Raw genomic sequence first — 71,240 nt, forward strand, 5'->3', positions numbered from 1 at the left:
ATTCTTTTAATCTATCATTTTTATATAGATGAAAAGGCATTGATATTTCTTGCGATTAACCATTCTATACGTGTATGTTATTATGACTTTGTTTACCGTGATTGATACTTTTCCTCTAGATTTATAACTTCGGAAAAAATTTTAGTTAGACTTTTTGTTGAATGGTATGATACTCTTTAAGAATAAGAGTTATGAGAACGACTATATTTGGTTAGATCCTATTGAAATTCTTAACTTTTACTCTTTATTAAAAAAAAATTAATCTATCTCGGTGTATTATTTTAGGATTCTATGAGTATAAAACTATGATCGAGGACTAAGGAGTAAGCCCCACAAATTATTCTATATGCTCGGATATTTATATGTGGTTTATAGATGATTATGCATCTTCTTATACTTGTAATCTACACAATATTAGAAAAATAAAAGAACATTCATCATACTTTCGTTATATACGTCACAATTGATCTAGATACATTTATATGTATTTGTTAATACGTTCCTGCGCGTTTTACGCGGATCGTAATCTAATGTGTGTATATATATATATATATATATATATATATATATATATATATATATATATATATATATATATATATAACCAAAGCAAATTTAGAGGGTGTTTGGGACTCCATTTGAAAATGATTTTTTGGTCTTTTGGCTTTTTCAAAAAAAGTTAAAAGTCAAAAAAAGATATTTGGCTATTTAAAAAAAATCATTTTAAATCAATTTTTAACAAAAACAAAATTAAATTTTTTCAAAAATCATGAATTGATGACTTTTGTTTTTTAGCTTTTGGCTCTTTCAAAAGATAAATCAATCAAAAGTTTTTACAATTTGTAAAAAGCCAAAAGTAATTTTTTTTTTTTTGTCAAAAAAGATATTTTACCTAAAAGGCAATCACAAACATCTCCACTTTTGAGATTCCTTAAATCAATATTACTTTTTCATATAACAAGACCTATAATTGATCAATTGCAAATAGAGGATTAGGCCAAACAAAATATGTATACTCGTCCAGTGTGTGTGTATATATATATATATATATATATATATATATATATATATATATATATATATATATATATATATATATATATATATATATATATATATATTTCAGGTATCTTGTATATTTATGTTTTTGGTGATTTGAGAGGGGACTCGGCGAGTTGGAGCTCAGACTCGCCGAGTAGGGACGCGGATCTGGTCGCGGGATCGCGCCTAGACTCGGCGAGTCCAGGATATGGACTCGGCGAGTCAGCGCTGTGTAATGAAACCCTAATTTCTCGGGTTTGAGACCTATTTAAAGGGCCTAATGGCCGTCATTTGTGCTCACCAGTCCCTTGAGTGAAACCCTAATCGAGTGTGAGCATTTGGAGCTAAGTAGGAGGCCATTATTGATCTTGGAGGTGTCATTGTTGCAAGGAAGGAGAAGAACTAGCCAAGGGAAAGCAAGTGGAGCCACTTCTGAGGGTTTGGAGTCCAGAGCATCACTATTGTGGTAATAATTTCGATTTATCTTCTTCCTTGTTGTTGTTTATCTAGATTTAGGGTTTGTTGAACCCTTTTGTGGCAAGATCTAGTGTCCTCTTGGTCCCTTATGAGGTTTGAATCATAGATCTGGACCCTTAGAGGTCCAGAGTGTCCCTTTACCCAAGCTTTTTGGGAATCAATGGAGGCTTTGGATTGGAATCCTCATGCCTTAGGTCAAAACTCCATTTATGAGCCATGGGGTGTGTTATGGGCACCAAGATAGAAGCTTTACGTGATGAATCAGTCTAGGGAGGCCAGATCTATAGATTGTGGAAGCAGATCTGACCTTAGAAGCAAGTTGGAGTGGTTGCATGGCATGGACTCGCCGAGTCTGTTCATCAGACTCAGCGAGTAGTTTGAAGATTGCCTTGGGATTGCTCAGTGAGTGGTCCAATCGAGTCATGGGTAGACTCAGTGAGTCAGGGTGAGTTGGAGAGGGATAACGAGTGGACTGAGTCGAACTGGGACTCGCCGAGTTGTTCTTGAGACTCGGCGAGTTGAGTCGGGGTGGCCCCGCGATTCTTCCAGGTGAAACTCATCGAGTAGGGGGGGAATACTCGACGTGTAGGAAGGGAATTTCAGAGGGTTGGTGAAAACGTCTAGACTCGCCGAGTCACCGTAGCACTCGCCGAGTCCGGTCAAAGTTGACCGTTGACCAGAGTTGACATGTGTTGACTTCTTAGGATAGTCAACTTTAGAGATATAAAGTGTTAATTAGAGACATATAATGTTATAGGAGGATTAGAGCTCGGAGGATCGAGCACGAGGGATTTCCAGGATTCGTGAGATACCGAGATACGCGAGGTGAGTCTTCTCACTATACTTTACCTTGAGTAGGTAACCAGAGTTATGTGATAGAGTATTTGTATGCTATGTATGTTATGTGTTGTACTGCATTATTTCTATGTGATTTATGTGGTGCATGTTTATCAGAGTTAGAACCTGAGGTTTCATAGAGTTTGGGTGCACGGACCCACAGAGTTATAGCCTCGAGTGGCTTTTATGTGTTAAACGTGGTATTTTGGGGAACTCACTAAGCTTTGTGCTTACAGTGTTTGATGTTATTGTTTCAGGTACTAGTGACGACCGCGGGAAGGCGCCGGCTTGATCCGTACACACACTCGGAGTTTTTACATTGTGATCTTGGGATTTTGTATTGACCTATATTGGATAATTAATATGGTTGTTTGATGAATATTAATCGGATTATGTTTTATAAGAAAATTGAAAATTTTGTTTTGAAATTTACGGTGTTACAATTTGGTATCAGAGCCTTGGTTTGAGGGATTCGGGTACACCTTCGGGAGTATTTGAACTCAAACTGAGGAATTGGAAAGATATTTTCAAAAGAAAACCTAACTTTTCTAAGAGTAAAAGATTTTCTTGAAAAAGAAACAAATGCCAGGAAGAAACGTGTGTACGATCAGTCAGCGCCCGAACGGTGAATTCCCAAAATACCTTTATATTATGTAATATTGATATTGATATGATGTATCTGCATGCTAGAGTAGGCTAGGTATTGTTAATAGGACTAGAGTGGCCTGATTTGTGATGCCTTAGCCTAGGGAGGGGTGAGCTGCTATGAGATGCTTGAGAGTGAGTAGGTAGCAGCGAGGGGCTTATGAGAGATCTATTAGAGAGTGGTCTACGCATGATAGAGTACTTGGGAATTGGGATCCGAAGAGGAAGATTTGGGGTGTGTACTGAGATAGTGTGGACAGTAGTATTGGGCCCATACTACTGAAAGCACCGGGGCGGTGCACAGTCCAAATAAGAATCTTTGGGCTACCAAGAATCAAGGAGGGGTGGATTGTCGAGTGTGAGAATGCTCGAGTGAATTCTAATTTATCGCATGTTGTATTTCAGAGGTTGATCATGGTGAGGACACGTCATATGTCGGAGGGTGCCGGAGCTAGTGATGAGGAGATTCGACAGATCATTCATGAGGAGGTGGCTGCGGTCATCAGGGCTGAGATACCAGAGATGTTCGGGTCTATTAAGACCGCGCTGATAGAGACATTTGACGAGCGTTACGCCGCTCTTTCTGAGGCTGCTGTTGCAGCGGCTACCGCAGCGATCGCTGCGGCGAGACCCCAGGGAGGTGATGCGTCACTGTTTCGGGAGTTCAGCAACACCAAACCACCAGAGTTTGATGGTACACAGGATCCGGTGGCAGCTATGAGGTGGATATCTGATATGGAGGGGTGCTTCTTCACTTGCTCATCTCCTGAGCATCTGAAGGTTCGGTTCGCGCTGAACCAACTTCGCTTGGGAGCGAAGGACTGGTGGAAGTTTGTGACGATGCATTTTACGCCTGCTGAGCTTTTGGCAGTGACCTGGGAGAGGTTCACTACCATGTTCCAGGATGAGTACGTTCCCCAGGTGGAGAGGGAGCATTTGGCACAGGAGTTTCTGACCCTCAAGTAGGGTACTGAGTCAGTTACAGCGATCACGAGGATGTTCCATGAGAGGGCGATGTTCTGCCCTGAGCACGTGTCCACTGAGCAGGCACGTATGAGCCGCTACCTGAGCATTTTGAGACCGGATATTCAGGAGTTCACCGCGAACTCCTCGTATCGGACATTTGCTGAGCTTCAGGCAAATACCCGGAAGAGGGAGATTGAGCTTGAGACACAGGCCAGGGAGGAGGCGGAGTCTCTGGGGAGGGATCGGCGGCCGGCACAGTCCCAGCCGGCAGCCAAGCGGGCCAAGCCCGCTGATCCCAAACCCGGGAGCCAGAAGGGTCGCACTTGCGGGAAGTGCGGCAAGGGTCATGATGGAGTCTATCGAGCAGGATCTTGCTACAAATGTGGCAAGGAGGGGCATATGGCCAAGGACTGCCCTAAGGGGTTTGTAGTGTGTTTTCACTGCAACCAGACCGGACACCGGAAGGCGGAGTGTCCGCTGCTGCGTGGAGCATCTCAGGGATCTGCCCCTGCCGCCATCAAAGCTATAGAGAGTCGGCCCGTGAAGGCCGAGGCACCGAGAGCTCAAGGGAGATCCTTTCAGCTAACTGCGGAGGAGGTCCGCGCTACACCCGACGTTGTGGCTGGTACGTTTCCTTCTATATATTTATTTTGGTGTTGAGATGTTATGCTTATATTATGTTATGCATAGGTACCTTCTTTGTGAACTCTGTGCCTGCTTTAGTGTTATTTGACTCGGGTGCGAGTCGGTCTTTTGTATCTTTGGCCTTTAGTCAGCATATCAGTGTTAGTCGTGAGGCATTGAGTCGGCCTCTGCGAGTTTCCATAGCTGCCGACAGAGTGATTTGTGCCACGGAGGTCCTCTGGTGATGTGTGTTAGAGATTTTTGGGGTTGAGTTTCCGATTGATCTGGTTCCTATTGCGATGGGTGATGTCTGTGTCATAGTGGGCATGGACTGGTTGAGCCGATTCGGTGCGGTTATCGACTGCGAGCGTCAGCTGGTGACCATACAAGATCCTAGTGGGGGAGTTCTTTCAGTATACGGCGAGGGTACACATTCTGGATCAGCCTTTTGTTCGGCCGCTAGGGTGAGGCAGTGTTTACAGCAGGGCTGTAAGGGTTTTGTGGTGTATGTGATGGATACACGAGTGATCTCCGAGAGACCGAGTTCAGTGGATGAAGTTCCGGTGGTGCGTGAGTTTCCAGATGTTTTTCCCGAAGAATTACCGGGTGTGCCTCCCGTGAGGCAAGTGGAGTTCAGTATTGATTTGGTTCCGGGAGCCGCGCTTATCGCTAAGGTGCCTTATCGTCTTGCACCTCCAGAGATGCAAGAGTTATCCTCGCAGCTTCAGGAGCTGCTAGGTAAGGGGTTTATTCGGCCGAGTAGCTCGCCGTGGGGAGCACCCATTCTGTTTGTGAAGAAGAAGGACGGATCGCATCGAATGTGTATTGATTACCGAGAATTGAATAAGCTGACGGTCAAGAACCGTAACCCGTTGCCGAGGATCGACGATTTATTCGATCAGTTACAGGGAGCAACTTAGTTCTCCAAGATCAATTTGAGGTCGGGCTATCATCAGGTGAGAGTACGGGACGAGGACGTCCAGAAGACAGCATTCAGGACGCGTTATGGGCATTATGAGTTTGTGGTGATGCCTTTTGGGCTCACCAATGCCCCGGCTGTGTTCATGGACCTCATGAACAGGGTATGCAGGCCGATGTTGGATCGGTCGGTGATTGTATTCATCGATGATATTCTGGTATATTCGAGATCTAGAAAGCAGCATGAGGAGCATTTGAGGGAAGTTCTTGGGGTTTTGAGATCGGAGAAACTTTATGCAAAGTTTTCCAAGTGCGATTTCTGGTTGCGGGAGGTCCAGTTTCTAGGGCACCTCGTTAATCAGAAAGGGATATTGGTCGATCCGGCCAAGGTTGATGCGGTGATGAGTTGGGAGGTGCCAAAGTCACCCTCTAAGATCAGGAGCTTCCTTGGGTTGGCAGGGTACTATCGGAGGTTTATCAAGGACTTCTCCAAGATCGCAGTGCCACTCACCAGATTGACCCGGAAGGGTGTTACATTTTTATGGGGTCCCGAGCAGCAGACCTCCTTTGAGACGCTTCGCCAAAGGTTGTGCGAAGCTCCGGTATTAGCTCTTCCGGAAGGGATGGAAGATTTTGTGGTATTTTGTGATGCATCGATTTTAGGGCTGGGAGCGGTGCTGATGAAGAAGGGACATGTGATAGCATATGCATCGAGGCAGTTGAAGCCTCATGAGACGAGATATCCCACACATGATCTAGAGTTGGGGGCAGTGGTGTTCGCCCTCAAGATTTGGCGTCACTACTTGTATGGGGTTCGTTGTACGATATACACGGACCATAAGAGCTTGAAGTACTTGATGGATCAGCCTAACCTAAATATGTGGCAGAGGAGGTGGTTAGATGTGGTCAAGGATTATGATTGTGAGATCCTGTACCACCCGGGCAAGGCTAATGTGGTGGCTGATGCGTTGAGCCGCAGGGCGGAGAGTACTCCACTGCGAAATGTATGTTTGAGATTGACCGTGATAGCTCCAGTTCTGGACGCCATTCGTGGGGCACAGGCCGAGGCTGTGCATCCGGAGATGCAGAAGAGAGAACGGGTCGTTGGTTTGGTTTCAGAGTTCGTTTCGGATAGTCGATGGCTTATGACTTTTCAGGGCCAGATTTGGGTACCGTTTGTGGGCGGTACGCGTACTACATTGATGGAGGAAGCTCATAGATCAAAATTTTCGATCCATCCCGGGGCTACGAAAATGTATTTGGATTTGAGGAAAGAGTATTGGTGGCCTTGTATGAAGAGGGACGTCGCATGGTTTGTCGAGAGGTGTTTGATCTGTCGAAGGGTTAAGGCCGAGCACCAGAGACCGCATGGAAAGTTACAGCCATTGGAGGTTCCCGAGTGGAAGTGGGAACAGATCACTATGGATTTCATCACCAAATTGTCGAGGACTGCCAGAGGAGTTGATGCAATTTGGGTGATTGTGGATAGGTTGACAAAGAGCGCTCACTTTCTTGCCACCAGTGAGAGTTCTTCGGCGGAGAAGTTGGCGGAGGTTTATGTGAGAGAAGTGGTATCTCGGCATGGGGTGCCGATCTCGATTGTTTCGGACCGTGATGTGCGTTTCACTTCCCGATTCTGGAAGAAATTTCATGAGTAGTTGGGTACTAAACTGCATTTTAGTACCGCATATCATCCCCAGATAGACGGCCAGAATGAGCGGACGATTCAGACGCTTGAGGACATGCTTCGAGCATGTGTATTGGATTTTGGGGGTAGCTGGGATACGTATTTACCCTTGGCGGAGTTTTCCTACAATAACAGCCATCATTCGAGCATCGGTATGCCGCCCTTAGAGCTGTTGTATGGTAGGAGGTGTCGGACTCCCATTTGTTGGGGTGAGGTTGGCAGAGAGTGATGGGCAGTACAGAGATCGTGATTCAGACGACAGAGCAGATACAGCGGGTCAGACAGAAGTTATTAACCGCCCAGAGCTGACAAAAGAGTTATGCGGACAGGCGCCGGTCCGAGCTTGAATTTCAGGTCGGCGACTTCGTTCTCTTGAAGGTTTCTCCTTGGAAAGGAGTGATTCGGTTCAGGAAGAGGGGCAAGTTGGGGCCCCGGTTTATAGGTCCATTTCGTGTGATTGCGAGGGTAGGTCGGGTAGTCTATCGGTTGGAGTTGCCAGCAGAGTTGGGACAGATTCACGACACTTTTCATGTGTCGCAGTTGAGGAAGTGTATAGCCGATGAATCAGCAGTGGTTCCGTTAGAGGATATTCAAGTGGATGCAAGCCTGAATTATGCCGAGAGACCAGTGGCCATCAGGGATCGGAAGATCAAGGTTCTGAGAAATAAGGAGGTACCTCTGGTGTTGGTTCAGTGGCAACATCGGAGGGGATCAGAGATGACCTGGGATCTAGAGCGTATGATGCAGGAGCAGCATCCGGAGCTGTTTTTAGAGCGAGACTTCGAGGGCGAAGTCTAGTCCTAGTGGGGGAGAGTTGTAACAGCCGGATTTTTCAGGTATCTTGTATATTTGTGTTTTTGGTGATTTGAGAGGGGACTCGGCGAGTTGGAGCTCAGACTCGCCGAGTAGGGATGCGGATCTGGTCGCGGGATCGCGCCTAGACTCGGCGAGTCCAGGATATGGACTCGGCGAGTCAGCGCTGTGTAATGAAACCCTAATTTCTCGGGTTTGAGACCTATTTAAAGGGCCTAATGGCCGTCATTTGTGCTCACCAGTCCCTTGAGTGAAACCCTAATCGAGTGTGAGCATTTGGAGCTAAGTAGGAGGCCATTATTGATCTTGGAGGTGTCATTGTTGCAAGGAAGGAGAAGAACTAGCCAAGGGAAAGCAAGTGGAGCCACTTCTGAGGGTTTGGAGTCCAGAGCATCACTATTGTGGTAATAATTTCGAGTTATCTTCTTCCTTGTTGTTGTTTATCTAGATTTAGGGTTTGTTGAACCCTTTTGTGGCAAGATCTAGTGTCCTCTTGGTCCCTTATGAGGTTTGAATCATAGATCTGGACCCTTAGAGGTCCAGAGTGTCCCTTTACCCAAGCTTTTTGGGAATCAATGGAGGCTTTGGATTGGAATCCTCATGCCTTAGGTCAAAACTCCATTTATGAGCCATGGGGTGTGTTATGGGCACCAAGATAGAAGCTTTACGTGATGAATCAGTCTAGGGAGGCCAGATCTATAGATTGTGGAAGCAGATCTGACCTTAGAAGCAAGTTGGAGTGGTTGCATGGCATGGACTCGCCGAGTCTGTTCATCAGACTCAGCGAGTAGTTTGAAGATTGCCTTGGGATTGCTCAGTGAGTGGTCCAATCGAGTCATGGGTAGACTCAGTGAGTCAGGGTGAGTTGGAGAGGGATAACGAGTGGACTGAGTCGAACTGGGACTCGCCGAGTTGTTCTTGAGACTCGGCGAGTTGAGTCGGGGTGGCCCCGCGATTCTTCCAGGTGAAACTCGTCGAGTAGGGGGGGAATACTCGACGTGTAGGAAGGGAATTTCAGAGGGTTGGTGAAAACGTCTAGACTCGCCGAGTCGTCGTAGCACTCGCCGAGTCCGGTCAAAGTTGACCGTTGACCGTTGACCAGAGTTGACCTGTGTTGAATTCTTAGGGATAGTCAACTTTAGAGATATAAAGTGTTAATTCGAGACATATAATGTTATAGGAGGATTAGAGCTCGGAGGATCGAGCACGAGGGATTTCCAGGATTCGTGAGATACCGAGATACGCGAGGTGAGTCTTCTCACTATACTTTACCATGAGTAGGTAACCAGAGTTATGTGATAGAGTATTTGTATGCTATGTATGTTATGTGTTGTACTGCATTATTTCTATGTGATTTATGTGGTGCATGTTTATCAGAGTTAGAACCTGAGGGTTCATAGAGTTTGGGTGCACGGACCCACAGAGTTATAGCCTCGAGTGACTTTTATGTGTTAAACGTGGTATTTTGGGGAACTCACTAAGTTTTGTGTTTACAGTGTTTGATGTTATTGTTTCAGGTACTAGTGACGACCGCGGGAAGGCGCCGGCTTGATCCGTACACACACTCGGAGTTTTTACATTGTGATCTTGGGATTTTGTATTGACCTATATTGGATAATTAATATGGTTGTTTGATGAATATTAATCCGATTATGTTTTATAAGAAAATTGAAAATTTTGTTTTGAAATTTACGGTGTTACAAAATATATATATATATATATATATATATATATATATATATATATATATATATATATATATATATATATATATATATATATATATATATTGGTACCTGTCAAACTTTTTACTTATGTTTTTTCATGTTTAATGTATTTCTTTACATTTTCTTCATATAAAAGAACATAACTAAGTTGTAAATTATTTTTAATATTAAATTATAAATTGAAATAATGTAAACAAACAAAATCTTTAAAACCGTATAAGATCGTTCGTTTAAAAGATAATTGTATAACAATTTAAAACCGAATAAACAGACGTATAAACGGATGATGTAAACAAACAAAATATCAAAAAACACCATTAAATAATTGTTTTGAATGATTGATAGTTATCATTGTTTTATTTTAATGTGTGTATTGGATCAAAATATCAAAAACAACATTAAATAATTATATTTGATGATTGATAGTTATCAACTTTTTAATATTAATTTATGCATTTGATCAAAATGTCAAAAAAAACAAACAATATGATATAATGTAATTATATAAAACGTGAAAATAAATAAATAAATAAAACAATATGATATAATGTAATTATATAAAACGTGAAAATAAATAAATAAACAAACAACATTAAGTAGTATATTCAATCAAAACGTCAAAAGTTAGAAGATTTTTAAATCAGAAAAACATAAATAAATTATAATAATATGATTTTATATACTAAAATGTTTTAAGTCTAGCGATATTTATTTTTTACAATCTTGCATAGACATAAGTGGAAGTGCGAGATATAAGTAAAACTATAAAGTAGATTAGATTTGTGGTTCACAAAAATAATATGATTTTATATAATATAAATAATTAATTTAATTTTATATAAATGATCTATATTAATTCTATTAAATGAAAAAAAAAAATTATAATAAAAAAATCAAACAAATAAGTTGATCGTAGTGGATGGGAGTTTTGTTTAAGATTTTGGATTCCCCAAAAGCGACGAACTACGAAAATTCGGGTCTCCGATTCATGAATGGCGAGGCGAGGCGAGGCATCAATTAACTATAAGATCTGATCCAGCCATCCGAAAACTTCTAACTACCGATGTTTCGCGTTTTGAAGAACTTCCCTCTCAAAGGCGTCACCAACTGCCGATGGATGACCACCACCACCACCGTAATGAGTTTCGGAGACGGTAGCCATGGTGCTCTTGGCTTACCAATCTCCGTCACCGGAATCAATTCTGACGCCTACGAACCCACTCCAATCTCAGCCCTACCTCCCGATGTTTCCAGCATCGCCGCCGGTCACTACCACTCTCTCGCCGTTACTTCCCAAGGCCACCTCTGGTCTTGGGGTCGCAATGCCGAATCACAACTCGGTCGGAACCTTGATTCCCCTAGGTACAATTTCACTTTCCACCTATTTTCATTTTCATTTCTCTCTCTATTTACCAGAATCTACTAGGCTAGCTATTTTGGAGAAAAAAAAATCTAGCATTTTCTGTAACAATCCTAACATTGTATGCTGTTTCTTTTCTCTTTTTTTTTATTAAGCATGAATAAATCGCTGAATGCTACTAGCCAATATGGAAATAAAATCTAGAACATTAACACTGTTCATTTTTTGTAACAGAGAAACATGGATTGAACCAAAAAGAATAGAGGGATTAAGTGATGTAAAATCTGCATTTGCCTCTGGTGTTGTTTCTGCAGCTATTGGAATCGACGGGTGTATATGGATTTGGGGAAAATCAAAACGGGGTCAATTAGGTCTTGGAATCGGAATCACAGAAGCCATTCATCCCACCAAAATAAAATCTCTTTCAAAAGAAGAGATAATTAAGGTGTGGAATCACTAATCAAACCTTCAGTAACAGATATTATCATCTTAAAGATAATATCATCTGATAGATTGTAATGAACAAACAGGTCTCATTTGGATGGGGACACGCTCTTGCACTTACTAAAGATGGAAAGTTATTCGGTTGGGGTTATTCAGCTGATGGTAGATTAGGAAAGAGAGAAATTACAGGTGTGTCCCCACTCGATTCTGTAAACAATTTGTCAAAGCGTGAAGATGCTGAAAAAGTAGTATTGGAAGCTATGAGTAAAGAGAATGATATGCCTATCATATGGGAGCCATGTTTGATTGACGAATTAAAAGGTGTTGAAGTTGCTGATGTGTCATGTGGACTTGACCACACCTTGGTTCTTTTACGTAAGTCTAGGACTAACATCAGTTAAATACAGTATAACCTGTTATGTCATGTTTTATTTACCAGATACAATCTCCAATCTATTATACTATTTTTTTACACCAAAATGATAAAAAAAAAGTGTTTTTGAATCTTGATTCAGGTGATGGAACTTTATTAAGTGGAGGAAGCAATGTATATGGGCAATTGGGAAGATCAACACAAGATTTGGAGTTACAGTTACTTCCTGTTGATATAAGTGTCCACCCTGTTTCAATTTCTTCAGGGCTAGGGCATTCTTTAGCTATATGCCAGATTCCATCTGCAGAAGGTGGTGAAGGTATCTCAGGGGTGTTTTCATGGGGTTGGGGGCAAAATTGTCAACTTGGAAGAGAAGGTCCAGGGAATATTCCGTTGCTTGTGGATGGGCTTTTAGGGGAAAAGCCCGTATCAGTGTCGGGTGGGCGGGTCCACTCCATTGTCCTCACGGACAATGGAGAGGTTTTTTCTTGGGGGTGTGGGAGAAGTGGGAGGCTTGGGTTGGGTAGCTCCATGGATGAACATGAACCAATGGTGGTTGAGTTTTCAGAAGATACAAATGTTTTGCAAGTTGTTTCAGGGTTTGATCATAATTTGGTTTTAACTAGTTGACTGATAGACAATTTTGTTGTGTATTATTTGTTGTGTATTGTTTGTGTTTATGAATGCATTTCATATATGAAAATTGAAAAGATGTATTTTAGTTGCTAATCAGATGAATGCTTACAAGTTACAACATTGTGGTTTTGTGATATTCATTCATGAATCTTGATTTGTAAATCCAAAAGCTCAAAAGTTTTCAGGGCTATCATCTAATTGCTTCTCATCTTCAATGTCCACCTCCAATATCTCCTGAAAACAACCGTTTCCGCCATTGTTATAACCATTGATGAAGAATGTTACAAGATTGAAATGGAATAAGCTTACTGGAATCCTCTCTTTCAGATAGTTTCCAAGTCTAGCTAAAACAAGAGAACGTTCATGCCAGAATCGACCTTTGAGTCTAATCTTCACAAATGGTCCATCTACTTCAGCTAATTCTGCAACTCCTGTTTTCATAGATTCGTTTTTGTTTTGATTCAATAAGGTAATGAAATCAATGGAGGAAACTGGAAAGTAAACCGATATGGAAAAGTAGCTCACCTGTCATTCCTACTGATGCATCGAATAAGTGTGAAAACTGCACAAAATCAGAACGAATTTAGGGTTTTAGACGTTATGGATATGAAATTTTGATTGATTAATGAGATTAAAACTTGCCTTTGTTCTAGCGTCATCTAAAACGAGCTTGACATTGTCTTCGGTTAGATCAAGTGATGCAGAAATGGTGGTGAATCTACGGATAACCGGAGGTGCTCTCGGAACCCTAATTTTCCTACGGAGCTTAATGAACTGCTTCAGATTTGAGGATACGGTGTTGACGTTAATGGAGGTCCGATCATGGTGGAAGTTAAAACATTGCTGCGGTGGTATCAGGCGGCGGTGGTGTTGATAAACGCCGTGAACAAGGTTTGTAGCCATCTTCTCTCTGACACCTGATCTGGTGTTGCAATTTGTGTTTGTTTGTTGTCCACTCGTTTCTGTTAAGTGTAATGTGGGACATCTCTATCCAAATTGCAAATTGAGTTTGGGTAAAGAACATCTAAGGCCCAAGTCTTTCTATTGGTGACCTCGCTGCAACTACCACCTGCCACCACGACAGCCACCGTGAGCCACCGCTACAGATTTAGATTGTCGTCAAGGTACAAGCTGAAAGGGGCGATTGAGAAATGCATCGAAGTGATGACAACGATGATGATCTGAACACAAATTGGGCTTCTCTTGCACGACCTAAAGTGGATTGCCACTAACGGCAAATCCTAACCTGAAACCACTGAATCGTTCTTCAGCCATGGAATTTAAGCCATCGGAAGTCGGAACTACTACGGCGACGGTTGTTTGGTCTGAAAGTACGACGTGATCAACAGAGTACGGACTAACGGTTTCTGGAAATTATACACTGATTAAAAATAATTATGGATATATTATGGTAGTTATATTTATTTTAATTCATTAAATAAATATTTAAAAGAAAAACACATAGATAGCCTTTTCTTATAAGGAAAATGATATATAAACACTGACATTTTTTTTTTTTTTTAAAAAAAAAAAAAAAAAAAAAGTCGGTTTTAAGGTAATCTTTAGGTGCGTTATCACCAAAAGTTTTGTATATTTTTATATACAAAATACATAAACAAAAACAAATGATAAATATTTTTTCTTAGATCATAAAAAATTGTATTTTTTTTCTTTAAATTTGTATTTCTTGCATATTTTTGTATATACATAATCAATAAATAATAAATGTGTATTTATACTTCAAAGTACATATTACTTTTTCATAAATAAATGATAAATATGTATTTATTATTAAAAATAGGTAAATTACACGGATAGTCCCTGTGGTTTAGGGTAATCTGCGTTTTTGGTCTCTAACAATTTTTTTTAACTCGGATCATCCCTATTTTAAATTTTTATTGCACGTTTGGTCCCTATTCGTTTTAAAAAGACTGATTTACCTTTATTGATTTCTTTTATATTTTTTTAAATTATCAGTTAATTAAAATAATAATAATTAATTGTGGAAATGATAGTAGGTAAATATTAAAATCTGATGGGTCCTAAATTATAGGATCCTAAATTATCACTCCACCCACCCCTCTCCTTCTTCTCTGTAAACCACCCACAAATTCGTCTTCTCAGGCAAACCACCATAACTCTGTGTTCTCTGGCGAACCAACAACATATACCAAACCAAAATCAAAATAATGTATTCTCCAGCATACCTCCATCAAACCCAAACAGATTCCATAAACTAAAAAAACAGAAATCAACTAGGAAGAGATCTCAAACATGTCGTTGGTGGTTCCGAGCCATGTTATCAGAAGTCAAATAAGTGGTTTCTTATGAAATCGATGGAGATTCTGGTCTTCTCCGACAATAAATCAGATTCCGATAATAACCAAAATCGGAACTTGAGCCTTAAATTGATTTTGAAAGCAATCCTGAAACCAAAAGAACATGAAAACTGAAATCTAAATTGATGGCAATTTGAAGCTTGAAATCGAACTGAAACTGAAATCAAACTCAAAACTCGAAATCAATTATGAATTCAAACCTAAAACCGAAATTAAACATGAAAACTGAAATCAAAATCGATGGCAATGTGAAGCTTGAAATCGAACCAAAACAGAAATCAAACTCAATACTCGAAATCAAATATGAAATCGAACTGAAATTGAAATTGAACCTATATTATAGAAAGAACACGATGTAAATCGAACCTGTCTCATCTGGTTCAAGTGTCTGCTTCATCTCCTCCTTCTTTGGCGAACTTCGTCAGTATGCTCTGAGATTTTTGTGGTTCAGTCGGTGGGCTTTGAAGGAAGAACACGATGGAAAGACAACCATCATCGGAAGCTGGTGGCAAGGGTAATAGCTGCTGGTGGTCAGCAATGGTAGAGAGGGTTGGAGGCGGTGGATGAAGAAGACGGGAGGTGGGAGAAAACGTGAATGAGGGAATTGGGAAGTGGGGTTAGATTAGGTTTAGGATTCTTTTTAACTTTTTTAATATTTAATTTATATATTAGTAAAAATAAAATAAATCATTAATATAAAATTATATAAGATGAGGGCAAAGTAGTCTTTTTACATCTAATAAGGACCAAACATGCAACAAAAATATAAAATAGGGACGATCCGAGTTAAAAAAAAAAAAAAAATTTGTTAGGAACCAAACACACAGATTATCCTAAACCACAGGGACCATCCGTGTAATTTATCCTACATAAAAATATGTATCTATAAGAAAACAACCAAAAAGGAAATTTTCAAACAAAGTACATTACCATTTAAGAATCTTCAAATAAAGTATATTACCACTTCAACCATTTTAGAATCTTCAAAGAAAGTATACTACCACAAGGTAATGTACGAAGTATATTACCATTTCACCCATAATAAAGAAAGTACATCATCATTTCAATCATACATAAACGAAAACAGTTAGCAATTCATTAAGTTTATTACCTCAACCAATAACAAACAACAATTACCATTAAACACGATATAAAAACTGTTCGAGAAACAATTACAATACATATTTTGAGATCAGTCATCAAAACAAATATAACCAAAAACACAACAAACAAGCAAAACCAGTAACAAAATAAACAATATTTTCAGAAAGACTATGCAACATCACTAGCCTTCTTGACTTTACTGTCACTAAGATAAACAATTGAAAATGACTTTTTTTCACGGGGAGGAAGCATCAAGAGTTTGGTCATTGTTTCTTGATTTGCATCAATACAAAGGTGGGGTGTTTGTGAGTGTTTTTTTTAAATGATTTATTAATTTATTGAAGTCAATACCTAAAAAATGTATGATAAAAGGATAACTTTTTAGACAAAAAAATGATTTTACAAAAAGTAAAGAATTACTGACTTTTACAAAAAGTCTTTCCCAAACACACCTAAAGACTTTTCTCCACAAAGATAACAATCAAACTCTTATTTGAATCGATAGACATCATCACCCTCTTTTATTTGTGCAAGATCGAGCTTGTGATGCTATAAAAACATTGAAATCAAACTAAACGTTTAAAGGTTTTTGTTCTTTAACAATCTTAAAACAAATTTGATAATATTACTAAATATTCAAATAGAAATAGGATAGGGTAAATGACACAAAAAACACTCTTTTTATACAGAAATTCGATTTTGACACCGTGTTTTTTTTTTTTTTTTGTCAATTTTGACACTTTGTTTTCCAATTTGTTACAATTCTGATCACTTGACCGGTTAACCAGGTTACATGTTGACGTGTCAGCTTTGATGACGTGGCATGCTCATATAATATGCTGACGTGTCAAAATTGAATTTTTTTCTCACAAAAAACACTAGGTTTTTTTTTTCCGATTTTGACACTAAGTTTAATTTTTTTCTTTCAACTTTGACCCTATGTTTTTTTGTTCCAAAGCGAACATCATTTTTTCCAATTTTGTTCAAAGTTGACAATTTTCTATTTGAAACCGTATCAATATTTTTTAAATACATTTAAACCGTATAAATCTGTTTTTTTTTCTTTTAAAAACCATAGTTTTTTATAAATACTTTCTTACACTCAAACCGTATTTTTATGTATAAATATGTATTAGTTATATAAAAATTGTATTTTATATTAATATGCAACTTTAAAATGTGTTTGGAAGTTTGGAGGCGTGTAGTCGATCAAAATTCGGATATCAAATTTGCAACTCATCAAATTTTTACATCTTATTAGAAGCTTATGGTTAGTTTGATTCTCATGGTATAACTAATGCTTTGAATGTAAGAAAAAAAACACGTTATATTTAAATAAAAATGTGGTTTTTAAACGAAAAAAATATGTTTATACGGTTTAAAATGTAATAAAAAAAGATTTATATGCTTTCAAATGGAAAATAGACAAAATTGAACAAAATTTGATAAATGATGTTCGATTGGAACAAAAAAAAACATGGTGTCAAAATTGAAATAAAAAATTAAATTTAGATTTAAAATCGAAAAAAAAAAGTGAAAACTTAGTGTTTTTTGTGGAAAAAAAATTCAATTTTGACACGTCAGCATATCATGTCAGCATGCCACGTCATCAAAACTGACACGTCATCATGCCACGTCAGCATGTAACCTGGTTAACCGGTCAAGTAGTCAGAATTGTAACAAATTGGAAAACACAGTGTCAAAATTGACACAAAAAAAAAACACGGTGTCAAAATCGAATTTCTGTATAAAAAGAGTGTTTTTTGTGTCATTTACCCAATAGGATAAGATGATAAATGTAATTAAACAATGCATTAAAAAAAATAATAATAATAATAATAAAATAAAAAATAAAATAAAAAAAATACATACTCTAGAACACTCGTTTTATTAATAAAATTAATAATACACATAAAACAAATATTCGCCTTTAAAAATAGCATGTGCCTTATCTTTCCCACTGCGCAATCACATTAATGGCACAAGATAAGTTCCTTTCATGAGCAGATGTCAAAATTTATCCTTCCATTCTGGTGTTTACTTTCAAGAATCCAAATGGCATGGGTACTTTAGATACCTAACAAAAATCGTATCACCACCTACCCTTTTTAACATCCCATATAATTCATATAACTCAATATTGGTTGTCCTTGTAGTGTTAAAACAAACTAGTTAAAGCAATTCAAATAGCGAATAACCTAAGAGTTGGAACTTTGGTTTTTTTTTTTTCCCTTCAAATAACCTTATTTTTTTATGCGATTTGACCAATAAATTTGTTTGCCCTATTCAAAATAAGGTGATGTTATTTGTAACTATCGGTAATATTATCCTATTATGAATAGGTTAAATAATTTTACTAGTCAAAAATATGCAAATGAAAATAGTTACCTAAATATAGAAAAAAATAAAAATTCATTACTCAAAGAACTATTATGGAATGTGTGTCTTTTAGAGATATAGACTTTATTTGTATATTTAGGTTGTTAGTGTTTTTATGGATGATGATGCCATGTCCATTGATATGACCTAAAAAACATAAAAACACTGTTTGACAACTCCGCATGACTGCACAACATAGGCGCACCGTTTGACAACACCGTCCTACAACATTACATGGTAGCACAACCTAGTCCCTGACAACACCATTGATATGAACTAAACGACATGAAGTGGGTTGGCACAAGGTTTGTCCTAAGTGTCCATTGATCTAACTCTATAAATAGAACACATACCTCTCCATGATGAGGATCTTCCATTCTCAGACATGAGCTTACACTATATACATATACTTTTTCCACCAATATGGTTCTCTCCGGATAAGAGAAATCATCTCCTCATACACATCGATCTAACTTGATCTTCAAAGCCTACTATCGGGCACAATTCATGTAACATCGTAAAATTTTATATTGAATTGGGATGATAATGTACAAATATAAAAAAAATTAATAAATTCTATAGTGTGTGTTTAAGATTTATACAAATGCGACATTCGTATATCCGACTTTTAAAATCCATGTAACATCCATAAAATTCACAAAAATTTTAAACATTTTCAATCATAATAAAAACCACATTGCATTGTTTACAAAATGTTTTCAAATCATTTTTCCCATCAGAGCGTCCCAAAAATCATAACATAAGGATGATGAGCGATACGGTCACGCATTCACCTTTTCCCGATCTCCTGAAGTACCTGAAACAACAAATTGAAAACTGTAAGCCCGAGGGCTTAGTGAACTACCCCCAAAATACCAACGCCACACTGACAATACCATAACAGTAACAATCAATCAATCAACATTCATACTGGGCCATCGGCTTGACTAGACCGCCCTACCGGGCCTATAGTCTGTTTGAATCTATCCAGAGCCTTCGACATGACTGGTCCGCCACGTGGGCCTACAGTCCCCTCGGACTGCTCATAGGGTATATTAGCTTTCAGCACAAAGCAGGACCGCCTCAACCCAACCACAAACAAATAACCATGTACGCATACTATCATATACAAGCATATATATAAACATCAACATATATGTCACACTGATCATAAATCATAAAATTCTCCTATAACTAGAGTACCGATCTAGCAGGTCACTAACATACCAATCCCTATGGATCATAAGAGCATAACATACTATCCACCCCGATTCCTATCTAACAGGTCATAACCACATGTATCATACCATAACAATAATAACTAAGGGTCGGCCTTGGTGCCGTAGACCCTATCGATATAGTGAGGATAACTCATCTCGCAAATGTCGACTTGGAAGGTAAACTCTAACTCTCGGATCACTCGACACCGACCCCACCACCTATAACCATAGTTCAATGTACGCATAAGCCTTTATCCGTATAAGGTACTCCGTAACCCAATAGTCAACCCCTGATCAAGGTCCAAGTCCTCAGTCAAGGTCAACAGTCCATGTTGACCTCAACTCGCCGAGTACACCTAGTTACTCACCGAGTCCCTTAAAGCACCATCAAACTCACCGAGTTCCTTCGAATCCCGATCAGACCCTAAGGTCACCCGTCGAGTTCCCCCCTGCGACTCGATGGATGTACTCGTGAACATATTCTTGGCTAAAACTCCTCCAACTCGCCGAGTTGTTCTTCAACTCGTCGAGTCTTATGGAAATCTTCAATTCATCAGACTCGCCGAGTTGTTCAACCAACTCGCTGAGTTCAATGGCCATCTTTATGCGAATCGCCGAGTTCATTGAGTCCTCTTCCCATACAAATCCATTTTGAGCCATTTAACGACTCCAAATCACAGATCCAAGCTTCTAGGGCATGCTTATCACGTAAAGTTGCAAACTTTACGTGCATGCATGGCTTTAAAGGCTCAAAATGGCAAATCTAAGCTATTAAGGGGTCTTTATGCACAAAAGGGACATCAATCACGACTAAAGCTGCAACTTTATGCTTCTAGAATCCAAAGAGAGTCCAGATCTGAAGTTAGAACTTCAGATCTAGCCTATAGCTCATCATACCAACTTGATATTCAATGAAAAACCCTAAACTCACCCAACAAAGAAGATTTATAAGGAGAATTACGGTTTGGGTACCTTTTGAAGTTGATATCTGAGATGAGTGTTGATTCCCACACTCCAATTGCTTCAATCCTCTTCTCCTCCAAGTCTTCTCCCTCCAAGGACTCTCTTTCAAGCTTCAACACACACACAAGGCACACACACACACAAATAAGGCTCTCAAGGGTTCTTTGGAACTGTAAGGAGGTCTAAGGGAGGGTAAGGTCCCTTTAAATAGGGGTGCAAACCCCGGGAATTTGGGTTTCACTTGACAGCTCCTACTCGCCGAGTCCCAATATGGACTCGCCGAGTAGGTCACTTAACCCGCGATCCTTCTTACTGCTACTCGACGAGTAGGTAAACCAACTCGTCGAGTAGGGCCTAATCCAAAAAAAAAAAGTCATATTAACAATACCTGAGAATCGGGGCGTTACAATCCATGTATGAGTTATATAAGTTACCGATTACTGAATTTTGACGGGTTATAAAATAATATATTACATATTTTAATAAATTTTCAAGTTTACTGTTGATTAATATTATAAATTAATGTGTAAATATTTCGTAAAAGCTATTTTTTTCATAAATTATATCTATATTATGAAGGGTTCTACAAATATTTGTTGCATAAAAAAAGGTATATATTATGAAGGGTTCTACAAATATTTGTTGCATAAAAAAAGGTTTACATCTTTTAAAATATCATAAATACGTACCGACGGATGTATATAATTTATATATTATGGATTTTCTATTAGGTTGATAATATATAATACTTCATGAAGAAATATTAAAAGAACAACAAAAAGACTTTATATGTAAGTTGATAGACAAGTAGCTATGTAGTCAAATGTGTTGGACATCCTTATTAAAGGATACGTAGCTAGAAAGACATACATCAATTGGTTGAGGTGAGTAAATGTAAATTTTTCTGGGTGCATAGCAAATAAAGTCTTCTCAAGTGAAATTGTATGATGTAACAAGTCATTTATGTGAAAATGCGTTGATGCTAAAAGGTTTTAAAATATGAATTCCTAGTTTCCTTACCGTTTTACCTTTGTCAGAATTTAAGTTCGTTTATACCGTAAACTTACCAGTTTTTTTTCGGTTTTACCCTTTTTACATGTTAAGTAGGTCACATGGCTTAGGTGGCAAGCCACATGCGTGCTGACTGTGCTGAACCTGCTGATATGTCAGCCACCGCAAACTTACCAGTTTTTTTTTCGGTTTTACCCTTTTTACATGTTAAGTAGGTCACATGGCTTAGGTGGCAAGCCACATGCGTGCTGACTGTGCTGAACCTGCGTAGGTTTTGAACCGGCGACCTCCCATTTGAAATGTAGGAAACTTACCATTGAGCTAAACTATTCCTTGCTTTCATAACCTCAACATATAATATATATTACGAATACTTAAACATTTAAATATGATTTTAACAATTATTATTATTATTATTATTATTATTATTATTATTATGATGAGTGTATTTAAAGTGTTATAACATAATTTTTAATATATAAATACCTTTCGAAATGTATTTATGTTTTAAAAATGCGAAAATATGCATTTGTATTAATAATTACAAAACACAATTTGTATTCATATTGAAAATACAAAAAAAAAATACATGTTCAAACCAAATATGTATTTTTTTTATGTTTTTGCAAGCTTAAAAGATATGTATCTATATATGTTATACTTTTAAAATCGTGAAAGATGCAGTTATATATTTAAAAAAACGTTTTTAAATGTATAAATAAACCAAATACGCTTTAAAAAAATATATACCATTAAATATGTTTTTTAATCTTTAAAACGTATTTTATACCTTTATAAATATATAATTATACCTTTAAACGGTAATTAAAAATATATGTATAAACTTATAAAAAAGAAAATAATAATAGTAATAATTGTTTTTAATTTTTTTCATTAGTTTACATTATAATTATATATTACGTTTTCAGGCTATGAAACAAGAAATGTTGTTCAGCCTATTGGTAAGGGCCTTGTTCTGTGATTTAGAGGTTGTGGGTTCGAATCCCACCCACTTTATTCACCCACATGTATTTGAATTTTTGTATTAAATTAATAAAGCCAGTCAGTGCATATGTGACTGACACATCAGCAGTTTCAGCACACTCAGCGCACACGTGGCTTGCCACATAAGCAGGTGACCGACTTAACTTGTAAAAAGGGTAAATCGAAAAAAAAACTTGTAAGTTTGCGGTATAAACGAACATAAATTCTGACAAAGGGTAAAACCGTAAATTCCTAAAAAACATGAGGTTTTTTATGATATTATCCCTTTAAGAAAATGGATGTTTTGTAAAAGTAAGCATGTTAAATGTTTAGATGATTTTAAAAATGGGGAAATACTAATCTAGCCAATTATATTAATTACCTATTTAAAATTAGCCAAAAAAAACACATTAGCTAAAACAAGCCCACGAAATACTAGATAGGTTAGGGTTGACTACGGTCAACCTCCGAAAACTACTATTTCTTCGCAATGGATTACTTTTTCGTGACTCGTCTACTGTTTCGTGGTCCATTGGTCCATAGTATATAATGTATTATTTTCAGTTTAGGTTGTTTTTTCTAGGGATGTCAAAAAGTCCCGTGGGATCCCGTTCCCGTGGGGGCCCCGTCCCGTTTGGGGGATTTTTTTTAAATAATCAGGGGTGGGGATGGGGGTGGGGGCAAGGTTAACCCTCGTTTTAATTTCGGGGGCGGGGGCGGGGGTAGGCAATCCCGTCCCGAAATCCCCATGGGGACCCCGTTAATAAATCACACATATATTTATATATATTAATTATATAAATATAATAAACAATAACATGATTTTGAGCTTCCAAAATTCATCAAAAAACATGTTTTTAAGTTGTTAGTATAATTTTTTACAATGCCATAAATTTATTTTTAACATATAAAATTCTTCTATAAATAATTATTTGTTACTTAAAAAATAGCTTATTTTAGCCTAAATAACAACTTATTTTAGTCCAAAAAAAAGTAGTCAAAAATCAATCGGGGGCGGGGGAACAGGGGCAGGGGCGGGGTAATAAAGGGGATTCGGGGGCGGGGGCGGGGGTAGGAACATTGAACATTCCGGGGGCGGGGGTGGGGGCGGGGGCGGGAGATGCACTCCCCGCCCCGTTTGCCCCCGTTGACATCCCTAGTTTTTTCCTCATTTTTTCTTCCATTGTCTCCTATTTTCTCTCAATAGAACACCCGAAGAACAACGAGATACATCCATTTTTAATCAAACTTTTTACTGTATTGTTGATTATGAGTACTTATTGTATATGAGGATAACATTAAAAAAAAAAAAAAAAAAAAAAAAAAAAAAAAAAAAAAATCAAAACCGTAGGCGAAACCTACGGTGTACAGGTCTACAATGCACAAAACCATAGCTTTTTAACTCAAAACCGTAGACTTCAACCCAATGCCTAGGACTGACATGGGCTACCCCACATGGTCTTACACCCAATATCATGGGCTACCCCACATGGTCTTTACCTAGGATTGTCATGGGCTACCCCACATGGTCTTACATCCAATGCCACGGGCTCCCCCCGGGGTCTTCATGCAAAACACACGGTCACATAACATATCAAAACATAGAGTGATTGCACATATACATAACACATAATGGGCCGGCCTAGGTGCCGTAGACCCATGGGTATAGTGAGAAGACTCACCTTCGTCCGAAGAATACGAATAATGTCCTTCTAATGATCCACGACCTCCCGAACTAAATAATAACAATAATAATAAAATCAAAGATTGGTCCATAATTTATCCCAAGGAAGGGCCTAACTTTTAAACCCTACCCCAAAGGCCAATCACCATTTCTTTGCAAATGGGCCCAAAAGTCTAAGTCCAATATCCTTAACGGGCCCCTTGGCCCAATAAGGCCCAACCGATAAGTCCATGGCCCAAACCGATGAAAAGGCCTCTAACACCTCCTAAGGCATAAAGTTGCCCTGCGTATGCCCAACATACCCTTCAGCCTTAGTCTTCCTACTTAACGTCATTAAAAAAAACAGTTTTCTAGACGACATATCGTCTCGATAGATTTTTCACGCGTACCGATCCCATATTTTCCCGACGACGTGTTGTCGATATAGGAGAATGAAACCACATTGTTTTCCTTTTCTACGACACAAATTAAAAATAAATCGAAATTATTTTTTTAACACACTTTACCGACAACATGTCGTCGGCATAGGTGGACGAAAACAATGACGTCTTTATTTCTGCAAGAAGGAATATAAATAAATCAAAAATATTTTTTTAATATCTTATACTGACGAAATGTCGATGCATAGGTATTGGATATACCGCCAATTTTTTGCCCTTCCCGCCGAGTCTATACCGACGACTTATCGTCGGCATAGCGTTTGTGGTCAAAGAGAATTTGTCAAGGTTGGAAAATGTTTTACCAACGACATGTCATCGGTATAGCGTGGCTTTTTCCGACGACATATGTCGTCTGGATAAGTGTCGTCTCCATATGGTTCGATGCTTGTAGTGTATATACTTTGCTAATCATATTATAATTAATTGTTTGCGTTACTAAAACACGTAAACAAAGTTTTTCATATTTAATTGCAGAAATTTAAAAGGGGTTGGCTAAAAAGACACCCCAATTTTCCATTTGGACACCCTATTTGATTTTTAAGGTTTTTTTATTGGTTAAATTTGCATTGTTTTTTAAAAAAGTAAAATATAAATAGTTTATTATAGGTTGAATTTTAATAAAAATGTTTATAGAATGTCTAAAGATGTCAATTTAGCAACACCCTATTTAAAAACTTCATAAGTTATCAAAAACTTTAGAAAGATGCTTGCCACCAAATAAGTTTAATTTAAAAAATATTAATGTTGAGTGCTCATAATCTCATATTCAGTTCAATTCGTTATATATTTCAAACTTATTTTTTACTCACAGCCGTTTCAAGACCAAATAACCTGATAGAAGCAATCTACTACGATAGAGTTATCCATGCCTATATGATATGGTATACATGGGGAACATCAACTTCAATACAATACAATGAAAGCATTAAATGTAACAACACCTAACTTCACCTAGAATTTATACATATCATTTATTACGTATATAATGTTATGAATGATTCATTTGATGCATCATCAACACTGTCCACAGGATTCTTCCTCCGTTGTTTCTACGCAATTTGGTACACCGAAAACTGCAACTTTGTGATCAATAATGGCTGACAAGAAAGAAAAGACTAGCGTTCAAGCTACAGGAAGCTCTGAAATGAGAAGATCTCAAGAAGATGAAGTTGTAGGAGATGAAAGCTCTGGAATCCGGACGGTGGAGACTCTACTGAGGCTGTTTCCGGTAGGGTTGTGTGTGGCGGCGCTTGTGGTTATGCTTAAGGATTCCGAAACTAATGAATATGGCTCTCTTTCCTACTCGAACATCACTGCTTTCAGGTATCTTTAATTTTGCCTCTACAAAAGCAAGCTAACGATTTGAACTCACGATAGTGGTAATTAAAACTTAAAAATGGTGGGTTTTGAATGAATGTAATTTGTTGCAGGTTTTTAGTGCATGCTAATGGCATCTGTGCTGGTTATTCGCTACTCTCGGCGGCTGTCACGGCGATACCTCGCCCTATAACCATGCAACGAGCTTGGACCTTCTTCCTCCTTGACCAGGTTTTGACATACTTGATACTGGCTGCCGGTGCGGTGGCGACGGAGGTGGCGTATCTGACATACAAAGGAGATCTGACGGTGACGTGGAGTGAGGTTTGTGGAACGTACGGCCATTTCTGCAGAAGCGCGATGGCTTCGATCATCATCACTTTTATGGTGGTGATCTGCTACGTTTTGCTGTCGTTAATCTCTTCTTACAGGTTATTTAGTAAGTATGATGCTCCTGTTGGGTATCATAACAAAGGGATCGAGATTGTTGACTTTGGGAATTAAATAAGAGTGAAAACCTACCTGTGTAGTGTTTGCTTGAAGAAGAAGAAGTAGTAGTAGAAGAAGAAGAAGAAGAAGAAGAAGAAGAAGTCAAGTAGAAGAATAAGAAGAACAAAGATTTATATATATGATAATGAATGTTCTTTATGGGTTCTTGTTTGTGGCATAATTTACTTTTGAATCTTGTAAAATATTAAGTGGGAGAAAGTTATAATAAATGGTTACATATAATTCTTCGACATCCAATACATCTTTTTGTTTGATTTTCGACTAGGCCAACTAAACTAGAAAAAGTTTCAGTTTCTCTTATTCGTTTATGGTTCAAGAAAAAGAAATGAGATCGAAAATGATGGGTATTAATTCTATGTTTTTATTTTTAATGTGTCTTTCACAAAGATGCAAGAATCTCTACCTGTGGTTATAAATTTCTTCATAACTTTCCCATTTTAAGACATGATTTTGACGTTGAAGAAAATTAATTATTAAAAATTTAAAATTGGTTGTATGGAATTGGAGAGTGACTCTATTTATTAGAAAATGATTGATTGGTTAGTACCAAACTAATAATTAAATCTCGACAAATTTTAACAAATAGACTTTATTATTTGTGTTTATGGTTTTAAAATTGTTCCTAAAGAAGTCATTATGAAAAAAAATTACATGAATTATGAAAAAAAAATTACATGAATGATCTATTTCTGACAAAACTTATCACACATTAGTCTTATTGGAGAAAAATTCGCACAAATGATCATTGTGCGTTTGTGACTAACTATTGGCAAACTTTGTTAAAATTTGTTGTTAAACCCATATAAAATTATATTTTTACCCTGATTTCAAACTTCCTTCGTTCATCAACAAGATTAGGTAGGTGGGTTTGGGAAGAGTGAAAATGTGGGTCTAGGGGTTTTGAACTCACTGGTGGAATTCTAGAAAGAGAGGGTGTGAGGTAGGCATGTGAGCCCATATATATATATATATATATATATATATATATATATATATATATATATATATATATATATATATATATATATATATATATATATATATATATATATATATATATATATATATATATATTAGTTTGTAACCTGTGGAAACCACGGTGTAACAATCCGAATTCCAGGTTAGTTTTATGGCCCTTCTATTTTGGAGGGTTGGCATTTTTAGTCCCTTGAAATTGAAAAGATGATTTGGTGAGTACGCTGGGTGTACTGGGGCGTACGCCGCGCGCACTCATGCGCTTAATTCATACGCATGTTCATTCGGGTACGCTGGGCGTACCCAAGGTTACGTCGGGCGTAACCGGCCTAGATGTAAAACCCTAAATTGTGGCTTGCTCTATAAAAGGAACATGTAGTCCCTTGCCCTAGCCACCATACACCCTTGAGAGAACCCTTGGAGAGCTGAGATTCGTGCTTTAGCTTGTGTGTGAGTTTTTGAGCTTGAAGTTGTCTTTTCAAGGTGAAGAAGGAGAAGAGGGAGCCATTGTTGAAGCTAGAAGTTGAAGAACGAGTATAGATCTGAGTTCTACAGTGGTTGGAGATCCTTCCTGAGGTAAAAAGCTCAAAGCTTTCCTTGTTCTTCATAAGTTTTGCTTCTTGGACCATTTGTTAGGGTTTTGGTTCAAAGTTGGAGACTTTATGTGCAAAGAGTCTCCATAAGCTTAGATCTGACCTTTTCTAGTGTAAAATGTCTTAAGGAGTCATAAAAATCGAGTCTTGGATGTGGGTCTTATGGCATGCATGGGTTATAGTCTCATTATGGAAAGAGGAAAGGTGTTTTGAGCACAAAGTGATCTTTACAGCCATGCAAAGGCTTAAAGGTTCCAACTTTATGGTTTAAGACATATTAGAGGGGTCAGATCTGAAGTTTGGATGCAAGTCTTAATCGTTTAAAACCTGAATATGCTGAACAAAGAAACTGGGCATTACGATGGGCGTAATCCCAGTACGCGCCGCGTAAGGGGTTGCGTACCCCGTTCTGGAAGGCAAGAGTACGCCCCACGTACAGGAGCTAGTACGCCCCGCGTACAGCTTACTGTTGACCTTTAGGGTTTTTAGTCAACATGTGGACTTTTGGGTCAGGGAGGGGTAAAATGGTCTTTTACCCTTCTGTGGAATTTTAGAAGGAATATAGTATACCCTTGAGAGCCGTTAATGATTTAGAATGATTATTTGATGTGATTAGGCGAGGCTAGGTTGAGGTTACGAGATTCAGAGATATCAAGCACGTGAGACTTAGACATCATACGATGTGAGTCTTCTCACTATACTGTACCTGGAAGGGTACCTCTGTGTGACGGAAGGTCTGGTATGCTATAAGATATATGCACTGTATGTTAAGTTGTCTGTTTTGTATGCGATATGTATGATATGCTTGATTTGGGCCGGAAGGCATTATGTTATGGGCCGGAAGGCATTATGATGTACACCGGAAGGTCAGGGAGTTATGGACCGGAAGGTCGACGTGGGTGGGACCGGAAGGTGTACCGGGTCGAGACGGAAGTCCCCTGAGACACATGGACCGGAAGGTCATGGCCTGGAAGGGTGTATGTGTGTAAGTGGTATATTGGGGAACTCACTAAGCATTTATGCTTACAGTTGTTATGTTATGTGTTTCAGGTACTAGTAAGGACCGAAGGAAGGCGTCGGCATGACTCGTACACACACACACGCAGATGGATTTGGATTTATTTGATCTTGGGATTTGATATGTTTTGTATTATGATTATGATACATTGGATTTTTATGGTTGATTTGGAAGAAATTATGTTTTTAAGAAATGAAAATTTGTTTTGAGAAATTACGTTGTTACACACGGTTATACAATTAATTAAATTTTTAAAATAAAAACTAAAAATTATTAATCAATTATTTTAAATAAATTATTAATTAAGAGATTTTTTTAGTTATATAAATTTTAATCATTGATTTAAATATATATGTAAAATTATATCACTTTATAATTTGTATATAGTTTATTTTAATTTTTATTTTAATGTTATTAATTTAATGTAATTAGAGTGGGAAATATAAATTTTGAAATTTAAAATGGAGAATCAATAGGTTTACAAATTGCATGCATTAATTAGGAGATATAATATGGGTTTTCCAGTTCTTGGACCGGTACAAGTTTGCATGGCTATGGTACAACTTGTAAAAACGCATTTTTGGGTTTGATACAACTCGTTAAAATGAATATATTGTTGGGTTTGATACGTTATAACTCATTAAAATGAATACTTTTTTGGATATGATATGGTACAGCTCGTAAAAATGAATATGTTTTCGTTTCTTGTGCCATTTAGACCGCTCAAACTTTGATTGTTTATATTTTATACCATTTTTTGAATGATTGTAACATATTTAATATAACACCAAAAATAAAAAAAAAATTATAGTTTAAACTCAACTACAAACTCTAAGTTAAACATTGGAAAAAACGCATGTCGATTCGACTTAAAACAAATAATATATGCTTAAAGAATTTTACATAATACAAAAGTTTAAATTTCTTGCTGAAAAGCTGAAATATTCCAGCTTTGATATCTCATCTTTGAATAATTGTAACTCGTCGAATATAACACCAAAAATAAAAAATAAAAAATTATAGTCTAAAATCATCCACAAATTGTAAATTACACTTTAGAAAAAACCGCATATCAATCCGATTTAAAACGAATTCAGATTTGATATTTCATCTTTAAAGAATTGTAACTCATCGAATATAACACCAAAACAAAAAAATTATATTCTAAAATTATTTACAAACTCTAAATTACACGTTGGAAAAAATCGTATGTCAATCCGACTTAAAACGAATGAGATATACTTGTTTAAAAATTTTCACAGAATATAATTTTTTTTTAAATAAGCCGGTCCAAAACTGGTTTTTACCGGGAACCGGACGGACTGGACCGGTTTTGCTCAAATTTTAGAACCGAGAACCGACCCGGGGGTCCAACAAACAGTCTAATCTAGTCGGGTCTACAGATCCAAATGCTCACACCTATACCACAGGAACCATTTTTGTAGTTTTGTCTACATAAAAAATTAATCTAGTTAATTTTGACAAAATTTCACAAATGATCCTTATAATTTAAAATTGTCCCCAAAACGGTCCTTATAAAACTTTTTGCATGATCGGTCATTTTCGACAAAAGTTAGCACACCAATGGTCCTTATGTGTAAGGTCATCTCCAATGGGAGATTTAATGGGGAGTTTAATCTCATTGAACTAAAAATCTCCATTATGGAAAAATGACTAGTATTCAATGAAATGGGGAGTTCAATCTCTATTGAAATCTATATTCTCTTTCCTCACACACACACACACACACACACATATATATATATATATATATATATATATATATATATATATATATATATATATAATTTTTTATTTTAAATTTTTAATTAATGTTAATTTTAATTGTAGTTTTTAATTTTTAATTTCATGTTAATTAACTTTTTAAAAAATAATAATAAATAAAAAGAAAATGATAAATAATATGACAATTCATTAAATTGTATAAAGTTCAATGGAGTGTAGAGTTTAATGGGTAAAATTGTATAGTGAGTGAAATTTACATGTATCAATCCATTAAACTCATATGAGTTCAATACATTGGAGATGGTCTAACGTCTATTAGAGAGAAACAGTAAATCCCCAAAAGGACCATGTGTGAAGTTTTCTGAAATTTCGCATAATGACCATTTGTGAAGTTTTATAAAAGTCTATTAAGTTTTATATTAGTTATCATAAATCAAATAAAAAACATAAATAATGTAATACTTGTATAAATAAAAAAATAGAAACTTATAGTTTTAATCAACATGCAAATATATTTTATTTAATTACTAAATTGGTTTGATTAAAAGTTAAATCCGAATAGATACAATAAAATTCTATTAATTTGATATATATATATATATATATATATATATATATATATATATATATATATATATATATATATATATATATATATATATATATATATTGATATTTTATTTGATAAGATCATTTACTTTTATTACATTTTGAATATATTTTTTAATAAAAGATATAAAGTTTTCAAAGCAAAATTGATAAACCTCGTATAACTAATAATAGAATATGTTGGGTTTTGGGATACAAACAAAGCACAATGGAAGCAATACAAATAAAACAATCCCGGAACTCATGAGAGGATCCAAATTCAACCAATCTTAAGCAACAAAACATAATCGTAGAAAGATAGGAATCATACCCTTGAAGAAGCTATTTTGATGTTTTTTGGTTGTTTGGTTGAAAAATGAAATTGAGAATATGATAAAAGGGGGTGTTGGGTGTTGGTGGTTTGTATTTATATTGAAAGAAAATCGAAAATGACACTGTAGCACAACCAAATTTTATATTAATCTTTGATTGATCATCAAAGTTTTTTTTTTTTTGGCATAATAGATCCCTAAAATATCATTTTACTTGTTAAATAGGGAAAAAATGAGATTTTTATCCCGGTTTCACTGCTTATGCTTAATCTATGTGGCTTTTTCTTTAGTTTTCGCAATAAAAAATTAAAACATTAGCTACATGGCTTTTTGCTTATTCCCCCATAATTGAAACACTTTCATCTTCTTTACATAGAAGACACTTCTTCAATTGATCCATTTTGAAGTGATTTAGCTTTTGTATTCTTCGATTTTCACACAAATCAAACCGTTTTAGTGATGTTGATTCGTTGATTTCAATAGTGCCTTCTGATATTCATCGGAACAAATGGAAAAACATACTTCAACACAACAGCACTTGTTCATGTGTTAAAACCCTTCCCCAAAAGTCATGGCCCAGTCGTCAGAATACAGAAGCTAAATATCAGAAAACGGTTTCTTCCCACCACCATAATCGCTTCTTCTCCGTTCAAATCTCCATCTTCATATTCTTCGTTAATCGTTCACTCTCTCTTGGTTAGAGGATGAAGGTGGAGTCGACTGTAATGATCGACTTACAAAATACAAACCAGAGGTCCGGAACTGCATCAGTTCTTCACAACCCGGTAAAAACATCTAGAAACACATCTATAGAAAAAATCTGGTACCAGCTGGCTTGTTATTGGGCTCATCTTCAAAACTCGATTTGTATATGGATTTTAAGCTTCTATTTCGGTAGAGCTTCATGCTCCTGGTTAATTTGATCTGATATTCAGATTTGACAAGCTTCATGTTCCTGGATTTCAGTTTTGAAGATGACCCCAAGCTTCCGAAAATTCAAATTTTACAATTTTTGTCTTCTCTTTTTCATCAACAAGCTTCGGTTTCTTTTCACATTTGACAAACATCATGTTCCTAAATTTCAGTTTTAAAAATAAACCTAAATAATGAAAATCCAGATGACCTCTTGATCTTCATTATTTTGATTCATCTTTAAAACTGAAATTCAAGAACATGATGTTTATGAAATGTGGAAAAAAAAAACCAACAAACGAAGTTGTTGTCTAAGAAGTGCAATATAATCAGTACAATTTATTTAACGATTTGTTCTCTTAGTGGGCAAGTGGAGAGACATTTATATTCATTGCTTACTTTGTGTTTCAAATTGGTTCTTCGTTGGTTTGTTAATTGAACAATTTGATGTATATTTTAAAGGTTTAATTTATAAAGTATTGATAATAATAATAAGAATATTTACTTTTTAGATTTATGAATAAGAACCATAAGTGAGATACGATAGTACTCGTGATGTTTATACTATAAATGTTAATTTTCAACTTAAAAATAGATTCATTAACATGCACGATTAATTAAAGCATATCAAGGAAACCAACAAACTTCACTATATGTATGAACAAAATCGTGATCATTTTCAGAAAACACCACATTATATAAAGTAAAACAGAATTAATTATCCTACCTAAAACAGAGTCCACTTTTATATATCTATAAATCACAAACAATCCCTTCCACATGGATTTAGAACATATTATTATCACCACAAGAAAGAAAGGAAGAAAAATATATATAATTAACGAAAGTTGATAACAAAAGTTGATAGAAAATTGATAGAAAATTAGTGACCATGGCTTTTGTTGAAGGAATGTCGCGCCTTGAGTTTTCTACCAGAAACTTGATGATCATCCTTCAAAAAAAAAACGTAACCTTTGTAATTAATTATTTCTAACAAATAACAATATTCATCGATTTTATCATAATTCATAATACAATAATACATTAAGCGCTTAATTCAAAAAAAAAAAAAAAAGTAATAGTTTAGAACTTACATACCTTGTAAAGAGAAGCAGCTGATTCAGATTCAAGGGTCTGATTGGGTTCAGGCCCTTGAAACCCATCCAAAGCATCTAAAGTCAACTGCCACCCACAACCACCACCAATTGAGGTGGAGGTGGAGGTGGGTCCCACCCCCACCTCGACCCCTGCTGCTGCAACATTCCCATTAACCCAAGGACAGAAGAAATTATGATGCTTAATTGGATCAAACTCCACTGCTTCTTCAAAGTTGCTTTCCCCATTTGGAGGCCCTAAATACCAATATATATATATAAATAAAATAAAATAAAAAGATGAAATGTTCAATCATTTTTTAACAGAATAAAAGGACTCTAACCTAGCCCATTTGAAGGAGGGTAATTTGGGAATCCAAATTCATCATTAGGAGACGATTTTCCCACCTGCATCACTTCATCTCTAGAAGCTTCAAATCCAGAACAAACAACCGCATTACACGAAAGAGAAGGATGAGAAAGATTCACATCACTATCTTCTTGACTCTCGGTGACAAAATTACCAGTTTGCCCTTGGTTCTCAGTCACACCAGTAACCACTTCTATATCACCAACAACACTTCCACTTCTATGAATCAACCCATCCGACCCCTGAATCTCAGCTTCATGACTCACACCCATTCCCACACTTCCCCCTCCACTAATCGCAAGGGTAAAACCGTCTTTTCCATGACCCATAGCGTTCAAAACCTCTTCATCGTTTGTACTATTTTGCCCCTGGTTATCCGGGCTTTTAACACCGGACACCGAAGGGTAATTAACCTCATCTCCTCCTACATATCCAGGATGATTTTCAACACTCTCCATTGAGTCATTATCATCATCACTATGACAAAAAGTGTCCATTGCTATAACAGATGAAGCTCTTGCTGAATCTTTATTGGAAGGAGGAAGGGCATTTCTGTCAATATCAAAATACGAAACCCGGCTGGGACCCGCACCAGATGAGTAGTCCCGTTTGTAAGACCCGGACCCACGTGCCCGTTTACTATCGTTGACTTCATCAGCATCTCGGTCAATGACAACACCTTCAATGCTATCTGTATGGGGAATAATCCCCTGTGGTCTATCCACTGTGCTCCCACCTTCATCTACATTTCTTTTGTTTGGACCCCGGGATTCATACGAAGCTGCCCGACCCCCGACCTCGCTGCCCGCAGCCTGCCCGAGGTTTTGATCTTGGTATAAGTCTGATAAGGGTCTTTTTTGAGATAATCCACTTCCCATTGTAAGATTTAAATCCATTCCTGTAGTTGCAGCTTCATCAATGTCTTCTGTTTGTTGTTCAGCTTCAAGTTCAACCCATCCACTGATTCCACTTGCTGCACTTATTCCACGTGTGATTACAATCTTTTTACTTGTTTCAGGGACATCGATGTTGTTAGGGGCAAAACGGGAAGGACGATTTACATGAATGAAGTCCAAGATTCTTACTGTGGCCCCACATAAGCTGCAATCCAATAAGGGTGATCTTGTTTCCTTCTTTGAAGAATCTTCAGATATTGTTTTCTTGTTAGTGTTATGATGTTTATCCGGATTAAAAGAAGCACCATTTTTAGCTGATTGAGCAGAATGTTCTTCACAGTCTTGTACATTTGGAAGCCACCTTGGCTCCCACCCACAAAGGCTTATCAACTTCTGTGCCTAAATATAGAAAAAAAAAAAATTACAAGTTTTGATAGAATGAATCGCTTTTAAAACAGAAGAAAATGTACATGTATGTGTCTTACACGTGAATATATGCATAACACGTCTTTGGTGTTTTCCATATCAGATTGAAGAAGAAACCGATCGATTTCTGGACCTCTTGAAACCTTCATTTGGTCAAGTGCTGAAGTGGCCACAAGGGGTAGAAATGGAAATTGAAGAAGTCCATCACATCGGTCTTTGTAACCTCCTACTAAAGCTGATGGAGGGGTAGGAGGGAATTGGACTAAGCTTTCAGAACAGCTATTTCCTCTCCATGGACAAGTGACATTGTGTCCTTCATCGAGTTGATTGCTAAAATCTTCATCGCAAGGGGTAGAAATGGAATCTGGTGCATTATATTTCAAGTTTGCACCACAAGACTCGCATTGGATTTTATCAACATCCACATTCACCCAACCTCTCCTAGCACAGGAAAGGGAACTAGCAGCCTATAGGAAAGAAAATTAAGATGGAACGTATGAACTACAAAAGCATAAAATGTAAAAGGAGTTGAATTCAAAACCTTTGGTTTTCCAAACCAATTTGCAGGTCTGAATGTGGACAATCTTCTTAAAAGATCACCCCTTTCCCATGGTCTACATGAAGGTTGAGAGGAGCCAAGAGCTGAACCATGGGCACTTGTACTCAATGAGATCCACATAGGCTGTGAACTAATGCGAGATAAAGAACCTGCTTTGGATCCCTGACCATGACCTAACCAATCTGTACTTCCACCATTGATGGCAACAGCAGGTGATGATGCCCCAGCCGAACTGATAAAAAATGTTGCTAAATTAATATGGGAACAAAATCTAGTTATGTTGGTAGAACTGGAATAGGTGAAAGTGTAACATCGATTAAGACTATCAATTATTGAGAAGTTCCCAATTAAGCTAGATGCTTAAACTTATATCGAAAATTGAAAATTGAATGGAAAATGTAAACCATTAATGACTATAGAGATTGGGAAACAAACGATCAATAAAAATCTCCGAAATCGCTATTTTTTTAAAAACGATAATTCACGACTCGGGCTTTAAACAATTCAAAAGCGCATTGTATGTGGGTAAGCTTTCTGCAAGTGAAACGAAGTCGAATTGGAGCTATGTATGAGTGAAATTTGAACAAATGAATACAAAATTAGGGTTAGGTTTACCTTGCAGCAGCAGTAGGAGGAGGAGGAAGAGGAGGATGAGGAGAATTGGGGGAAAGGAATGGGTCCCCCGATGAGCTAATTCCTTCTTCCCTCATTGATTCTTTCGAGGATTTCCTTGACACACAGAGAGAGGCAGAAGCACTCGATACTCTTTCTTGGCGTCGTCTTGTCGTTTCTGTTTGATCAATAAAAACTGAAGCAGCTGCTATATTGTATTGGATCGTAGTCTACTACAAGTACGAGATTTTGTAGCTCCCCGATGCACGTGAATCGTGCGTGATCGTGTAGATATACATTGACTATTTTAATTTTGAAAGGTCTAAACAAATGTTACGCTAGATTATAAAAAAATATATATATTTTAGTTTTTTTTAGATTATTTCTAGATTTGTGCGTGTCATCCTTGCGCAGGGTCATGCTAATCTTCTCTATATCGTTTCAATTTTATCGGATGGCCCCACTAATAGTCTATGTGCTTTGTGTATTTCGGGTGTTTGCTTTCTAAGTATTTTTCTAACTTTGGAATTGTGCTTATCACTTTTCTTTTTAATTTATGTATCATTTGTTTCCTATTTACATTTCCAAAAAATAAATTGGGTTAATAAGACTAATGGGAGTCGACTCGCCATGAAAGCTCGCTACAGTCGCCAAACATGTTGAACACGGCTCGCTACCTTATATGCGCTATACATTTGGCGAGAAGATAGGTATGGTGATGAACGAATTTGATTGGTGGGAGTGAGGTTTGACCGGATTGCACTTCTTAACCCAATCGAATTTAATTGTTGAATTTATTGTTGGTATTAATTTCAACAGCTTATTTACCAACTTTCATTTAAAAAAACGTTTTTAATAAATAAAAAATAAGTATTCAACTAATATAAATCAAACCACACTCTCAACTATTTGCACACATAAAATATCATATCTCTCTTACACACTCTCTCGGTTAAGGAAAAATGTATTCATCTCAAACAAATAAATATCCCCAAAAACCAACAAAAAGAAAGTTTCATATCTTCCATCACTAAACATTCCACCTCCAAACACTTAATCATCAAACCTTCCATCATCAAACATTCTATCACCAGTATGTTATCGACCATCATTTGATCAGTCAATTCACTCTCCCGCTAGCTATTATTTTCCTACAATGGCTTCGTAAATATTTCCATTTAATATGTTCTCTTCTCAACCAACGAGATTTTACCACAACCAATCTCAACCAACACTTCGCCCAAATGTGGATCTTGATCTGTTTAAAACGGTTCAAAAAACTCAATTCTTTTCTCAACCTCAACCGCAAACTAACTTTCAATCCCAACCACGTCACTTACTGGATGAGGCAATTGATTCTTCTGATGAAGGCCTCGTTGAAGATCTCGTTAAAAAATCATTTCAAGAGCCCGAAGTCGAACCACAAGCACAAAAAAAGGAAAAGGGAGGGCTCCATGTAGAGGGTGGATGGATGATGAAAATAGGGCACTAGCTCAATCATAGCTAGATGTGTCGTAGGAACCGATCCACAACAACGACCAAGACTCAATAACTTTCAAAGAAAAAATTTGGCATAACTTTGGACATTGCATGAAAAAGAAGAACCGCAACCCCGATTCACTTTACTCCAATTGGAGGACCGCCAACTGAGCCGCAATGGAGTTCAACGGCATATACATGAACGCGATCAAAACCCCCAAAGCGGTGCAACTGAGTTGGATGTCATGGGTAAAGTTCGAAAGATTTACAAGGTGAAAGTCTGAAGAGCTTTTGTCAATGAGTCGTTTTAGGGAGTTGTGAAGGCCAATCGAAAATGACTAGCTCTAAAAAGTCTTGATGATTACGTGGGGATGTCTAAACGGAGCAAAATTTCGGAGTCAACAGACAGTATATTTTTGATGCGCATATCGAAGGGATTAACCTCAACAACGACGGTCTTTATGAAGTTCCAACTCACCCTATAGGACAGGACAAAGCAAAAAGAAAACTAAAAGAAGCACAAAGTTCATCAACTGACATAGAGGAGATAAGGAGCGACATCAAAGGGTTTGACGATAAGCTTGAGGATTTTTTAGAATTGGGAAATATAAAAGAAAGGAACCATGCGTTAAAGCTTTACTTAACCCCAGCAGAAAACTTGTCCGAGGAGGCTCATTGGATTTTTAACAATGCAAAGCATGATCTTGCTAAAGAATACAACTGGAATAAATCGTAGTATTTTTATGTATTAGATACAATTTTAATTTATGTTTTTCATCTAGTATTAAGTCGTGTTTTAGTTTAGTATTTAAGAAGTAAGTCTTGTTTAAATTTTTAATCGTATTTTATGTTAGAAATTAATATAACATTTTTTATTTAAATATTATATGTTTTTCCAGAATTTATGGAGCACATTTAATTTATAATAATTTAATTTACAAAAACAAATATATTAATTACATCATCTTCATTTTCAAATAAAAATCCTAACTATATTATATTATAACATTTAAGTGCTTTTTAAACTTACTATCGAAAAAAGCTAATTAATTATTATTTTATGTGCATTTTCTTTCTCTACTTAGTTCTTTAATTACTTATCTACGACCATAAAAAAGTGTATGGTATTACATGCATTCATGATTGGTAGATGGCATTTATGATTAAAACTTGATATATTTTTAGTTTATGTTAACATTGAAAAAAATACAATAAATATTTGTTTATCAACAACATATTAATACAGTTTTATGACATTAATAGCATTTTCTTAACTTTGTATCATCAAATGATGTCGGTCTATATTTTGTATGGACTAGTATATAGTATATTTATTTAATTATGGGCTTATTTAATCATATATATGAATTTTATATGTTTTATTTAATTGCTATTAATATATACTGAAACATTACTTATTTGTTTTGTAGTATTAAACAAAAAATTATAAAGCAATAAACAATATTTATAAACGTCATGATATGATCATATAAACAAATATTTACTGTAAAACCTCTTGAATGATAAAAAAAGACAATCATGAATGGCAGATGACATTTATGAAGAAAACTTATATCATCACAACCACCATTAATTTTGTAACATCTTGAAATTTTCAATAAATATTTAACTTTTCAAAACAACCTATTTACTAAAAAAGTATTTACAAAAATCATTGTTTCTAAAACATTATTTAAAAATCGAAACCGTTTACAATATAGTTTTCAAAACATTTTCATTATCGAAGTTTCTTAGAAATCATAAGTTCCAAAAACATGAGGATGTGTACGGTCACGCCTTCACCTTTTCACGCTCCACTGAAGTATCTAAAACCATAAACCTAAATTGTAAGCACGAAGCTTAAAGAGTTATCCCAAAGTATCAATCACAACAATAACACATACACAAACAACATACTATGGATCCAATCATCATCGGAATGGAATACCCTCATGCCCCTTTAACAATCGGGTTGGAATGCCAACATACCATGGGTCCAATTAACCATCGGGATGGAATACCATTAGGCCCCTCAACCATCGGGTTGGAATGCCAACATACTATGGGTCCAATTAACAATCGGGTTGGAATACCCTCAGGCCCCTCAACCATCGGGATAGAATGTCAACATACTATGGGTACAATCAATCATCGGGTTGGAATGCCCTTGCCTATTAGCTTACGCACAAAGCAGAGAAGCATCAGCCACCAATCACGCATGTGCACGTATAACAAATAATCATATAACATTCTACAACCAGTCAAACAGATCTAACATATCGCATAGCATAGTAACATCCTATCTACCAGGATACTGATCTGACATATCATAACAACATAGCAACATCCTATCTACCAGGATACCGATCCAACAGATCATAACAATGTAACAACATACATAACGGGATATCAATCCTATGGACTGGTGCCTTTGACCCGAAAGTACAGTGAGGAAAACTCATATCTTGATCTGATCCATAGCTGATGAGGTCCCGACTCCGAATCTCAGCTCTAACCAATACCTATCCATCCAAATGACCAATAACCATCAAAATCCCAAAATACCCCCTCAAGGTCAAACTTGGTCAAAGTCAACTGTCAATGTTGACTCCAACACGCTGTGTTGCCTTGCAAACACGTCGTGTTCCTTCCGCATCCAAACAGTCGGGAAAACCCCAGCCAACACGTCGTGTTGACTTGCAAACACGCTGTGTTTTCCAGAGTTCCTACAGCTTAATCCATTAAGTTGCTTCCTTAGATTCCAACTTTATCCTCTGGGGCTACTCCAAAAGGTCCAAAACCCATCTATAAGGCTAGAAGATGAAATGATTTAATCAATAAGCACTCAATCCTTAAAGTTGATGCCCAATAATTTCCAGTAGAGGTTTCTAGCACTAAAACCACCCCAAAGCTCATACAATCAAATATACAGACTAGCACGCAATACTAAAGCTCATACAATCATGCACATAAAAGGAATTTATCATATCATATAATATTACGCAGATCCTTAGCCATAATCTAGCATGCAGTTCTCATGTTCATATCATATATCATAACAAACATGTATTGGTATTTTGGGAACCACTTACTTGAGCTCGACCGATTGCACACATCACACCCCTTTATTTGATTAGAAGTCCCTTTTTAGTTAAATGTTTATTTTACATAAAAAAAAATCACCAAAACCTCGGTTTGAGTTCAGGCACACCCGAGAGTATGCCCGAATCCCTCAAACCAATGCTCTGATACCAACTTGAAACATCCGAAAATCCAGGGTAAAATTTTCATTTTTATTATAGTCAAAACACTAATGAAAACTTATCCAAACATTAAAAAGCATTTCAAATAAAACAATATTCAGAGTTCATTCCCAAAGATCACATATTGCGGAAAATGCGGGTGTATGCGTTGCGATCATCCCGAATTCTCTTATTTGAAAATTGGAGTACCTGAAACAATAAATTAAAAATCGTAAGCACAAAGCTTAGTGAGTTCCCCAAATATTACATACCATACATATCCAACGAACCATACAAGTCATACATAACCATGAGCCATACATACCATTCATATATCATAATCAATAAGAGTGTTATGTGCCAACCATAGTCTTGCCATTGTGCCACGAGCCGCCTCATGGTGTTTCTTCCCAGGCCGGGGGCCACAACCCTGGGTCTTACAGACAAGTGCCAGGAACCACCTCCTGGTCTTCCATGCAAGCATCACAAATACAACTAGCATATAAACTACATTACTTAACTAATTACTTGTTAGAGTTTCGACTCTGGTCTTGCATACAGTGTGTCATGAGTTACCTCCTGGTCTTTCATACATAATGCCAAGGGCTAATCCCCAGGTCTTCCTACAATACATAAGCTAAATAAGCCGGCATTGGTACCTTCGACCCCTAAAATAGTGAGGAGACACACCTCAAATGCTGAAGCTCACTGCAATAAATCCTTAGTTGATGCCCTAACAACTCCTCGAGCTAACAATACCAAAATATCACCCAGTTAGAAATTGGGTTCCAAACCATGATCCATAATCCATAATTGGGGTAAAATTACCATTTTACCCCTAGCCTAACAAGATTCAAAACTAAGGCCCAAGCCCAAATCCAACAAGATCCTAAACCACAAAATCCATGAAAGCTTTTTAATGGCCCAATTTTACAAATTGGACCCAATCCCATACGGGCCTTACCCCAGGCCCATATTTTACAATTCAAATTACCTCAAACACCCCTTGGGACAACTTGGTCAAAGGCATAAGTCAAAAGTCAAAGTCAATGCTCCGAGTTGACTCAACTCGCTGAGTTCCCCCATTAATCAACAACATCATGAAAAGTTGATCCAACTCGCCGAGTTTCCCTTTTAGACAGCAGAATCAGGAAAAATCATTATGTTGGGTATATTGTGTTGCGTCAATGGGATTTTGTATGGTTTATTTTGTAAACGGTTTGGGCCTATCCTCCCATATTTAATTCTAGGGTTAGAGTATTTACGGTCCATGCTTGCATCTTATTTTATCAACTCTGATATTATTCTGTAACCCTAATCACGCCTCTACAGTAGCAATTCTTTGTCGAGTTCTTATGAGGCGTGACTTTTAATCATTCAACATATTTTGAATCATCATTGTGTTCTTTACTTTAATATGTTTGAATCTAAACGATCTTTTCAAGGATACATCCTAACAATTGGTATAAGAGCAGGAGACTGTGTAATAAATATGCATCTCTTCTGTTTATGAGCTTTTAGGGTTTCCGTTAATATTGGATCTGGATTAACGATCACCACAATGTTCTTGACATTGTTTAGAAAATTCAATATTACCCTAAAGCTGCTTTTGTTTTACACATCTGATTCTTAACAGGTTTTAAAGATCTTATCATCATGCAACACGACGATTCTCACTTCAACTTTATCAATCTTTCAAGCAGCATTGGATCGACCACTAGCATCCCAATTCTCTTTCCTAATGAATATGAAGCATGGGTGCTTTACTTCAAAGATTATGTTCTTGGCCTAGAAGATAATGGATACCTAATATGGGAGGCTATAACTCTTGGACCGTTTGTTCATACTGAAAGCAAAAGAATCATCAAAACTCAAAAATACTACAACAAACTCCTTCTCGATATCAAGGATGTTCCTCAAGATGAAAAGGAAAAACTAATCAGCAATGTTAAGGCATTGAGGATCATTCGATTTGCCTTGCAAGATGATACTTTTCGTCTGGTCAGTTCCTATGACGCTTCCAAAGCCATATGGGATCGACTTAAGGAACTCTACTCAACAAATGCAGATCTTGAGCACTCAACACAAACACTCTTGCTTTCAGAGTTTGGTGCCTTTTCCCAAAAGGTTGAAGAGAGTTTAAGTCAAACATTCAATCAATATAATCATCTTTTGAGAAGAATGGTGAAACATGGCATTGGATGTGAGTTAATCGAACAAAAGGTCATGTTTATAAATGGACTTCGATCAAAGTGGAAGGCAATGGTGTCTACAGTTAAGGCACATGAGCAGTTCAAAAACTATACACTTGCCAAGCTTGTTGGTATCCCTAGTTCACACGAAGATGAAGTGACTAAAGAAGCAAAAGTTGTCTCAGGAATGGGTTCATTGGCCTTTTTTTCGAAGGGTAAGAAGATAGCTGAAGAGGATGATTCATATTTTGAGCTTTCTGAATGCAAACTCTCTAAAGAAGAGTTTGCTATGATGGTTTCGCAACCCAAGAGATTCGCAAAGAAAACCTTCAACCATAACAGGAACCGAAATTGGCAAGGCAGTTATAGCTCTGAAAAAGGTGAAAGAAGAAAATGTGAACGATTCGCGTAAGGATGAAGACAAGAAAGAAAAGAAGCTCATGGGGGACTCTGGATATGATTGCAACTATTGTCATGGCAAAAACCACTTGGCAAATGAGTGTATGATGTGAAGGTTAAACGAGAAGAAAGAATGGGAAGATGATGAGGCTTACCACATTCGAAAGTTAGAGGAGATTAAGAAGAAAAAGAATGTTGATAACTCTATTCCTGCTTTAATTATTCAGGAAAATGCAGCTGAAAACGAGTGTGGGGGAGTTTAAATATGGTCAATAGACTTTGAAGATGACGAGGTTCATAGACCCACGCACGACAGTGCATTTGTTGCGAAAGAAGAGAGTTTGCAGTTTGGAGGAAGATGCTTGGTGGTGACAAATGAAAGTTCACAGATGCAGGGGAATGCTACATAGGGTGAAAGAGGAGATGATAGTTATTTCACAGCGAGACCGGTCAGTGAAAAAGTTAATGACTGCGAACAACTGATCAACAAGGTAAATCTAATTATTGAATCTCTCAATATACCTGTGTCTAGATAAGAAACTGAAATAAATGATCTAAAATTCACTTTTCAAGCATTAGTGATAGTTTAAAAAGAACCCGTTTAACATACTCTAACCTAACTTATCAAATTGGTAGAGTTTCGTCGAAAAACGATGAGAGGCGAATGTGGATAGAGAAGATTGAGTCAGATTTATCTAAGTCCAGGGATCAATTAAGTTACTTGCAACGAGACAAATTGATGCTTTTAAAACAACGTAACATTTTTTGTTTGATTGCTAAAAGGCTTTACTTTAACATTACTCAGTTGCACCTTGATTGTGAGATTGGTGAGAACATTCACAAGATGATCTTACCATTTCTTGAACTAAAGGAAGATAAAATTGACGCTGATTGTTATAAATGCGAATCCATAGTTTCATATGAAGAGACTTCTGATGCTTACAGGGTTGTACTGGAAAGAATTGAATTATACATTAATTCCAAATACCATAAAAATATGTTAAAACAACTTTTGGATGAAAACGACAAAAAGAAAATAAAATCTTATACTATAAAAAGATTCAACTCATTGAATGCCAAAGTGAGTTCATATAATAAAATCAATGTTGAAAACACATCTGAATTTGATGAGGATAGTGATATGAGTGAAATTTATGTAGGCTATGAAGTTTTGCATGTTTTGACTTCCAGAATAATGGGATTATTCGAATTATCAACAGTCGATCATACATTGGAAGTAGGATATGAAGTTAGACTGTCATGAATTGGTTTGTAGATTGTCTAAGCATTTAGAAATAGCAAAAGTTTGTTGCAACGTTCATGTGTACTCTTGAAATAAGATTTGAGTATTGGATTAAATCCACGCTCATATGAATCACTTCATGGAATTTATCGCGAGTGATTGTGAGATGATAATATCATATACTCTTTAAACCGAGATATCTGAGTTGTTGTTTACAAGTTGGTTGTGCATTGATAGTGCATAAACGCATCAGTAACTTGATGTTATAAAATGTATTGTTGTGTCCAATTTAATAAGTAAATAGTACAAGCATATAAGTCAAAGTTTATCTATTCCTTTTATCCTACGAGGATTAAAAGCGATATCTTGGGACCCTCGATGATTTTGTGTTGACTTATGTGTCGGGCCTGGTCAGTACTTAATTGATGTGTTCAGTTAAGTTCTATGTCAAACAAATCAAAAATCGGGAAACTAACTGTTGGACAATGAGTATGAATTTATTTCATGTCTTTGTTCACACAATATCTTGAGAACGGAGGACTACATGATCTTTTATCTAAAGGACGTGTTATTGACTAGGTCAGAGTTCGATAATGACTTTTGAGAGCTACGACTGCTAATCAGATTTTGAAGTCATGCTTGTAGTTATAGTTATTAGACTTATCCAAGTGGGAGACTGTTGGATTAGGTGTCTAAGCCCATAACTATAATTGGTATGTACTTGATCCGATAGTAGCATGGTTATTTTGGGTTGCCTTCACCATAGCAATTTGATAGGATGAATTATGGAGAAAGAGGTCAATTGTGATTTATTAATATATTATAAGAATATCATATTAATTGAGAAATCATATTATTTAATTAGTATTGATCATAAATTAATGTGGAACTAATTTGGTGATCCAAAGAGACTAATTAAATTAAGGGGGTTGATATTGCAATTATATAATAGTTGGAAAGTTGGACTTGTGGATCCCTAAGAAGGGATAGACAAAATTCTCTATGTAGCCCGCATAGAATTTGTCCAGAGGGGGGTTCTAGAAGGATCTAATGGGTTGCTTAAGGCCTAAGCAGAGAATTAGAGTTCCGGTCAGAAACCCTAGTAGCTCAGCTATATAAGGAACCCCCTAGGACTCCTAATTTCGGCCACTTGCTTCTAAGAGAATACCCTATCCGATTTTAGGAGCCTCTCACCTCTCTCTCATAATCCTCCATTGCTACTTGGTGCTTGTGACTCACTAGAGGTGCAATACTTGAGGCACTAAGCTCTTGAAGGCCAGGATCTACAAGCTACAAGGAAAAGGTATTCTTTTAATCTTGTTTCATGTTGAAAATCTCGAAAATTGTTTGCTAGTTAGGGTTCATGCTTTGGATGATTAGTATTGCATGTATAATTTGAGAAAAACCTAGATCCAAAGCATTAGGGTTACATGTACACCATAGGATTGTTGTAGTGCTCAAAACCCATCAACATGTTGGTTCCATAGTCTCCCGACTAGATTACCTTGGCCCACAATCTTCCGATTGGATCGCCACTATGGCCCACAATCTCCCGATTGGACTGTTACTGGTCCACAATCACCCGATTGGATTGCCCGGGTTTGTTGGCCGACAAGACAAATCAATACAACCTCAACTCACCCACATTATGTCGACATGTATAACAAATAAGCGTATAACTAGCAAATACATGTAATCATACATATATACTAATCTTACATATGATCATCATAACATCATTGTCACACCGTGAAAATTTAAAACAAATTTTCATTTTTCAAACAACATAAAACTCATATAATATTCTCAAATCTCATGTTCATCAAATGTCATCATAATAAAACATATCCCAAGATCACAAAATACAATCCTCTGTCAGTGTGTACGGATCATGTCGGCGCCTTCCCGCGATCCTCGCTAGTACCTGAAACACATAAAACATAACACTATAAGAATAAATGCTTATTGAGTTCCCTAAAATACCACATACAACACATATTAGCCACTCGAGGCTATAACTCTGTATAACCCTCTGGTCAGTGTGTCTCAGTGGGACCCTCCAGTCCCATAACTCTGTGGACCCTCTGGTCCTAACTCTGTGAACTCTGAATCATACATAGCACAAATCACATAAAATAATGTAGTGTATCACATCATATAAATATCATACAAGATACTCTGTCACATAACTCTAATTACCACTCTTGGTAAAGTATAGTGAAAAGACTCACCTCGGGTAACTTGGATAAATCTCGAACTCGATATACATATCTAGCCTCCACCTAATCACCTAAAATAAGTACTCATAATCAATATGGCTCTCAAAGGCTAGACTAACCCTTCTCAAAATTCTCTTAGAAGGGTAAAAGACCAATATACCCCTCTAATGGTTCAACCGATAAAATATTGACTAAACCCTAAAAGTTAACAAAAGTCAACTCTCCGGAGTACGCGGCGCGTAACTACCCTGTACGCTGGGCGTACTCCGATGCTTCACAGAATTGAGGAGCTCCACCCCCTACTCTATGCGTACTGGGATTACGCCCAGCGTAAGTCCCAATCTTATACTCTTTTTGATTTTTGGTCTTAAACGGTTAAGACATAAGCTCAAATTCTAGATCTGACTATTCTAAGGCCACTTAATCCATAAAAATCGAAACCTTTAAGCCTTTTCATGGTTGTAAAGGTCACCAATCACTCCAAATACCTTTTTCTCTTTCCTCATTAAGCCCTCATCTCATGCATGACTTAATATCAACGTCCAAGATTGGATTTTTATGAACTTACAACACATATTACATGTAAATAGGGCAGATCTAAGCTTATGGAGACCATTTGCTCATAAAGTCTCCTCCTTGGGACCAAAACCCTAAAAATGGGTCCATAAGGCACAAATCAAAGATGACAAGGAAAGCTTTGAGCTTTTTACCTCCAAGTGAAGCTCCAACCTCTATAGAACTCATATCTAAACTTGTACTCCAACTTCTAGCCTCCTCAATGACCTCCTCTTCTTCTTCTTCTCAATCACACAAGGACAATATCAAGCTCAAAAACACACACATAAGCTTAGAACGATGGTATTGCTCTCTTAGTGTTTCACTCTCTGCAAAATGGTGGCTAGGGTAAGGACCATATAATTCCTTTTATAGTCCTCAAGTCTCATTTAGGGTTTTGCATCTGAGTCAGTTACGCCCAACGTACCTAGTTGAGTCCGAGTCCATAATAAGCGCATAAGTATGCGCAACGTACTCTTCAGTACGCCCAACGTACTCGTTTGCAACATTTTTCACTTAGGGATAAACTTGACAATTTGGTAAAGAAGAAGGGTAAAATAGATGTACCTGAATTTCGGGATGTTACAATCATCCGATATATCAGGATACATAACCTAGTGGGCCGATATTGGTGCCTTGGACCCACAAGTACATTGAGGAGAAACTCACTTGTCTCACGTATCAGGTAAACCACAAATCAAAGCCTTGCAACCGTTGCTACAACACTCCTATTACAACATACGAGGTTCAACCTTAGACTACACATTAAAATCGCCCAGCATGACCAAAAGTCAACCCATGTCAAAATTCAATGGTCAAACTCAAAGTCAACGACCCATAATGTCAGCTATTTAGCCTCACATCGTGATCATCTCTTGGTCATGTCGTGAGAATCCAGTCGATCCGATTCCACTGGCCTCGACCTAAACCAACCAACTTAGTCAAGGAAAACTATCTGAGATGACCTCACGATGTGAGCAGCCTTCCGTCACGTCGTGAGCCATAAATAAATCAGCAGAAAATGGGGGTCTTCTAATATCACATCATGAAATCTCACGTCTCACGTTTTGAGCACACTCTGAAGCCAAAATCAAAAGATTAAAGTCCTTATTCCATTAAGCCTCTTGCTATAACTTTCCAGAAGGTCTTATAACTCTGAAATACTCTTAATAGTCGATTCTTTATGGACATGTATGTACAAAACATGTCTAGATCTTATTTGGATCAAAAATGTGGAAAAAGGCCAACAAACTTTCATGCAAGGATCCAAAACTCAACCATTCGCTAGATTTGAACTTCATGACACTCTAAATACCCTTATAACCTATAAAGTTGCCAACTTTATGGTTTATATTCATTCAAACTTGCTCAATCAAGGATAAAAATAGGACAAAACTTAGATATGTCTAAAAACATCAATAAAGGTGGAAGCTTTGACACTTACAAGGGTCCAAAAACAATGTAAGGTGATAATGATGATGATTCCTTGCAAGCCTCACCAAAAGATCACATTCTTCTTCTTTTTCTCTTCTTCTTCAAAGCAATACATGCTCCAAAAAGACCAAGAATCAAGCAATGAATGAAGGCTAATGCTTAAGGCCTAAACATCCAAACTTATATCTAACCTCTAAATTGTAACACCCAAAGTTTTAAAGGCCAAGAAAGGAAAGAAAGCCCTAATTTTAAGGGTCGACTCGGCGAGTCCAAGGAGGGACTCGACGAGTCCGAGCGGGATCTGGGTCAAGGTGTAAGTGGCCAACTCGGCGAGTCGGCCAAGTGGACTCGGCGAGTCCGGTCTGTGTGAGGAAAACCCTAAATCCGGGACTTTGGGCGCTATTTAAGCTTCTTATTCTCTCCATTAGGGTTCCTTATAGCATCCCTCGTTCAGAAAACGAAGCCTAAGCCTCCATTGTTGTGCATCCAAGCTTCCAAGCCATTTTTGGGTGATTTGAAGGAAGAAGAGGGAAGGGAACCAGTGAAGCTTCAAGGATTGGATTCAAATCTGGAGTTTGTGGAGTCTTTCTGAGGTATTGAAGGTATTAAGTCATTTCCTTCCCTTAGAACTATTTTTGGTTGTGAGTTTTGGGCTTTTAAGCCATGATTAGCCACCCTTATGGGTTAGAAGCCGGATCTGGAGTTGCTACTTCAAATCCAAGGGTGTTATGGCCTGGAGAAGCAAAAAGTATCAGCCCTTGAGTCGATTTTGAAGCCCCTTGGCCTTAAACCCTAGTTTATGGCATATTTTGCCTAGATCTCCTTCTCTACACGTAAAGTTTGCAACTTTACGTGAGGAATAGGCTTGGGAAGGGTAGATCTACAGTTTGGAGTCCATGCATGACTCAAAAGTCCTCTGCATGTAAGGAGAACTGAAGGGACTCGGCGAGTCCTTTGAGTGGACTCGGCGAGTAGCATGAAGTTGTGGGGAAACTCGACGAGTGGGATGAACAACTCGTCGAGTCATGTGAAGATTGCCTTGTACTCGGTGAGTCTGTTCTTGGACTCGGTGAGTCAGGTCGCGAAACCCCAAACCCTTCGAGTTGAGACTTGAATCAGTGAGTCGGGTGGAGACTCAGTGAGTTGGACAGGTCAGGACTCAGAAATCGGTAGATTCGGCGAGTCATGGACTGACTCGGCGAGTTGAGATGCGAATGGAAGGAATCTGAACATTTTGAACTCGGAGAGTAGGGTTGACCTGGAAGGTTGAATTTGACCAGGGTTGACTTAGTTGTCTTTCGGGGGTCAGTTAGACTCAGTGTTGCATTGATATTGGTAGTTCGGGGAGCAAGGGGAGTAGGAGTTCAGTGAATTATCGGCCAGTAGCTAGTGAGATCATCAGCAAGTTCAGCCAGTGCAGGTGAGTTTCCCTTTTGTGTGAATGGGTCTAAGGCCACAATGCCGACCCATGTAGTTACAAGTAGAAGACCCGGGGGTTAGCCCTAGGCACAGTATGCTAGCATGATATTCAGGACGAGGTCCAGTAATAGCGGGTGGTGCCCAAGGATTTGTTTATATGATAGTTTATACTTGTTGTCTGTGTGATACATGTATGTGCCTGGTAGGGATGTGAGTGTGGGCGAGGTCCCGTATCTCACCAATAGCAGAGTGTGGATGGGGTTCCATATCTCATTAGAAGCAGAACAGGGGCGAGGCCCAAACTAGAACATGAGTGAGAGTGGGTTGGGCCCGTATCTCACTACCATTAGGAGCGTGGACGGGGTTCCATGACTCATCAGTAGCAGGTCATGGGCGAGGCCCAGGATAGGCGAGGCCTTAGGACATAACCAGTTGCATGTGTTTAATTATGTGTTGTGATATGTTTATGTGTTATTATTTGTGGGCGGGCGAGGCCCTGTGTCAGGCGAGGCCTAAGTAAAACAGATCTGTATCCGAGCGGGGCTCGAAGCCAGGCGGGGCCTGGAGCGGCGGGGCCGTTGTGGCGGGCGAGGCCCGAGGTAGGGGCGAGGCCCAAGATAGCGGGCGTGACCCAATATGTGCAGTAGGTGGTTATGCATGGTATGTGGTAGGGTGGGGAACTCACTAAGCTTCGTGCTTACGGTTTTCAGTTTTGGTTTCAGGTACTTCCGGTAGCGGAGGAAAGAGCTCGGGGTGATCGCATGGCACACACCATAGATTAGACAGCCTGGGAATGTTTACTCTGATAATGAACATGTGTTTTGAAAACTTATACTCATATTATGTTTTGGAATGATGACTTTACTTTAAGTAATGATTTATTAAAAGAAATTTTTGGTCTTAAATTTTAGGTCGTTACATAAATATAGTCTTAATCCATAAAGTTTCCAACTTTACTCCTTTGCATGTCTTAATGGGGCCCGAAACCCGTTTTTATCCATCTAATTAACCCATAATATGAATGCCAACTTAAGCATGATTCATCAAACACCATCAAAGTGACATTTTTATGCACTAAAAGCCTTAGAAATGCTAAGATCTAGCATTCCAAGATCCTGGAGTAGCTCATGCTCACAATGATGGATCTAGGGACCATAATAAACCCAAAACAAGCCCTAGATTAGATCTAACACATAGAGTCATCAAGTTAGAAGCTTTACACCTCCTAGAAGTTGATGAAGATGATTAGAGCTTGGATCCACAAGCTCTAAGCCAAGTAATGCTTTATACAAGATTTCCTTCTTTTCCAAAGCACACCAAAAATCACACCAAGACTTGAAATTCACACAAGAGAGGCTAGGGTTTCGAACTTAGGGTTAATGGGAGGGAGACTGAAGATAAGAGGGTTTGAGAATGAGTTAAGGCCTTTAAATAGGGTCCACGACCCTAAATTAGGGTTTGAGACTGAGTTGCATACGTCCAACATACATCTGGTACGCCCAACGTATACGAAGGAGCCTTCGTGATTACTCTAGCCAAGTACGCGTACATTACTTGTACGCACAACGTACTCGGCAAGCCCCTTGCCACTCTATCTTCTGATGGCCATAACTTTTGCGTCCCAACTCTTTTTTGAATGAAATTTATATCCATGGAAAGGTAATGAGGAACTTTACAACCCTATCTAATTACTTTTGACTTAAAAGAACTCGAACTAAAATCCTTAATTCATGAAAGGTCCATACCATCACTTTTACCATTATACCTTAGGGCTCCAAAGCACAAACCGAACTTTCGGTACCCACAACCTACATTATCCACAACCAAATGGGTCTAAACCTCTATTTTCTCAAGGCCCAAAGCCTTATGATAATTGGTCATCGATTCACGGCCGTAAATTATGATACGATTCGAAATAGGGTGTTACAGTAGTGAATGAGGTGATTGAGAGTAAATAAAATGATAGTGGGTCGGTGATAGAGTTTGAGTTTTAACATAACAGGTTTGTAATGAAATAGGCTGAAATGGAATTGTGGCTAATTTAATTGGGTGGTATGTAAGTGGGACGGTGTAGTTATGTCTAATTTAACAAAGTGATTCAGGTAAGTAAAATAACTATTTCCTTTTCATTCAAGATAGGTTTAGGGCTTGATAAAATGTATCTGTAAATACCGATTTATGGGAAGAAAAGCAATTAATAGAACAATGTTTAGTTGAAACATACCTCAAGCTCTGATACCATGTAAACATGTATACGAATCAAGATCGGGAAGAGGAAGTTTGGAGATGTCATAGAAACCGCAACCGATGCCACATAACAAAGAAAATACAATATTGTTCGTATTAACCTAGCTACTTAGGATCAATTACAGAAACTACCTCTAACTATTGATGAATATAAAATATAACCCTCACATATGATAACAAATAATGCAATTGTGAACAAATTATCTCATGACATGACATGTTTGAATTATCTTATATATAAAACAATTAATATTCTTCATCAATTTATACAAAAAAATATATTTTTGAACCAATTCTTATAATTATCTTTCATATAAAAACCATTCTGTTGAATAAATTTAAAAATGATAAAATATCATTACATAAATATACATTTAACTCGCTGCATAATATAAAAATTACATCAAATTTCAATTAAAAAGGTGTAATAGTCAAAACGTTTAATATTATTCTAAAGTATGAGTGCAAAGATATTTGATTTTGAGGTAAAGAAATTTCAACTTGTATTTTTGGTAGGATGAAAACAAAGGAAATCCTGAAACCTTATCAGACACATGTAATGTTATCATTTGATGAGAGGCATAGAATTAGCCACACACACACAAACACCGAGCCAACACACACCCTTGGTTTCATCCCTTCCTCCTTTCCTCTACAACCACACGGTTAACTACACAATACCCTTCCTTCTTCCCTCCACAATCTACATACACAGTAACGACTCTGCAAACTATATCCAATCCACCCACAAAGAACGGAAACCCCCGAATTTTCAGAGGTAACGATTTCATATCCTCTTGTGGGAGTTGTGGGGTTTTAGTTTGTTCCGAAATTTCTTATCTTTTTTAATTTCTGGGTGTTTCGTACTATCGGTTGAGCTCAAAACCCTGTTCTTTAGGTTTTATAATCGACCCATTCCTATTTGGTGCTCAGATTGTAGCGAAACGAGTATAAGAAGAGTGTAATTTCGTGTGTAAGAGTCTGTGAAGGTGTTATTAGGCCATTGCAGGCTAGGTGTTTGATAAATTGTCTGTGAGGATAGGAAAGTAATGCCGGGGTCTATATAGAGTGCAATCATGGCTTCTTTTGCTTCGTTAGTGGGTTTAGGAAGTACCTGCACTTGTTCTCCGGGTCAATTGGAAGGGACCCGTTTATCAATTAGGAGAGTTTATTTCCCCAATAGTTCTTGCAGTTTTCATAACCTTTTGGTCGGAAAAAGGTGGAGGTATGTTTCGATTTGTAAATATTCTGTGACTACTGATTACATCGCTGATCAAGGGACTTCACTTTCACTGAATGCCACCAATAAAAGCAGCCAAGACGATGCTTCTGATCTCTTACTTAAGCCTACAAGGCCTATCTTGAAGCCACCCGAGCCTAAAATAGCACAAGTTTCAAATGGTTCTGGTAGGGAGAAGTTGAATGAAGAAGAGAGAAATAAGGTGATTGAGTCGTTAGGAGAGGTGTTGGAAAAGGCTGAAAAATTAGAAACAAGCAAGAACTCAGAAATCCCAAATAAAAAGCCATCAATCCCTTTGAGAACAAACACCAATTCTGATGCTAACCGAGTCAACTCAGCTATTGGGAAGTCCAAGACTCTGAAGAGTGTATGGAGAAAGGGGAATCCAGTTGCTAATATAGAAAAAGTTGTGAAAGAAGCAAAAAAGATTGAGAAAATTCCAGAAGTCCCGAAAATGGAGTCAACAGTGGAAGCTGAAAGTCAGCAAGTTGCTAAGCCACCTCAAAGATTCCAACCAAAGCTACAAGCAAAACCATTGACAGCAGCACCACCTGTCAAAAGACCACCAATCTTGAAAGATTTAGGAGCTGCTCCAAGGGTGTTGGAAAAAGAAAAAGTAAAACCTAGTACTGATGAAAAAGATCCTAGTACAAAACAAAAGGAAAGAAGTGGACCGATTCTGATCGATAAATTTGCATCCAAAAGACCACCAGTTGACCCTTTAATGGCACAAGCAGTTTTATCACCTCCAAAGCCAGGAAAGCCCTCGGGTCCCACAAAATTCAAGGAAGATTTCAGAAAGAGAAGTGGGGCAGCTGGTGGGACCCGTAGGCGTATGGTTCAAGATAATAGGAATCATGATGATGATCTTGATGTTTCAATTCCAGGGGCAAAAAAGGGAAGAAAGTGGAGTAAAGCTAGTAGGAAAGCAGCTAGGATGCGGGCAGCTCGGGAAGCTGAACCGGTCAAAGTAGAACTCATGGAAGTTGGTGAAGAGGGTATGCTGATTGATGAGCTGGCGTATAATTTAGCTGTGAGTGAAGGTGAGATATTAGGGCATCTTTATGCAAAGGGTATTAAGCCTGATGGGGTTCAGAAGCTTGATAAGGAAATGGTGAAGATGGTTTGTAGGGAGTATGAGGTGGAAGTTATTGATGTGGGTCCCATTAAAATATCAGAACAAGCTAAAAAGAAAGAAATTTTTGATGAACAAGACTTGGATCATTTACAAGATAGACCCCCTGTTCTCACAATCATGGGTCATGTTGATCATGGAAAGGTAATAATAAGTAATACTTACTGTTTTAAATTGTTTAATTTCCTTAAAAGACTTTTTTTTGCTAATATTGTTTTTTTTTGGTATATGACAGACAACCCTTTTGGATTTTATCCGGAAAACCAAGGTACAATTTGATCAAGATTATTTCTTTATGATTAGAGAATGAAAAAAGATAGTCTTTATAACATGAAATGTGATTAAAGATTGGATCTTTATGATTAAAGAACGAAAAAAGATAGTCTTTATAACATGAAATGTGATTAAAGATTGGATCTTTATGATTAAAGAACGAAAAAAGATAGTCTTTATAACATGAAATGTGATTAAAGATTGGATCTTTATGATTAAAGAACGAAAAAAGATAGTCTTTATAACATGAAATGTGATTAAAGATTGGATCTTTATGATTAAAGAACGAAAAAAGATAGTCTTTATAACATGAAATGTGATTAAAGATTGGATCTTTATGATTAAAGAACGAAAAAGATAGTCTTTATAACATGAAATGTGATTAAAGATTGGATCTTTATGAGTAAAGAACGAAAAAGATAGTCTTTATAACATGAAATGTGATTAAAGATTGGATCTTGATTACTATTTTTATGACAGGTGGCAGCTTCTGAAGCTGGTGGAATCACACAAGGAATAGGAGCATATAAAGTTGAAGTGCCTATTGATGGCACTGTGAGACCATGTGTTTTTCTTGATACCCCTGGACATGAGGTAATGTTAAATGAAAATAAATCTTTTTTATTTCCAATTTTGTTTAAATGTGTTGATTTTTGTAGGCATTTGGTGCAATGAGAGCACGTGGGGCCAGGGTTACAGATATTGCTATAATTGTAGTGGCTGCTGATGATGGAATTCGCCCTCAAACAGCTGAAGCAATTGCACATGCAAAAGCAGCTGGTGTGCCAATAGTTATTGCCATTAACAAGGTGTTTATCGAATCATGATTTAATTGGTCAAAGATTTGACTAAAATTTTAACTTAAAACTATTTTTTTTTTGTTAATGTTTTAGATTGATAAGATTGAGAAGGAGGAAGCTGCAGACAGAGTAATCCAAGTGATGCAGGAGCTTTCTGTAAATGGTGTACAACCAGAAGATTGGGGTGGTGATGTTCCTATGGTTCAGGTGGGACAAAAAAGCCTGAAATTTCTTCTTTTGTGTTTTGACTATAATACCCTTTACAAGATTACTTATTGTTATTTTTAAAAAATTGTTTTTGTTACAGATTAGTGCTCTCACAGGGTTCAATGTTGATGAGTTGTTGGAAACCACCATGCTTGTTGCAGAGGTAAAAAACTTATCATGTAGTGAAAAAACGACTTACTCCAAAATTGATTTTTTTTTTTTTTTACAGTTTTGGTCCTTATTTCAAGGTTTCGTATCGATTTTGGTCCCTGGAACCTTGAAATAAAGACCAAAACTGAAAAAAGCTTCGATTTTCGACTAAACATGGTAAAAATCAGAAAGCACAAGGCCCATTTTTTGTAATTTGCTATACTTTATATATACTATTATGTATTTTAATGGTAAAAAAACAAGGGATTACCTTTATTTATCTTGATTTATGTATTTAATTGTATTCTCTTTTTTTTTGATATATTAGCTGCAAGAATTGAAGGCTAATCCTGATAGAAATGCAAAGGGAACAGTAATCGAGGCAGGTCTTGACAAGTCAAAAGGACCTGTAGCCAGTTTTATAGTTCAAAATGGAACACTAAAAAAAGGGGATGTAGTAGTATGTGGTGAATCCTTTGGAAAGGTTAGTAAAAAATAAAAATGACATTTTTAACCTTGAATCTTGATTTGTTTCAAACTTTCAATGGCTTAGCAACTTACCCTTTTGGGGAAATAATTTTTTTTTTCAGGTCCGAGCTTTATTTGATGATGGTGGAAAACGAGTTGATATAGCTGGACCTTCGATACCTGTACAGGTATAAATTGTAAAGAAAATCACAACGTTTCCATTTATAGAAAGTATTAAACTTTTGATGGATGTTTTTTTTTCCATTTATAGAAAGTAGTAAACTTTTGATGGATGTTTTTTTAGGTGATTGGATTAAACAATGTCCCATTTGCGGGTGATGAATTTGAGGTTGTGGATTCTCTTGATATTGCACGTGAAAGAGCAGAAGAACGCGCGATTTCTTTAAGAGATGAAAGAATTTTGGCAAAAGCTGGAGATGGAAGAATAACTCTTTCTTCTTTTGCTTCTGCTGTTACAACTGGCAACAATTCTGGATTGGATTTACATCAACTGAATATCGTTATGAAAGTCGATCTTCAGGTATCACTCCTTTTACTATTATTGTTAAAGCATCCACATTCTGTTTAAATAAAGTCACCTTTTTAAACTCTGTTTTTAACGATGATTAGGGATCAATCGAAGCTGTGAAACAAGCCCTACAAAAGCTCCCACAAGATAACGTGACTTTAAAATTCATTTTACAAGCAACGGGTGATGTCAGCAACAGTGATGTTGACCTTGCGATTGCTAGTAAAGCCATTATATTTGGGTTCAATGTAAAAGCACCGGGTTCTGTTAAAAGCTATGCAGATCAAAAAGGTGTTGAGATTCGTCTTTACAAAGTTATATATGATCTTATTGATGATGTTAGAACTGCAATGGAAGGCCTACTAGATTCCGTTGAGGTAACCATCTGAAATTACCATTATACCCTCCCTCGTGTCATTTGTTTGATGATTTCGTTTTTTTTTTTTTTTTTTTGTAGGATCAAGTGCCGCTTGGGGCGGCGGAGGTGCGGGCGGTGTTTAGCAGTGGGAGCGGGCGGATTGCTGGATGCATGGTGACCGAAGGGAAGGTGACAAAAGATTGTGGGGTTAGGGTTTTGAGAAAAGGGAAGATTATTTATGTTGGTGTTGTTGATTCTTTGAGACGAATCAAGGAGGATGTTAAAGAGGTAATGCTTCTCTTTCTTATAATCTTAATAAGTGTTTGCTGATTCTTTTCTTTCCAAAAACATTTTGTGAAATTCTTGGTTTTTTTAACAGGTGAATGTGGGACTAGAGTGTGGAATTGGAGTTGATGATTTCAATGAATGGGAGGAAGGTGATTACATTGAGACTTTTAATTCCATTCAAAAAAGGCGAACACTTGAAGAGGCATCGACCACAATGACAGCTGCTTTTAAAGAAGCTGGAATCGAGATATAACCAATCACTCCACAATAACAAAAAAAGAAAAAAAAAAAAAAAATCCCCTACAAGAAAGATTATCCAAGATTTTAGTGCGAATCGTATGATGATGAACAACTTCTCTCTCCATGTCAAGGGCTCAGAAAAAAAAAAGTTGATTTAGTTTTGTGTTATACTTTTATGCTACTACAATGTACATAAGAATAGAAGTTACGCTTGTAAAGAGGGGCAAAATTGAGAATTCAATGATCAAAATCTATGATGAGATGATGATGATGATGGGGAAGAAGAAGTTGTAGAAAGAAAATATTTTGATGTGAATCGTGTTGTTAGATCAAATGTATGTTTTGGTGTTCTTGTATTGGTCTTTTGACATGAACTCGATGAATGTTGAAAGCCATATTCTTTGCTAGTAGTGAATACATTTATGCTTCTTAAAAGTCTTCCAAAAAAAATGGAACAAACAAACACTATTCCTTGATCTTTAGTTTTTGCAAATAACATGAATGCCCTTTCTCATAAAAACAACCCTACAAAACCTGTTCAATGGCATAATTCACTAACCATTGAATTACTATAATTTTTTTCTTCATATTTATTGATTTTAAAAAAAATAAAAAAACTTTCTAACATAAGTAAATTCAAGCTCAAATTAAAATATTTTGCTGCTCTATTTTTTTTTTTTTATCTTCACTTTGATCATGTCTCATTATCAAAATGGGTCGGTGGTGTTTGTTGACAATGACAATTGTTGGTTAGATTTTAGCCACCTGAAAAACCAAACCAGTTAGTTCACAACATTTCAGTTAAACCCCCCCAAAAAAAAAAAAAAAAAAAAAAGTAACAAAATTACCAATAAGCCACTGACGAGAATCCCCATGGTCTATTGATTATTTCTTTAGGAGGAGTCCCCATTTTATTAACGAATATAAGAGACTCCGATAGCCGATTTAGTAAATTAACTAGAGCAATCACTTCATTTCTTTGTAACAGCAACTGTAAAAACAAATAGATACATAAAAACCAAAAATTTTTTGGGAAAAATTGACAAAATATAAATACTTACATGTGTGTCCGGGTTTTCCTTATCATTAACAGAAAACAGAATTTTTAACGCTGTTCCAATACCAAGAATCTGAAGTTTTCCCCAAAGACGACACTTCTCACAACCCACACAGTCCATCAGTGCACTGCCACATCATACAAATAAATTTTAAAGGTGAAAAGTGTCATAAAAACGGATCAAAAACGCAAAAAGATTTTTTTTTGGACCAAATCTGAACAAACCACTATGCCACAAGGACGAAAAATGTATGTGTATGTAGAGAATTAATTAAAGATGAAACCTGATGTTTAGAAATTGATTTTGGATCTGTTGCCTAAGCATGGGCCCACCTTGACCTTGCCATAATTCAGCTTCATCAAATGGAAGTGCACATGCAGCTTGTAATTTCGGATTTTGTACCAATCTTCTTATCAATTCTCCCGCTTTCACATCCTCTAAATCGTTCCCTGAATCATACTCCGCCTCATCCAAGTAACCACCTGCCTGTAACTCACATATTTATTTTTTTATTTTTTTTCAAAAAAAAAAAATCTCAAAATTCGTTTAAAAAGGAATGCTTACTTTTGTCACAGCTCTAAGAATGAATAAAAAAGTGAAGTAAAGATTTTGCACGCGATCAGGATGTTTCAATACTCGGTCACGCATCAATTTAAGATTTGGACCCCGCTGTAATTAATTATTTAATTAATTAATTTTTTTTTCATAATAAATCTGACATAAAGTTTCGTAAATCACCTTATTATTTTTTATGTCAAGAAGATAATCAGCAGCTATGTGGATTGAAATTGAAGAGTGAAGACCAGATATTAATTTGTATAGTACTTTCTTCTCCGGGCACATCTCCCCATATGCATCTGTTATTATAAAAAAAAAAATAAAAAAAAAAAAACACTGTTTAATCTTTATCTCTTGTCGGTGTAAAATGACACAAATGCCCTCCCCCAATTAATTAACTTACATCTTGGACAATGTTCTGAGTATATAGCAACCCATATTCTTCTAGCTGATGGACCCGTGTATCCAGTATGATGTTCGGGATTTAATTGCAGATTCACATACGTCATTTCTTCTGTAAATTTTGAGAAAGAAGTCAATAAAAGTCAACTCCAGTATCCTTAAGGTTAAATAATTATATTATTACCATTATCAGTTTCATCATCATGAGTCCATGGATTATCGACTTCTACCCAGCCTTTAAACGACTTGTCATCTAGGGTTCGATCCACAGTAGCTTCTGGTTTTCCCTCTTGACATACAGGATCATCTTTTGGAAGAACGTTTAATGATGGTGTTTTAAAAGATTCGGGGAATTCATGTTCTGGACACTCGCATACATTGCAATCACGCATTTTACACATTCCATCATCAGGCCAGAAAGGGCAATCACACCATAATTTAACCTGTTGGAGATACATACATGTATGTAGAATTATAGATCGTGATTATAAAGTTATAAATTTATAATCATAATTTAGGTTAAAAAAAAGACCTTGAAGTATCGGAAGAAGGGAGTGGTAACAAGCTCTTGCAACAATGGATGTAGAACTGCTCCATTAATATCATCGACACTTTCAAAGTCGCAACAGCAGTCCTCAATGAGGCCTGTGTATTTACAAGTATCCTGTTCAGAAATTGAAAGATTAAACAAACAAATTAGTTTCAAGTTCTTAAACTTGTGGAATAACTGAGGTTTGAAAGATGTGACAATGAGGCTTTTATCACGAATTAGTTGGAATGGGATTTGGGAGACAAATGATCATTGGAAATTGAAAAGGAGAGGGTTGAAAGTATCAAACGAACTAAGTATGAATTGAAGAAACAGGTTGGAATATAATGAAATAGGTCTGATAATTTTGTGAACACATTTCAATGGCAGGAATTTCAAAAGTATATTAACAAGAGATCAAAGCATATCAGGATAGAGTTCAATTAGATCCAACTTTAACCACAAATTTTAATAGAAGAGCCACATACATAATTTCACACACATTGGTGATGAAAAGAGCGAAAATTCACCTGGTACAATAGATATAAAAAACCAAGTTATAGCTCGATCTAACTACTTCGATAAGCTATGGAATTTCTCTGTAATTGTCTGCGTAATCATATAGAGACATCAATGCATGCATGCATAGGAAGAGAACGAGAGAGTACCTCAGAACAGAGGTACGATTTATGGAGGAGAGATAGATTGAGAGAATTCCGCCAAGGATTGAGAGATAGGGCAACTAAAACTGTGATCACAGCTCCGATAATTCCCCACCGCATCCATAGACGGTTCTTCTTCTTATCATCGCCATTACCACCCTCGTTCTCTTTAGCATCCACATCCACCATCAGCAATCACTCGATTTTACAGACCTAAAAAACCCCTATCAACAAGAATCCCCAAAACCCTAGCTTCTCTTGCAAAATTAGCGTATGTATGTGAAGAAATTATCCAAAATGATCGCAGCAATCGCTAATTATGAACAGATTATTTTCCGTACGCATTGATAATTTGATATACACTTTTTTCTGTTGATTGAAATGAAACGCCGACGACGCAAGAACAGAAAAACAGCTTCTCGAACAAGAAACCCGTAAGGCGTAGGTCCTGGAAAGTGGAAACGGCCATGTCAATTGTGAAAGGTGTAAAGAACGATTGCAGGGATGCACGTGTACGCAAGAGTTCGGTACACCTCACCACCACCCAATCCCACCCCTTTAACGGAGTAGCACTTTGTCTGTCAAAAAAGCCCAGTTCATTTCTCTTGGTTTAGACATGTGAATTAAGCGGATTTTAACCCGTGAAAAATTAATAAGTTTGTATCATATGTTATGATTCATTTATTTATTAACGAACCGTATCCGTTAACCATTTTATTAAAAGGGTCGGATATGGATCACTATCGATCCAATTCATATATAATCCGCTCCATCTAAAATTTTTAAATATAAATTTATTATTTATAAGTCATGCATTTCCCTCATGTAGACCTCGTAATGGAACGAGTTTTCACCCTGATTCGCAATAAGTTTGAATCATATTTTATGATTCATCTATCCGTTAACGACCCATACCTGTTAACGAATTGCATATGCAATATCTGTAACACCATGTGCCAAATCGTTCCTAATTTGGGGTTGTAATCCGAAGATCAGTTATCACAAAGATTAGGTCCTTTGGGAAATAGAGATTTAGACCCATTTGGGTGTAGGTAATGTAATCTAGATGATATGAGAGTTCGTTTTGTGTTTTGGAGCCAAGTGATATATCGGTAAAGTGTTAGTTCGGGCTTTTTATGAATTTTGGATTTTAGTTCGGGAAGTTTTAATTCAAGGATAAGTTGATAGAAGTGTAGAGATTCTTGTTACCTTTCCGTGGATATAAGGATCATCGAAATCGGACTCAGAACGAAAAAGTTATGGCCTCCAGAAGTTGGTGGTTTAAAAGGATAAGCCTTGTACGCAGGGTGTACAAGGGAGTACGCTGGGCGTACTAGACAGAAGGGATCGTGGGCACTTTAAGAAGTACGTTGGTCATATTAGGAGCATACGGGGCGTACTCCAGCCAGATGAAAACCCTACTTTTTAGGGGTTGCACCTTATTTAAGCATCATTATACCATCTTTTGGACATTTTAGACCAATCTCCATCACCCATTACCATGATATCAAAATCCTAGAGTGATTTGGTGAGTTTTGAGCTTGAAAGAGTGTTCTTGGTGGTTTGTGAAGAAGAAGAAGAAGAAGAGGAGGAACACTTGAGGGAATAGCTTGAGCTTGTAGATCCAGGATCCTCTACTAATTTGAAAGCATTTTGAGGTAAAAAGCTCTCACCTTGATGGTCTTTGGTGTTAGATCTAGTTTATGGTGTATTTTGTGCACTTTTGGAAACTTTGGAGTTAAAGGTGAGCTTTTGATCTACTCTAAAAGCTATGAATGCTAGATCTTGGCTCCATTTAGTCCCCATGTTCATAAAAATGCCAACTTTATGGAAGATATTGGTCCATGAAAACATTAAGACCTTTATTATTATTATTATTATTATTATTATTATTATTATTATTTGAGATTTTGAGTCCCTTTAAGCCATGCATGAGTGTAAAGTTGCCAACTCTACGTGATAAATTCCCCTTTAGGGTTAGATCTGGGAGTTTGGCTTGAGGTCTCAACCGATTAAGTGCTTATTGGAGTGAAAAGGTACTATGGGGAGTATGTTGGGCGTACCCAACTGGTATGCTGCGCGTACTGACCCCGGGCAGAGAGTACACTTAGTGTACGAGCTGAGTACACCCTGCATGCTTAGCAGATGGACGTTTGGGCTTGGTATTCTTGGTTTGTGCCGTTGTGTGGGTTTTCTTAGTTTGGCCCTTGTTGGGCCATTAGACTGCTATTTTGGGCTTCATGTTTGTATTTTTGGGCTTCTTTGGATTTAGGCCCATGATGGGTTTTGGGCCTAATTTGGAAGATTTGACCATATTGGGCTTTGGAATATCATTTAGGATTTAGGCCTTAGGAGTAATTAAGTCGGGCCTTGGCTTTGGGCAAGTGAGATAAATGGTAGAATGGTCGTTTATCCTGGTTATGGGCTAAATAGTTTAGAATCTTGGTTATCGATTGGGTGGCCAAGGGTCCAAAGGCCGGGAGCGAACCGGATTTTTCAATTCAAGTGCAAGAGTCAGCCAAAAAATGTGAGCGCTCCTGCACTATATGACTTTTTTTGCGTCCATCTATCTTGCTGGAGGCAGATTTTCGAGAAAAAAAGTTGTTTCTTAGACTCTCGCATCCCTATGGCCAAAAGTATGGGTGAGTTCGGTTTGAGTGTTCATCGATCGGTTGGTAGAATGGTCGTTTATCCTGGTTATGGGCTAAGTAGTTTAGACTCTTGGTTATCTGTCGGAAACCAATTAACAATTGGATGTCATTTGATGATAATAGCACGGGAATTCTTCGGACCAGTAGTTAGGGATTTATTCGAGTGTTTCAGTAGTTAGAGGTGAGTCTCCTCACTGTACTCATGGGTCAAAGGCACCAATGCTGGCCCACTAGGATATATTATGCTAGTTGTTTTTATGACTCCTGAATGGTATGTTGGGCTAGGCCCATTAATATGTTGGGTTAGGCTCATTTGTATGTTGGGCTAGGCCTATGGATCAGGAAGGACTAGGCCCATTGTATGTAATGTCAGTGCTAATTGTCTTTGTGACTTTTGCATTTGTATGACCGGTTTAGGCCCATTATAGAGGGATGGGCCCAATATGCAGGCTGGGCCCAATGGTATGTGGTATCTTAGGGAACTCGCTAAGCTTTGTGCTTACGATCTTTATGGTTATGGTTTCAGGTACTTCCGGTTCGAAAGTAAAGGGACTGACATGATCACAACACATCCACCCATGTTTCCGCATTAAATATGATGATTTTGGGATTGTACTCTGATAACTGTTTTCTTATAAAATACTTTTGAATATTTAGAAAAAGGATAATGCATGTTTAACTAAAAGATAGTTAGTGTTTTGGTTGAATTAAAAATGAAAATTTTACCTTATAATTTTTGGGATGCTACAATATCAACTATTTCAATTCATCATAAACAGAAGATTATAACTCCTTAAAACCGAAACAACTAACTAAAATAAATTAAAAAAATGAAACTTACAGAATCATAGACATTAGAGGAAACGATAAAGATAGTTTCGTTTGAGTATTCCAAAATCAATCTTCGTTCTCTTCTGGTTGATCGGATAAATCAATGACGATAGACTTTGGTTCCAAATCGACGGTGTTGGAATTAGCTAATTAACTAGTAATTGATTCCAAAATTAGAACGATGAAGAGCTCTTGTTTTGATTGATCGATGATGAAGTTAGTGGGTTCATCATCAACATACGAGGTTGGGAGAGATCTTCCATAAAAAAACAAAATTGATTGCTGAAAACAATCTCATATGTACCGATGATTACTTCCAATCTGGATTGGACATTTGCAAGGTTGATTTTTGTAATGCCTGTCCCAATTATTATTTAATTTTCTAATTTTTAGTGTTTAATGTTGGGACTCGACGAGTTGGGAGCCCCAACTCATCGAGTAGAGAACATTTTGAGGACGCGGGTGATGAGTTTTATACAAATAATCCTATGTGTGCATGCAACCCTAGAAGTCGGATCTATGCTTTTACTAATAGATACACAACATTATGAACACATGAAGAACCCTAATATGCTTCTATGAATTTCAAAATTCATAAGATGAGATGGATTACATACCTCTTGTTGTTATGTAGTAATAACAACCTAAATCTTGAATCTCCTTATCCTTGAAAGCAAGTACCACAAGTATAGTACCTCTAATGGCTCACAAACACCAAGAGAAAATGGAGAGGCAAGAGAAAGAGGGAGGCGGCTAAAAATTCGGCCTTAAGGTTCTTAGAGAAGCAAGTGGATGATTTCTGTAGCCTAGTGGCCTTATTTATACTATGAGCAGCTAGGGTTTCCTCCAAAACCCTAATGGACAGCTTAGACATTAAGCAGCCCATAGAACATTTTGGAATAAGGCCATGGAAGAAAATATAATGGGCTCCCATCATAATTTCGTTCATCCCTTTGTCCCATTGGGTTTCCCAGCCCAAAATCCAACTATCACACATTTGACACTTTAAGTCCCTTTATTCAATTAATCTCTTTTAGTCACCAAATTAATTTTTAATTAATTTATGACTAATATTAATTTAACAGTATGATTTATCTTTTAATATATTATTCTAATAATATATTAATAAACCATAATAACCTCTATCTTTATTATTTCTCCAGTCAAGTTGCTTTGGTGAAGGCAACCCAAAAGGACCATGCACAATTGAGTCAAGTACTTACCAAATATGGTTACGGGCTTAGACACTAATCCAACAGTCTCGCACTTGGATAAGTCTAGTAACCATAAATGCAAGTAGAATCCGATTAGCAATCATAACTCTCAAAGAGGTTGTCGAACTCTGATCTTATCAATAATCTGTCCATTAGATAAGGGATCGAATGATCCTCTGTTCTAGATATCGTGCGGGCAATCACATGGAACATAGTCATACTTATTGTCCAGAAATTTGTTTCTCGATCTCAGATTCGTTTGACATAGAACTTAATTGAACACATCAATTTAGTCCTGACCGGGCCTAACACATAAGTCAAACCAAATCATCGAGGGGCCCTGATATCTCTTTTACCCTCTTAGGATAAAAGGAACAGATAAACTTCGACTTATATGCATTTAATACTCACTAATTAAATCATACACAACAATGCGTTTTATAACATCAAGTTACTGATGCGTTGTCGCATTATCAATGCACAACCAATCAGCAAACAATAAACCATATATCTAGGTTTTAAGACCATATGATATTATCGTCTTGCGATCACTCGTGATAACTTCCATGAAGTGATTCCAGCAAGCGTAGATTTATTCCAATGCTCAAAACTTGTTCATAAGCACTCATGAATGTTGTGGAAAACCTTTTCTATGTCTAATACCTTTCAGACAATGTACATACCAATTCAAGACATTCTTCATTCATACCTACTTCCAACATATGAACGAATGTGGACCATTCGAATAATCTTATTATTCAGGAAGTCAAAACATGCAAAACGAAACAATATGTAAACAATTAACACAAGACAATAACTTTACTTATAAATAATACCATTTAATTAATCATCAAATGTCAATTACATTTATCTATTACATGTTTCCAAAGTATCTAATCTAAACTAATATCGTCCCTCAACCCAATGCTCCTAGCATGCTGCAGGTGCTTAACCCTACTCAGTCCCTTCGTAAGCGGATCTGCTGAGTTATCCTCCGATAATAACCTCTTTACTACAAGGAGTCCTTCTTCCACCCGATGTTGAATAAAGTGATATTTTCTGTTATATGCCGAGATCTAACGTGATCCCTCGGTTCCTAAGTCAAGGAAACCGCTCCTTCATTATCACAGAAAATTTCCATGGGCTCTTGTATGGCTGGTACAACTCCAAGGTCTCCAATGAAATTCTTCAGCCATATTGCCTCCTTGGATGCTTCGCTTGTTGCAATATACTCTGATTCACACATTGAATTAGTTACGGTCTCTTGCTTGGAAATTTTCCAAGTCACTGCTCCTCCATTTAAGGTAAAGACCCAGCCCGACTGCGAATGGTAGTTGTCCCTGTCAGTTTGAAAACTGGCATCACTGTACCCTCGCACCTTTAAGTCATCACTCCCACCGAGGACTAGAAATCATTCCTTGGTCCTTCGAAGGTACTTAAGGATATTCTTGACTGCGGTCCAATGCGATTTGCCAGGGTTCCCTTGATATCTACTGACCATGATCAAAGCAAAGGCCACATCAGGGCAAGTACAAGTCATAACATACATGATCGAGTCAACCGCGGAAGCATAAGGTACTCGACTCATTTCTGCTATCTCAACTTTGGTACTCGGACTTTGAGTCTTACTCAATCTGGCATTACTTTGGATCGGTAAATCCCCTTTCTTGGAATTCTCCATACTAAAATGTTTTAGTACCTTGTCCAAGTAAGTATTCAAACTAAGTCCTATTAGTCTTTTACTCCTGTTTCTCACTATCCTTATTCCCAGAATATATGCAGCTTCTCTGAGGTCCTTCATAGTGAAGCACTTCCTGAGCCAGGATTTAACTTCCTGTAGTGTCGGGATATCGTTTCCTATTAGCAATATGTCATCGACATAAAAACGAGGAAGCTCACTATACTCCCACTGGCTGTGACATATACGCATGATTCATCTTCGCTTCGCAGAAAACCAAACTCTTTGACTTTCTCGTCGAAACAAAGCTTCCATCTGCGAGATGCTTGCTTAAGTCCATAAATGGACTTTTCAAGCTTGAACACTCTATTGGGATGCTTTGCATTGACAAAACCCTCTGGCTGAGCCATGTAAACATCCTCAGCCAATTTCCCATTAAGGAAAGCGGTTTTGACATCCATCTTCCATATTTCATAATCATGAAATGCAACAATAGCCAACATCACCCTAATAGACTTTATCTTCGCAACTGGTGAGAAGGTCTCGTCATAGTCAACTCCGGGAGTTTGAGTAAAGCCCTTCGCAACCAATCGCGCCTTATAAGTGTGCACATTCCCATCCATGTTAGTCTTCTTCTTGAAGATCCACTTGCACCCAACCATCTTACGTCCGGGCACATGGTCAAACGAATTCCAAACTTGGTTGGCATACATGGACTAAATCTCGCTGTCCATCGCCTCTTTCCATTTCGCAGACTCCGGGCCTGCCATGGCTTCCTTATAGCTGTTAGGTTCGTCCATATTCACTAGTGTACTATCACTAATGAACGTATCCCCTGAGGTAGTAATATGAAAACCATAAAACTGGGGTTGAACCCTAACTCTTTCGGAATGTCTAAGAGGTAAGGACACGTCAATCGGTTCAATCGGAGTTTCCTCCTCAGGTTGAGAGCCAACGTTAGAGGTTCCTTCATTGCTCGAATCTTGAATCTTTTCAAGGTCGATTGGCCTCACACTGTCCCCTTGGCTTATGAGTTCTCTCTCTCAGAAAACCCCTCTCCTCGCAATGAATACAACATTATCACTCGATCTATAGAAGAGATATCCAAAGGACTTTTGCGGGTAGGCTATCAAAATACACCACTCACTACGAGGTTCGAGCTTGTCGTGAGTCTCTCTCCTTACGAAAGCCTCGCAACCCCAAACCTTTATATATGCCAACGAAGGAGCTTTCCCTGTCCACATATCGTGAGGTGTTTTGGTAACCTTCTTTGTAGGGACTAATTAAGGATATGGGCGGCAGTCTCTAAGGTATACCCTCATAATGAGATAGGTAGTGAAGCATGACTCATCATGGAACGAACCATGTCTAGCAAGGTTCGATTGCGCCTCTCAGCTACACCATTCAATTGTGGTGTCCTTGGTGGTGTCAATTGTGAAACGATTCCTCATTCCTTGAGGTAGTCATGGAATTCAAGACTTAGGTAATCTCCTCCTCGATCGGATCGAAGCATCTTGATTTTCCTACTCAATTGATTCTCCACTTCTTGTCTAAACTCTTTGAACTTTTCAAAAGTTTCCGATTTGTGCTTGATTAAGTAGATATAACCATATCTGCTATAATCATCGGTAAAAGTCACATAGAAGCGTCTCACATCCTTTGTGGTGGATCTAAAGGGCCCACACACATCAGTGTGTATGAGATCCAATAAACCCTCACCCCTTTCACAAGTGCCAGTGAAGGGTGACTTTTTCATCGTTTCAAGTAAACAAGACTCGCACACGTCATCGTCCCTAAGGTCGAATGACTCCAACACTCCATCCTTTTGGAGTTGGGCTATGCATTTCTTGTTGACATGTCCAAGACGACAATGCCACAAACATGCTTTGTCCATACTATTGGAAGAATCAACACACAATACATCATTTCCTAAGTTATCTACAACCATCACAGTTTCATATATTCCATTACAAGGCGATGCTTCAAAATAAAATACACCATTAAGATAAGCATTAATAGAACCTTTTTCATTATCAAATGAATATCTAAAACCTTGTCTATATAAACCATGAAATGAAATGATGTTTCTTGCCATATCTGGTGAATAGCAAAAATTGTTTAAATCTAATCCTAATCCACTACTGAGCATTAAAGAGTAAATTCCAATCTTGGTGACAGGCGACGATCTTCTGTTCCTCATGATCAAATTTGTCTTCCCATGCTCCACATCCCTATCTCTTCTTAGTCCCTACAAATCAGAACAAATATGAAAACCACATCCTGCATCAAGTACCCAAGAAATGGAATGTGATGAATCATTAGATTTAATTGTGTAAATACTTGCATAAGATGGCATCATACTTGATGGCTTGCATATATTTCAGGCAGCTTCTCTTTTAATGCCCTATCTTGTGGCAGTGGTGGCACTCTGCCTCTTTAGGGTTAGGGTTAGGCTTAGCGAAACCAACTTTGGTTCCACTAGAAGAGGTATCATCTGGGGACTTTCCCTTGTGGTGGATTTTTGAGGGATCCTTCCTCTTTTTTCCCTTCCCTTGACCTATTGCCAAGACAGGCGCAATAGCGGGAGTGGGAGTTAGTGCAACAGACTTGTCCTTGAGATTTCTCTCAGCAGTCCTCAACAAGCCTTGAAGCTTGCTCAAGGTGAACTCTTCCTTATTCATACGGTAGGTCATGCAGAACTGGTTGTAACAGGGAGGCAATGAGTGAAGGATAATGTCAATTTCCAACTCTTCATCGAAGTTAACATTTAACTTCAGTAGGCGGTCGACATATCTCTGCATCATTTGCAGATGAGTGGTAAGGGACTCTCCACTACCCATTCGGGCAGTGATGATCGAAGTGATGATCTCATACCTCTTTTGCCTCGCACTTTGGTGGTACCGATCCGGAAAGTCTTGAC

General features: G+C 37.4%; 6 protein-coding genes and 1 non-coding gene across 7 annotated transcripts; 3 read left to right on the plus strand and 4 right to left on the minus strand.

Moving 5' to 3' along the window:
- Window positions 1-10,641: 10,641 nt before the first annotated feature.
- RUG2 (Regulator of chromosome condensation (RCC1) family protein) lies at window positions 10,642-12,666 on the plus strand. The gene is made up of 4 exons (XM_078964384.1): window positions 10,642-11,097; window positions 11,330-11,540; window positions 11,626-11,914; window positions 12,055-12,666. The coding sequence occupies exons 1-4, from the start codon at window positions 10,799-10,801 to the stop codon at window positions 12,540-12,542; spliced, it is 1,287 nt and encodes a 428-aa protein (XP_078820510.1). The 5' UTR covers window positions 10,642-10,798; the 3' UTR covers window positions 12,543-12,666.
- On the minus strand, window positions 12,610-13,903 carry LOC145005305 (uncharacterized). The gene is made up of 4 exons (XM_078964385.1): window positions 13,191-13,903; window positions 13,074-13,110; window positions 12,858-12,979; window positions 12,610-12,782 (listed from the first exon to the last, which is right to left on the minus strand). Exons 1-4 carry the CDS (start codon window positions 13,449-13,451, stop codon window positions 12,720-12,722), a joined length of 483 nt encoding a protein of 160 aa, XP_078820511.1. The 5' UTR covers window positions 13,452-13,903; the 3' UTR covers window positions 12,610-12,719.
- An 11,761-nt stretch (window positions 13,904-25,664) lies between these two features.
- On the plus strand, window positions 25,665-26,731 carry LOC145006331 (CASP-like protein 2A1). The gene is made up of 2 exons (XM_078965422.1): window positions 25,665-25,995; window positions 26,103-26,731. The coding sequence occupies exons 1-2, from the start codon at window positions 25,766-25,768 to the stop codon at window positions 26,491-26,493; spliced, it is 621 nt and encodes a 206-aa protein (XP_078821548.1). The 5' UTR covers window positions 25,665-25,765; the 3' UTR covers window positions 26,494-26,731.
- A 6,608-nt stretch (window positions 26,732-33,339) lies between these two features.
- LOC145004699 (uncharacterized) lies at window positions 33,340-36,843 on the minus strand. Its single transcript, XM_078963676.1, has 6 exons — window positions 36,624-36,843; window positions 35,991-36,240; window positions 35,509-35,916; window positions 34,102-35,422; window positions 33,762-34,015; window positions 33,340-33,615 (listed from the first exon to the last, which is right to left on the minus strand). The coding sequence occupies exons 1-6, from the start codon at window positions 36,716-36,718 to the stop codon at window positions 33,547-33,549; spliced, it is 2,397 nt and encodes a 798-aa protein (XP_078819802.1). The 5' UTR covers window positions 36,719-36,843; the 3' UTR covers window positions 33,340-33,546.
- Window positions 36,844-36,988: 145 nt separating this feature from the next.
- LOC145007667 (U6 spliceosomal RNA) lies at window positions 36,989-37,092 on the minus strand. The gene has a single exon (XR_013663040.1). It is a non-coding gene; the product is annotated as a U6 spliceosomal RNA (small nuclear RNA).
- Window positions 37,093-53,641: 16,549 nt separating this feature from the next.
- FUG1 (Translation initiation factor 2, small GTP-binding protein) lies at window positions 53,642-59,172 on the plus strand. The gene is made up of 12 exons (XM_078963381.1): window positions 53,642-55,568; window positions 55,660-55,692; window positions 56,178-56,291; window positions 56,357-56,506; window positions 56,591-56,704; window positions 56,805-56,867; window positions 57,183-57,338; window positions 57,445-57,510; window positions 57,627-57,863; window positions 57,953-58,228; window positions 58,309-58,497; window positions 58,589-59,172. Exons 1-12 carry the CDS (start codon window positions 54,126-54,128, stop codon window positions 58,748-58,750), a joined length of 3,003 nt encoding a protein of 1,000 aa, XP_078819507.1. The 5' UTR covers window positions 53,642-54,125; the 3' UTR covers window positions 58,751-59,172.
- On the minus strand, window positions 58,633-62,515 carry LOC145004456 (endoplasmic reticulum oxidoreductin-1-like). The gene is made up of 10 exons (XM_078963382.1): window positions 61,953-62,515; window positions 61,288-61,419; window positions 60,940-61,198; window positions 60,757-60,867; window positions 60,534-60,652; window positions 60,360-60,464; window positions 60,079-60,281; window positions 59,799-59,922; window positions 59,586-59,728; window positions 58,633-59,502 (listed from the first exon to the last, which is right to left on the minus strand). Exons 1-10 carry the CDS (start codon window positions 62,133-62,135, stop codon window positions 59,445-59,447), a joined length of 1,437 nt encoding a protein of 478 aa, XP_078819508.1. The 5' UTR covers window positions 62,136-62,515; the 3' UTR covers window positions 58,633-59,444.
- Between the last annotated feature and the right edge of the window lie 8,725 nt (window positions 62,516-71,240).

Source organism: Lactuca saligna, chromosome 7, assembly GCF_052625555.1.
Source record: "Lactuca saligna cultivar CGN05327 chromosome 7, ASM5262555v1, whole genome shotgun sequence".
NCBI lineage: Eukaryota > Viridiplantae > Streptophyta > Magnoliopsida > Asterales > Asteraceae > Lactuca > Lactuca saligna.

What these genes read in the sequence shown, in the direction of transcription:
- FUG1 (XM_078963381.1), top strand. Translation starts at nt 54,126, where the DNA reads ATGGCTTCTTTTGCTTCGTTAGTGGGTTTAGGAAGTACCTGCACTTGT. An exon ending in GTCATGTTGATCATGGAAAG is followed by an intron (nt 55,569 to 55,659) that starts GTAATAATAAGT and finishes GGTATATGACAG; the next exon opens with ACAACCCTTTTGGATTTTAT. An exon ending in TTGATACCCCTGGACATGAG is followed by an intron (nt 56,292 to 56,356) that starts GTAATGTTAAAT and finishes TGATTTTTGTAG; the next exon opens with GCATTTGGTGCAATGAGAGC.
- RUG2 (XM_078964384.1), top strand. Translation starts at nt 10,799, where the DNA reads ATGTTTCGCGTTTTGAAGAACTTCCCTCTCAAAGGCGTCACCAACTGC. An exon ending in CGGAACCTTGATTCCCCTAG is followed by an intron (nt 11,098 to 11,329) that starts GTACAATTTCAC and finishes TTTTTGTAACAG; the next exon opens with AGAAACATGGATTGAACCAA. An exon ending in CCACACCTTGGTTCTTTTAC is followed by an intron (nt 11,915 to 12,054) that starts GTAAGTCTAGGA and finishes ATCTTGATTCAG; the next exon opens with GTGATGGAACTTTATTAAGT.
- LOC145005305 (XM_078964385.1), bottom strand. Translation starts at nt 13,451, where the DNA reads ATGGCTACAAACCTTGTTCACGGCGTTTATCAACACCACCGCCGCCTG. An exon ending in TGCATCAGTAGGAATGACAG is followed by an intron (nt 12,980 to 13,073) that starts GTGAGCTACTTT and finishes CTATGAAAACAG; the next exon opens with GAGTTGCAGAATTAGCTGAA. An exon ending in ATCTGAAAGAGAGGATTCCA is followed by an intron (nt 12,783 to 12,857) that starts GTAAGCTTATTC and finishes GGTTGTTTTCAG; the next exon opens with GAGATATTGGAGGTGGACAT.
- LOC145004456 (XM_078963382.1), bottom strand. Translation starts at nt 62,135, where the DNA reads ATGGTGGATGTGGATGCTAAAGAGAACGAGGGTGGTAATGGCGATGAT. An exon ending in TGATGATGAAACTGATAATG is followed by an intron (nt 60,868 to 60,939) that starts GTAATAATATAA and finishes CAAAATTTACAG; the next exon opens with AAGAAATGACGTATGTGAAT. An exon ending in TTCTCGTCAGTGGCTTATTG is followed by an intron (nt 59,503 to 59,585) that starts GTAATTTTGTTA and finishes TTGGTTTTTCAG; the next exon opens with GTGGCTAAAATCTAACCAAC.
- LOC145004699 (XM_078963676.1), bottom strand. Translation starts at nt 36,718, where the DNA reads ATGAGGGAAGAAGGAATTAGCTCATCGGGGGACCCATTCCTTTCCCCC. An exon ending in TGTTATGCATATATTCACGT is followed by an intron (nt 35,423 to 35,508) that starts GTAAGACACATA and finishes TTCTATATTTAG; the next exon opens with GCACAGAAGTTGATAAGCCT. An exon ending in CAGCTGCTTCTCTTTACAAG is followed by an intron (nt 33,616 to 33,761) that starts GTATGTAAGTTC and finishes TTTTTTTTGAAG; the next exon opens with GATGATCATCAAGTTTCTGG.
- LOC145006331 (XM_078965422.1), top strand. Translation starts at nt 25,766, where the DNA reads ATGGCTGACAAGAAAGAAAAGACTAGCGTTCAAGCTACAGGAAGCTCT. An exon ending in TCGAACATCACTGCTTTCAG is followed by an intron (nt 25,996 to 26,102) that starts GTATCTTTAATT and finishes AATTTGTTGCAG; the next exon opens with GTTTTTAGTGCATGCTAATG.